General features: G+C 37.0%; 3 protein-coding genes across 12 annotated transcripts; 1 reads left to right on the forward strand and 2 right to left on the reverse strand.

Moving 5' to 3' along the window:
• Positions 1 to 8,608: 8,608 nt before the first annotated feature.
• On the reverse strand, positions 8,609 to 26,960 carry LOC133523266 (uncharacterized). Of its 3 annotated transcripts, XM_061858757.1 has the most exons (11): positions 25,690 to 26,960; positions 22,186 to 22,327; positions 21,402 to 21,503; positions 20,638 to 20,756; positions 19,612 to 20,123; positions 13,703 to 13,851; positions 12,723 to 12,827; positions 11,866 to 11,984; positions 10,237 to 10,399; positions 9,884 to 10,022; positions 8,609 to 9,537 (listed from the first exon to the last, which is right to left on the reverse strand). In XM_061858757.1, exons 6-11 carry the CDS (start codon positions 13,844 to 13,846, stop codon positions 9,317 to 9,319), a joined length of 891 nt encoding a protein of 296 aa, XP_061714741.1. In that variant the 5' UTR covers positions 13,847 to 13,851; positions 19,612 to 20,123; positions 20,638 to 20,756; positions 21,402 to 21,503; positions 22,186 to 22,327; positions 25,690 to 26,960; the 3' UTR covers positions 8,609 to 9,316. The 3 variants fall into 3 exon arrangements, 2 of the variants coding, with proteins under 2 accessions (XP_061714741.1, XP_061714742.1); XM_061858758.1 differs by lacking the exons at positions 19,612 to 20,123; positions 20,638 to 20,756; positions 21,402 to 21,503; positions 22,186 to 22,327; positions 25,690 to 26,960 and adding an exon at positions 14,906 to 15,170; XR_009800206.1 differs by lacking the exons at positions 8,609 to 9,537; positions 9,884 to 10,022; positions 10,237 to 10,399; ... (1 more) ...; positions 12,723 to 12,827; positions 13,703 to 13,851 and adding an exon at positions 18,539 to 19,349 and having other exon boundaries at positions 25,690 to 26,943.
• A 3,059-nt stretch (positions 26,961 to 30,019) lies between these two features.
• LOC133523279 (protein lifeguard 3-like) lies at positions 30,020 to 38,720 on the reverse strand. Of its 5 annotated transcripts, none has more exons than XM_061858774.1 (7): positions 38,097 to 38,448; positions 36,050 to 36,192; positions 35,261 to 35,368; positions 33,899 to 34,017; positions 33,288 to 33,450; positions 32,319 to 32,457; positions 30,020 to 31,136 (listed from the first exon to the last, which is right to left on the reverse strand). In XM_061858774.1, the coding sequence occupies exons 2-7, from the start codon at positions 36,185 to 36,187 to the stop codon at positions 30,841 to 30,843; spliced, it is 963 nt and encodes a 320-aa protein (XP_061714758.1). In that variant the 5' UTR covers positions 36,188 to 36,192; positions 38,097 to 38,448; the 3' UTR covers positions 30,020 to 30,840. The 5 variants fall into 5 exon arrangements, with proteins under 5 accessions (XP_061714758.1, XP_061714760.1, XP_061714757.1 ...); XM_061858776.1 differs by lacking the exon at positions 38,097 to 38,448 and adding an exon at positions 38,498 to 38,720 and having other exon boundaries at positions 30,021 to 31,136; positions 33,337 to 33,450; XM_061858773.1 differs by lacking the exon at positions 38,097 to 38,448 and adding an exon at positions 38,498 to 38,711 and having other exon boundaries at positions 30,021 to 31,136.
• A 3,137-nt stretch (positions 38,721 to 41,857) lies between these two features.
• On the forward strand, positions 41,858 to 60,275 carry LOC133523280 (uncharacterized). Of its 4 annotated transcripts, none has more exons than XM_061858778.1 (7): positions 41,858 to 42,005; positions 44,303 to 44,367; positions 45,022 to 45,120; positions 47,407 to 47,525; positions 52,295 to 52,457; positions 54,435 to 54,573; positions 59,009 to 60,275. In XM_061858778.1, exons 2-7 carry the CDS (start codon positions 44,308 to 44,310, stop codon positions 59,251 to 59,253), a joined length of 825 nt encoding a protein of 274 aa, XP_061714762.1. In that variant the 5' UTR covers positions 41,858 to 42,005; positions 44,303 to 44,307; the 3' UTR covers positions 59,254 to 60,275. The 4 variants fall into 4 exon arrangements, with proteins under 4 accessions (XP_061714762.1, XP_061714764.1, XP_061714763.1 ...); XM_061858779.1 differs by having other exon boundaries at positions 41,870 to 42,005; positions 44,295 to 44,367; XM_061858780.1 differs by lacking the exon at positions 45,022 to 45,120.
• The last annotated feature ends 673 nt before the right edge of the window (positions 60,276 to 60,948 follow it).

Raw genomic sequence — 60,948 nt, forward strand, 5'->3', positions numbered from 1 at the left:
GCTGTCGAAGCAATTATAGGTTGTATTGATAATGAATACCTGCGATTACGCCTGATATCGAGTAAATGCATAACCGTGCCCGAATTGATCTCTGTTGTGTCAACTACAAAAACCCGCGAACCCAAGAGTGTTGAACCACCAGCCAAACGGCCTAGGCTTCGTAACAGTCGAGACGAATCGCTCCTGTCTTGTTTTAAATGCGGCAAGGTTGGCCATGTGCAATCAAATTGTTTCAATAGTAAAGTTAGTGAACCTAAGCCTCTGTTAACCATTGATGACTCAACAGTGAGCACGAAACCCGTAGAAAAGCAACCATCAAAATGTACTTATTGTGGGAAATTAGGTCACACAGAAATGGTTTGCTTCAAAAAACTCAAGGACGATGGTGACAAAATAGCTTAGATTACAGTTAAGTCTGTCGTATACATTTCAATGCATATTGAAGCCAATGATCATAATCTTATAGTATGCATAATCAATAAATGCAATGCATAATCTGACAGCGGAGCAGATCGTTCCTTAGCAAGAAGACCATTAGACCAAACTTTACGCGAAAACGAGAAGATTACTTTTTAATGCCATTTGGAAGCGATCCCATTTTGTTTAGTCACTGTACAATAGTCGTGTGCGTTATCAACGTACTCATTAGTTTTGCAGCAGAACCTCACAAAACGCCATGTGAGCTTATAATTGGATCCGATCTGATGAGATGGACCGGTTTATATGTCAACATTACTGAAAGTATTACTATGTTAATGGGAACTGCTCAAGTACTAGTAACGGCGAGTTAAGACTTTATACAATTCATTAATATAGATTTGACTAACGTAAATGAATATCGGCAATTAAAAGCGGAATACCAAGACTTTAGTATCTCTTTGATTATATTATATTGCATAGCACCTATAGAGTGACAAAAAAAAAAACAGATTAGCTGATGACTCTTGTTTCATTTGTCATGATATGGCTCAGTATGGTTCAGTCAACACGTACGAGTATTAGCATACACTGCATACATGGTCATGAGAATGATAAAACCGAAAAGTCAGTATCGAATCTTCTCGTCATTCTCGTCACTAGACTATCGTCAACGAAGCACACAGAATTCTTCAGTCGCGAGTTTAATAACTGTGGAGTGTCATAGTGCTGAAACGTGAGCATGACTTAGCCGCAATAATAAAGAAGTCAGAACCACGTTAAAGAAGTGAACGAATACAGCTCATATTCAAATATACTCCAAAGGTATGACCCAAAGGAGTATAATAAATAGCTACTACACCCTGTTTACGATCCAGAAGCATTTTGGACGGGAGAAGACACTGGTAAAATTATGTCAAGTTTATTTATTTGCCGCGATATCCAATACTGTCATGCAACTTGTGGATAACTGTGTCAAATGGAAAACCAGTAAAGGATCTTCAGGAGCAAAACAAGTACAAATGTAGGTAAATCAACGCCATTCCAAACAATAAGTGCAAAGATAAACATGAATATGTTGTGGTACCTATGTACATGCATGTTTCGAATACCTAATCAAATAATAAGTCATTAGGACACTGGTTTCGAAACTGAATTTAAGACGTACAGTAAAGAGAACGGCATTCAACAATATTTCATAGCGCCTAGAGTAAGTCGATTCAACGATCAAGTGGAGCGAATGATGGCAGTTTTGACAAGGCAATCCGAAATTATGAGTCTAATGGTTGGAAGAAAGGTCTTGATGCTCTCCAATTAGCCATAAAATGAAAAAAAAAATAAGACTACTCTTACTTCTTTAAAAGCCCTTACAGATATGTCATGTGCTGTACCCGCTAAACTAGTGTGCTTTATGAATGATGCTGAAAGTATCGTTGATCGCAACCAACCTGTACTTGAATAAAATAATTGAAGATCGTGGTGTTAAGAACAAACAGACATTTAACAAAGGAAAACACGGAAATAGTAACAGCTGTCAGGAACCCATGTCGGCGATAAGTCAAGAACCAATAAATAAATAAAATCTAACAACACAAAAAAAAAAAGGATTTAAAGCCTGAGATTAATTTCGATTTTACTGAAAATTTAATAGTAACACTGTTGCAATTAACTCTTTTGATTTAAATTCAACGTTAAGTGGATGTGTAATCATTAACAACTTATTCAACATTAGTGTTTGTGTAATCAATAATTAATAACTCCTTCAACGTTAAGTGAATGTGTAATAATTGATAACTATTCAACATTAAGTCAATGTGTAATCATTACTAATTGCAGTAATTCTGATTAAAAATTAAGGTAATTGTTCATTCTAATGTTTAGCAATAAATATAATGTACAGGTCACTATGTAGGCCAAGTAAATGTACTTAAAATCACCTGTAAACGAGTCATTGTTTGTATTTGTCCAGTTGTTATATCTAGCAAGATTTCTTTTTTATGAAATATTTTATTCTAACATATTCACTGGAATATCAAGTAAATGATTAATGTTATATCTGATACTGTGTTACCGTTGTTACATAGTTGTCGAGGACAGGGGCCTCCACCTATGATAGTTTGTCAGTGGAACATAGTTGTAGAGGACAGGGGCCTCCATCTATGAGTTCGAATGCTTGAAAATGTAGAAGGACAGGGGCCTCCATTTTTAAGATTCGATGCTATCGCATAGTCGTTGAGGACAGGGGCCTCCTTCTATGAGATTTCTTACTGATGCATAGTTGTTGAGGACAGGGGCCTCCTTCTATGAGAATTTTGCTGATGCATAGTTGTAGAGGACAGGGGCCTCCATCTATGAGCTCGAATGCTTGAAAATGTAGAAGGACAGGGGCCTCCATTTTTAAGATTCGATGCTATCGCATAGTCGTTGAGGACAGGGGCCTCCTTCTATGAGATTTCTTACTGATGCATAGTTGTTGAGGACAGGGGCCTCCTTCTATGAGATTTTTGCTGTTGCATAGTTGTTGAGGACAGGGGCCTCCTTCTATGAGAATTTTGCTGATGCATAGTTGTGGAGGACAGGGGCCTCCTTCTATGAGATCTTATATTGTTGCATAGTCGTTGAGGACAGGGGCCTCCTTCTATGAGATTACTTATTTTTGCATAGTCGTTGAAGATAGGGGCCTCCTTCTGAGATTACTTGTTGTTGCATAGTCGTTGAGTACAGGGGCCTCCTTCTATGAACACTAGCTTACAATGTCGAATTGGCCGAGTGGCTGATGATTGGTTTTGTGTGATAGCTCCTGTAGAGCATGTCGAGCGCGACCTGCAGCAGGATGGTCGTGTCGGCGTAATTGCTATTAGCGCCATCTGTGATTGCTTACTGTCATGTTTTTCTGCGCCATCTAGCGGCGGACGGTGAAATTATAGTAGATGATTTACGGTGACAAGCGGCTTAGCTTGTTACCTGTGTTTGTGCGCCATCTATTGGCGACTTTTTTAACCTTTCTGTGAATCAGGTGACCGTTGCCAGACCGGTTGGCTTGTTTTTGAACGGAGGAAGATTTACTTTCGCTCGAGCCGCCGGCCTGTCCACGCGTCCTAAGGGTGAGCTGTATCACACCTGAATCACTTTGTTTTGTCGCTCAGATTATGTGCTATTTTGTGTTTATGTATTTTGATTAAATAATTGCGTGATAATTGTATAAATAAATAGTGAGTTGTAAAATTAACTCAGCTACAACATGGAGAGCCAGAGCGAGCCAGATGATGACGGCTCGGCTTCTCCTATAATATCAACTTATAAATCCGACAAGTATGTAAGTATATATATAGTCCTCCTCATCGTTTTCGATGACGGCGACCCCAAATAAACACATTATGGACGTTGTCTAGCATGAGCCCTAATGTGGCTGGCCAGGCCGAACTTAATTTGCTCTTAAATACTCTATTGCACGCGTGACAATAAAGTTGGCCAGCTGCGTAAGTATGTAAGTGCGACGTGACAGGCATAGTGACAAGTGATAAAAATGCAACCATGCTGCCACCGCAGACTTCTTCGATGGAGCGACATTAACACTTCGATTATTACAATACCTTCTTTAATATGAAACAAATCTTAAATATAAACAAATCCTGATAATAAAGGAAAATTATTTTCACATTATATTTGCATTTTTTGTAATTGTAGGTAATTATTTTCTTCCCAAATAAAGCGAAACAAAGCGCTCAACACCGCGCCGGCATGTTCTCCTCCAGTCGCTTGTTGGCCTTCGGGAAAGTGCATAATAACAATGGGTTTTTTGAGCTGGAAGTTTGGGAAGTTCCAATTGTTGTTAGTAAACAACACTTGTTTTTGTTTTATCGGCCGGCGTTTTTACGCTATTGTGATAAGGTATTAGATAAAGATGATAATACATAGGTATACATATATTTTGAAACATAAGTCGCGTTATACTTTGCTAATAATACCTAATAGATTTAACTAAAAAGAAGCTGCTGGTTATTGTGTGTAAGTGAAAAGTGAATATATTGAAGTAAGTAAATACAATTTATTGCACCACCATAGGTACAGGTATGAAGTACCTGTGTCAGGAGACCTCGCTCTTCCAGATTACAGATTTAGATCTACACTAAGAGATACATTGGCGCAAGCTTGTGAAGGCCCTTTGCACCTCTGGGGTGCCTTAGGACAGCAACTACAACTTCTAAAATATCAAAAAAAATTAATGCATGTTTTTGCAACCTGTCGTAAAACTTTGATACCTCTGTACCTAGGTACAGACGCCATCGTTAGTTATATTGGAGCGGTATTATATAACTAGATGATAACTACAAATATTTCAACACTATATTGACATGGCGTGGAGTGCTTTTACAGATATCTGTTGGAACAGGATTGAGTATTAAAAATGCAAACCAAACGCAGTTCTTATCAAATTAACGGCGAGCCGAGCGCACGTATACTGTATAAATTATATAATAATTAATAATAATTATAAATTAATAAATATATACTGTATATTTAAGTATTTATAAATAAAACCTAACCTTGAACGTATTCGCATGTTGCTCTTGATAATTCTTCCGTAAGTTTTACGAATGAAAACGGTTTTATATCGAAAGCCAACGTTATTTAAAAGTTATTTTTAGCATGTAATGTTTATGGAAGGTCAAGGTCTGCAGCGGTATCATGGTCGCATTTTTATCACCTGTCATGTCATGCGTCACTATCGCACTTACATAAATAAATAAATAAATATAAGACTTTATTACACAAATTGACTAAGTCCCACAGTAAGCTCAATAAGGCTTGTGTTGAGGGTACTTAGACAACGATATATATAATATATAAATATTTATAAATACTTAAATAGATAGAAAACACTCAGGAACAAATATTCATGCTCATCACACGAATAAATGCCCTTACCAGGATTTTAACCCGAGACCATCAGCTTCGTAGGCAGGGTCACTACCCACTAGGCCAATTCGGTCGTCATACTTGTTAGAAAGTGACAGGCATGGTGACAACAGATAAAGAGCCGACCATCTTAGTCCTACTGGGCTGCATTCGTATAAAACGGTATTTTGCATCTATAGCCAAATATCACTGTTAAACCGCCGCGAACCACCGTCTTTACAACCATTTTTCAATAACTGATGTCATTTTATTTATTTTTTCTCACTATTTCCAACATATTACACTGGCATATTCATTTTGGTGCCTAAGATTTTAGACCTGATTTTGGGTATATTTTGTGAGCTGATACGAGAAAACTAGTCACATTTTTCATATCAGCTCTTGTTTATAAGAAAGAAGATACATATGCCAAAGTATACAGAATACAAGCGAATTACCGTGTCATTAATCGGTTTTCGTTGATCTTTCATTATATACTCACCGCATATGTAACATATCAGGATCGTTAATGCAACTTCTTGACTTACTTGCCATCATAAATTTATACGTTTAAAGTCATAGAAGTAATTATAACATGGACTGATTTTGAATAAAACCGTAATAAAGTTAAAATTAGAATTGTAGGTAAACTAGAGCTGTCAGCTGACATCTAGTAGCAGCAATGTAGTTCATACTACCTACTTTACCGACTATAGATGCGAACAGAGCTGCACCAAAACGATTTTTTTTTTGTAGGCCAGTGTTATACATTGAGAAGTTACAGTTAATTTTGTTATACAATAAGTCAATCTTAAAATAAAACGAAAACAAAAATCAAGTAACACACTAAGATGGGCCAGCATGTAGAGGTATTGGTGTTGGAATGGCGTGGTGGGATGGCGAAGGGAATACGGTGTCGGTTTTTCGTCCGCACATCAAAGGTGGGTCAGCTATGGTGCGTACACATCTACACATGGCCCATTCCATAAGGCGTGCTCTCAACCATCAGATGGCCATCTCGCTGGTCCAGTGCTGGACCATCGTCTAGTGGAGCCAGGACGTAAGGTATTAGTGACTCATAATTTGCAGTCTATTTAATTATCATTTTTTTGTCATTAAGATTGTCTTATTTAAAGGGTTCTTGTTAAATGTATACATATAATATATTATGCAGTTAGGTAGTAAAAGGGGAAATTAATGTATTAATGGGCAGTTCATATTAAGCTCTAGTTTTAAATACATTCTTGAATTAGTGGATGGTGGCATGAACAATTAGGAATATTTCGAATAAATAATAAATGAGTTTTAAACAGATTTTTTTATTCACATAATACATATATACAGAGCTATTACTATTAATAACTAGCTTAAATCTAAAAACTGGCCAAGAGTATGTCGGGCTGTGCTCAGTGTAGGGTTCCATAGTTACCCTTCTGTCACAATTACCTAAACTGGAGCTATTAGTATAGTAGATTATTAACCAAGCGAATAAATGGCACCTTTCACGCGAGTTAAACAAATAGGCAAATTTGTATAATCAATACCAATGTTTTTAGGGTTCCGTAGCCAAATGGCAAAAAACGGAACCCTTATAGATTCATCATGTCCGTCTGTCTGTCCGATTATGTCACCGCCTTGTATTTATTGTAGGGTTGAAAAAAAAAATACCCCCAGCTTGCGTGTAGAGGAGGTACTCTAAAAATAAATTAATTTTATTGTACGATTTTGTTGGATTTATGGATTTACATATATATCCATGCCAAATTGCAGCTTTCTAGTGCTAACGATCACGGAGCAAAGCCTCGGATAGACAGATGGACATAATGAAACTGTAAGGGTTTCTAGTTGACTACGGAATGCTGGCGGCATTTCCTCGTTGTATCGCAATACTGATACGTTGTGTGAGGAAGCCGCCAGCTCTTCGGTCACCAGTTACGTCAACCAGACGCTTCGCGATTTTTGAACAAAACTTGTGCGCGCTGGGATCCTATGGACCTAGAGTTTAAAGGAAGTTTCAATTAATTTTTATTTTTTCTAGGTAGGTGAGTTTTACTAGTATTATTTCATAAGTAGTCATATTTTCTTTTTCTATCACAAGTCATATAATCTTTTTTTTTTATACTCGGCAAACATTTGTCGGTGGCAAACAGGCATACGGCCCGCCTGGTGGTAAGCAGTCTCCGTAGCCTATGTACGCCTGCAACTTCAGAGGAGTTACATGCGCGTTGCCGACCGTAACCCCGCCCCCCCTCGTTGAGCTCTGGCAACCTTACTCACCGACAGGAACACAACACTATGAGTAGGGTCTAATGTTATTTGGCTGCTGTTTTCTGTAAGGTGGAGGTACTTTCCCAGTTGGGCTCTGCTCTAGATCTGGAATGACATCCACTGGCTGTGCCCTACCACACAAAGCGAGATGAAATTCACAATGCCCATACCTCTCTTTTGGACGTAGTTTAAGGACGTACCCGGGTCCATCTTCATTGATTTGAGTAAAAATAGATTAATGTATATTTTACTTAATTTCGTTTTGATTCATCTTTATCAGTTATATTTATTCTAAAACTTATTAAATAAAAAATACAATCATTAAAATACTTAAGGACTAACAAATAAACTTAACTATAAATAAAACTAAACCTAAACTAACCTCTAAAAAAAAAAAAAAAACTAGTCAAACAACCCACCCCGCGTCGCTCCCAACGCAAAGGTGCCCATCACGCTTGCTGCGTTTCCGCGTTGAACCGCGATGGACAACCTTTGCGCTAGGAACGACCCGGAGCGGGGGTCGAGACCCCTTTCCTGCAAGCGCCGCCCCAGTTCCCCAAGAAAAGATTTCGCCTCCGCGCACCAGCACCCTGACGTCTCCACGGCAAGGGGAACAAACAAGTAGCTTGCCAGCCCCGAGTACTTGTCCCTCTTTAGGGACGCCGCCTGCTCAGCAGCAGCTCCCGCCGATCGCACAGCGCGGCCAAGGTGCGTGGCGGCGAACGTACTGACGCAGGTGGCATCCCACAAAATGCACTTACCCCTCTCCCACGGCACCAGGGTCAAACCATCTGGTCTTTTACAATCCGACCGACTCAGGCCCGGCGGCTCCAGCACACACGGGACATTGGCTGACACCAGTGCCCTTCGAATAATATCGTTTAACGCGTGGTGCCGTGGGAACCTCCCCGCGCAGCGGCGACAGCTCAAGGCATGGTGCCCGTTGCTCTCCACCATAGACCCGCAGACCCGCCGCTTCATCTTTATTAAATTTATTGTTAATTAATAAAATAAAAGATCTTCGACATTTTTATAAATTTATTTTACTAAATGCCCTCATTTAAATATATTTAAATATTCAGAAATAATTTTGTAACTATTTTCTAAAGTGTGATTTTTACAAATCATTTCGCAAGCAGGCAATTTAACTAAATCTTAATTAAATAAGCCAATAAGTATTCGTATAGCAAAAACCAATTTGATTTTATACACACATTGACTAAGTCTCATAGAAAGCTCAATAAGGCTTGTGTTGTAAATACTCAAACCACTATACATAAATACATAGAAAACACTCATGACTCAGGAACGAATATCCGTGCTCAATACACGAATAAATGCCTTTTCCAGTTTTTGAAATATATATTTGCATGTCTTTCTGACGAAACATGTAGTTCTTTTTCTCAAATATGCATGACTTTTTGTACCATGTTTTAGTAAATTAAAATCTGATTTTGATTCTGAACCTGGAACCATTAGCTTCATAAGCAGGGTCACATCCTACTAGGCCAGACAGGTCGTCAGATATATCCATATACCTAATGCATTCATTCACCTTCGTCGTATCATCCTCCAGATCCTTTTACACGTTTTGAGACGCATCAGATCTTGAAGAATTTCTTAGGTACAGGCGTTTTTAGAGACACAATGAATTTATCTTAAATTACATTGTGCAGAACCTTTGGAGCGCCTACTTTTAACATTTCTATAAACTCGTCAAAAACCGGTTAATTCATTCTTCTTGAGCCGTGAAAGGTTTTGATAAGATATTGAAATAGTCGAAATGTAAATTTATCGCGCCATTGACGAAGTCAGCTGGTGTGATGATGCTCCAGTAACTTAAGGATGTCATAGCCTTTAAGTTGTACAAGATGTATATGTATTCAAAGATCATTATGATAGTCGGACACAGGACGTGCACAGCGTTGATATCGATGAAGGGTACGGTGACAGCTGGAATAGGAATGAGACCGTTAAAAAAGTGAATATTGCTCTTATAAGCAATATTATGAATGGAACTTATTTTGTTAAATTAAAACAGGATAAAACTGATGTTTCAATTTGAATTGAATTCAATCATTTATATCAAACATAATACGCCCATGTTATTTGTTATTGAAACAATAAAATTAACATTTATTTGAAGTATAAAATAAACTAAAGTCAAAACTATAACCTTTGTAGAAAATAACCTGCATCTCGAACAACAGACGAATAAAGTCGATATCAAGATTAAAAAATCAGCTAAAATATATTTACCAAAACTATCACTAGATATTAAAATATACTAAATACTTACCGTACATAACTATCTGGGTGCCAATAGCTATTATAATGCTATATTTGGGAACGAACTGAAGCTTAGTTTGCAATGCGAAGATACTGTACAACAGCAAGACGAAGAATACAACACAGTAGTAGATACACACCAGGATAATCTACAAAAGAAAAGAGAAAATAAAATAATACATAAAGAAACGTAACTGATAGATGTTTTTAAACACTTTTAAAAACGATTTATATTCATGATGACTTAATAAAAAAAAGTTTTAATCAATTGGAAAAATATTTAAATATACTTGAGTTTAAAAAGTTTATGTTTTTTTAAATATTTAGCACAATCTGGGCAAGACTAAATTGTAAAATACATACCGGAGCTAATAAATGCCAAAAAATCGTCCAAGCGCTGATGAAAACTGATAGACTTAGAGGGTACGCCACAAGGAATATGTATCGGTACGGACTTCTTGGTCGAAGTTTTTGACAGGCGAACATCACCCCGAAGATCAACATAAATACCAGGTACGACATCACCCTGTAAAATAAAATAATATGTTAAAACATAGCCTGAGCAAAGTAAATGTATCTATACGTAGTCCGTCTAAGTTAAATCTTCGCCACACCGGCTCAGCAGAAACAGTGTTCCTTATTGATAGTGAGCTTTACCTATATATGGATGGCGTTATTTTGAAAGGCCTGTCAAATCTAACAAATCCTTGAAAAACATTTGTCCTTATCGGTCAGTTCAAACATTTGTGTTCGTTGGCTCGTTGGGTGCATAATATTCGAAAAATCGTGGGACATTTCTGGATGAGACTAGCCCAGAACCGGGATATTAGCGTCCACGAAGAGAGGCCTATACTCAGCAGTGGGCGAGTGGAGGCTAAAATTATGATGATGATGTGTGTTAGAAGGACAAAATTCAACAAGTTTTATGAATAAGGGAGAAGGGGGTCACAGTTTGCGCTTCCCTCGCTTATTGCCAATGGAGTAGGCCAGAGTGCTAAAACGCCTTCTCGAAGGCCGACCGAAAGACCGCATACTCAAGTTTAGATAGTTGAATGGCGTCAAACAGGATGTCAGGACCTTAGGGGTGGTTGGAAATAAAAGCCAAGAATAGCTTTGACTAGAGACAATTGCTACTAGGCTAAGCTACCGCCCATCCGCGGTTGTTATACCTCAGATGATGAAGATGAGTTTAGTCTTCCTCACTCTGTCGCCTACCAAGTCCAACCATATCATATAAAGGTACAGCCCATAGAATTCTATAGAGATATTTACAAGCCATACTTTTTATAGAACATGAAAGATGGACAGCATAAAATTGGTGTCTCTAGAATAAGCATCATCAATAGTAGCGGATAATGCTACGCGTTACAAGAATCTACTATTCTCAGGTTTATAAACAAAGATGTCTTTACATGTACAAGAGTAACTGACTTTCTACTCCCACATATACTAAACACCTTACCTAAGAACTTATTGTATAATCTCATTATCATTAAGGGAAACCATGGGAAATGTATGTCAATACTAAAAAAATACTACCTAAGTTTAGATATAAATACAGAGATTTGATGTTTAAAGATAAATTAAGTCTACTGATCACCTGTAAGAGCTGTCGTTGTAAATTGATTCTACTGTCTCATACATAAGGTCGATATTTAAACGATGGATACAGTAACTTCGACAGGAAAATATAACTAAGTATGTAATATTAGTATCAAGCAAACGCGGATCAATTATATTACAGAAACCCTGGAGGTTTTTAATAGTGGCTTATTGTGTTAAACCTTGTTTCATAAATTAATAGTGAATAAGTAAACTAAAAAAAATAATTAAAATCGTTAGGCTTTTTAACGGAAATTGTAGAGATATATATAATTATAAAACTTTTGAGGATTGCAGATACTTTAATTTCAATCCACCAATGTTGATGCTGATGTTGATAGCAATTTTTTAAAACATGAAGTATACATGACACCATAGAATAATCCTTACATGATAATTACGAGGTTGTTCTCTCTATCCATAAATCTGATGATATCAATTCGGTTAGCCAAGAAGCCCACCATGATAGCATTTATGATGAACATTTGCAGCAATTTTACGGCCAAAACCTGAAATTGCAGAAACATTTTTAATATAAATAATGTACACAAAGAAAAAAATGAATACATTTATATTTGTTAGAGTATCCGATAATTGAGACAATTTTATTATCTGGCTCATGAAAATATTGTTCTCTAATATTAATATAATATTAAAAGGGAGCTAACTCAAAACAGTCAAATCTTTTGTCCCCTTCTTATCCTGGCTTCACACCCCCTAAGGTGGAGCAGTTTTCTAAAATCATTTTGCTTTATTGGATATGTTTTTTGTGCCCATTAAATCTGGACACAAATTCCATAACGTCGGATGGGAACATCCGACTAAAATGACATTTTACATAACGGTAATAAATAACACATCATCTTTCTAATAAGCTAACTCTGGCAGATCTATAATTTTTAGTTTTCGAGATATAAAAAATACATAAGGTCGGATTTGTAATTTTTTCATATTTCCGTGAGATATAAAGCATTTTTTCACATCCGCCTTATTCCATAGTTTTGCCTCTCAAACATTTTGATTTTCTGGATGGCGGTAGGTGACTTGAGGCTTTATGCATCTAAAATGTAGACAAATTGTGAAATGTGTATCTAGTAACAAAACGAATACGTTTTGGATTTAAACTCGAGGTCTTATGCCTAAAATATACAAAATGTTGAGTGTAAGCAAGTCAAAATACGACTTTATGTATAATATGTGAAATAGGTTTATACCCATGTTAATAAAATAAATGCTAATTATAATACCTTTTGAATGAATCCAATGTAGGCAGTTTTATCTTCAAAGTTGTCGTTAATTAAAAGTCTTGCTTCATCTTCAGACGCATACCTCGAAGCTGTCTCGTCTATGTTCTGTAAATTGATAAAAAAAAAATCGTCATTAAATAAGTTGTTTCAAGTTTTGTTTAAAAATCTGTTAAAAAAAAAAGTTTTTTCTCATTTTCCTAAAATGTCTCTTGAACGGAAGCAGAGTTATTCAGGTGTTGGTCTCAGTTCCAGCCATTTTGATCGGCACTTAGGCCTCTTGTCAAAAACACAACATCCGTTTAATAAATGGCGCTGAATATTGGAGGAACGCAAATTAACTAGTATAGACATACATAAGTAACGTCAACGGGGCCGCATCGCACGCATCGAACGCATCAGAACCAACGCGCAACGCATGCAACAGATTTTAGTATTCATTGTATATAGTCACAAAAGTGCGTCCTCTGATACGTCGCGTGCGATGCAGCTCTGTGGATGTCTACCTTTAGTGTTCTTGTTTCATTCGTTTATGATCTAAGAAAGAAAGTGGATGGCAGACCATTAGATTTAATAATAATAGCCAAGGAGAGGCTTTTGACTGGGGCCATAACCGGCCACGCCCCACTAAACAAACACCTATTAACCCTACGTGTTACAGATAGCCCCCTCTGCAGAGCGTGCATGGAGGAGGAGGAGACAGCCGCCCACGTCATTCTTGAATGCCCAGGGGTGGCAGAATACCGGGCACAATACCTCGGTTCCCCGGGGTCTCTCCCAGAAGTCGTCGGCAACATCAAGGGTCTGCTAGGCTTCCTGGTAGAGTTGGGTTGGCAGGAGTAGTGCCGTCAACCCACCATCACGCAAAATAGGCGCGAATTGCGACGTCGAGTTGCGGAAACCCAGCCCGCGAATACGAATAACGAATAGCCAAGGAGAGAATGAGACAGAGAGGAATTCGGATGTTCAATAGTTAGACTCACATTTGTAGGTGCGTAGAGAGAGCTATATGCCGGTGGTGCCTCTGAAGGCATGTGTCTTCTGGAGTCTCTTCGACTACGAGTATTTCTAGCAGCAGGTAAATGAATGAAAGTGTGCACTTGAGGCAGTTCTATATTGGAATTCATTGCGTCTGTAACAAATATATAATTGTATAATCTTCTGTATAAATATTTAGATCGCCGTTGATTAATCACTGCTTCCATTTTAACAATTTGATCTGGTTTTAGGTAATAGAACTGTTTTCCCCCCGAAGGGTAAACAACGGTTATTTAGGTTCCTGCCGAAGCTTGAACCACCAATGAGATAACCTTGTAACTCAACCCTAATTGAATGAATTTCGCAACCATCAGCGCCATCTAGCGCGCCACTCAAATTTTGATACGACGTTAGCCGTGAGCAGCGTCAGCGGCTCAAGTTGATAGGTACTAACGAAATCCAATCAGGGAAATCTGCAGTGGCACATTGGTTCCATTTTTATTGCTTGTCACTATGCCCGTAACTTTCGCACTTACATACTTATTAGAACGTGACAGACATGGTGACAAATGATAAAGAGCCGACCATCTTAGCCCTACAGCGGTGGCAGCATGGTTGCATTGTTATCATTTGTCACTATGCCTGTCACTTTCGCACTTACATACCTTATAGAACGTGACAGGCATGGTGACAGGCGATAAAAATGCGACCGTGCTTAGCCCGCTGGAGTCGCCTCATAAGGCATTTCGCTTGCATTGATTGGTTCGCGTGGGATGCCTGATAACACGTCTCAAGGTCGTATTAAAATTCAATAAAAAACAATATTGTTAAGCAAAATCAGCGGTTTGCTTTGTTTAAAATTCTAAGAAACCCAGAAAAGGCTTAGTCATGTACATTAAGAACTCAAATATATTTATACTCATACATATCAAGGTCAAATATTGTAAATAATCATTATCAACGTTCAATACCATGTGGGTTGGTCGGAGTCAAATATAAAACTGATTATATATTATGATTGCTTAAAAACAGTTGCTCAATAAAACAGAATAAAACCTATAATTATAAATAGTTTTATAGGAAAATGAGCCGTGTATTCGATGTTTGCTAAAGCGAGCTTCGTATGTTACGTTAATATGAAGATACATTATTTGAAAAAATAATAATAATAATAAAGTGCACAAAAGCACAATTCAATATTTACTTACTATTTAATATAAATATTGAAACACAATGTTAGCACTTCCACCACTTTAACTTCACTGGCTTAGTCCCAGAAAAGTATAAAAAACGTAGACAATCCTTGTTTTAACTTATAAGATATCGATGGGCGTATTGATAGAACACAATTCAACTCGCAGCACGTCAGACTCCGCGTAAATAGCGTGTGCAACTGTGCCGGAATATCGGGAACTCGCCGAAAGTACGCTATGGTAAAACCCGCGTTTTTGATAGCAGTGACTTGTGCCTAAATTCACTCTAAACAAAATAGAAGTTGTGAATTCTGGTGTTTCAGCAGATGATTCAATCAGAAACGGTGCTCAGCGAAAATTATGCAGATGAAGTCTAGATAATAAATATGCACGAATATTTACACATTTCCATGAAGCTTGACTATGGTTTCTAAGCTGGGTTCCGTATTACTAGTTAAAAGCCGTTATTATTATTATTTGTCTTATTTGTTTAGCTGAAGCAAAGCCAGAAGGGTCGCTGAAGATAGGAAGGTGTGGCCCTATGCACCTCTGGGGTGCCTTAGGAAAACAACAATAACATTCGTTTACGGAGCAATGGTACTCTGGACATTTTGGAGGTGTGTGTGGAGGCGAAGTCAATACGTAGATGTCCTTTCGATTTAATAAAATGTAAGGTATACGGAGCGTATGCTGCTCTTGCCGCTGTTATTGACGCACGCAGAGGCAGCACTCGCCAGGATGCAAGTGCTGTTGATAGTTGATGGCTGATTGTATGGAAGCGGGGGAGTAAATAAGTACCTACTGGATTTTATATCATTAACCAGCAAAATTGTCCTATATTTATTAATTCATTATAATAAAAACCTTTTAAGTAATTCTTGCTGCAATCCTTAAAATCAATGTTGCCCGGATTGTTGCTATTTGCAGCAGCGATACAGGTGTCGTCATCGTCGTACAATCAGCTGCAAAGAAAAGTGACTCACCCTGCATAGATGTTTGTATGCAAGGTGCTACGCTATTGCTGACTGTACCTATCGCAATACTACAGCAGTAACGCTTATGCAGTCTGAATCCGAATGGCACCTTAACGCTGTATGCTACGGTACTTGCCGCAAAACAAAGTGGCGAGTCAGGTCAGTCTCTTTCACTCTTGGATAGTCTTAACAAGGTTAAAGGAGATAGCAATATGATCTCAGTCGCCAGTTAGTTTTGCGGCAAGTATAACTAGAGGCCAAGGTCAATGCCTCCCAGTCTAAAACTTGAATGTCTTTCTCTACAGAACTCTAAAATCATCGCCCGATGATGTCATCTAGTGCGCACGCGAGCCAGATTTGGATATCACGCGTAGGCAACCAGCACTATCTTGACTTGACCATGGAATAAAAAGGATAGTCAAAATCCAAGCTATTATCTTATCTGGGGTCGTACACGCAAAGGGTCGTCAAGTTGTGCCAACCCTAATAATTGCTGGGAGCAATGCTGAGCCCAACGGAGCTGAGAATGACCGAAAGGAAAAGGTATCACTCCACTGCAAAATCGACAAAATTGCATACATTTTGACTGTTCAGCTGTCGATGTTTGCTATGGAAAAACAAAAAAAAAACGCGATTTCTGGGTTGGTCTCATTGTCATGGCATGGCCAAATAATAATAATAAATACAGTATTAAATCTAAACATAAATATAATCCCCGAAACATGGTCCCAACAATTCTGGTAGCATCAACATATCAGTCTCGTAATTTAGTGAGAGATTCTGCATGTAAGATCACTAAACTAAGTACACCCTATTGGTAGTGCCAAGTTTAAGTATATATTGGTGAGAGATACCGTCTCGGCGTGGCTTCTGTGCTAAGCCTATATACACATAGATCAAAAAATATTTGGTCTCCGTTGTTTAATGTCCACCCAGATCGTGGCTGTCATGAATTTAATACCCTCTTGAATGATATTAAGAATTGCCCGACCAGAAATATATTATTGTCAGCGCCCGCTGTTATTCTCATGACAGATTAGTCAAGTATAAAAAAATTAGTTCCAATTTAATTCCGTAATATGGTGCGTGATCATATATTACTGGTAAGGCCAATAATTTTACTCGTAAAGTTTTCTCATACATATTTACTTATTTAGGTCACGGCCCGTCTTGCACGAAGCGGTTTTTTTCCATTTTTCATTTCATGTAAAATTTGTAGTAGGAATCGTTTGCTGACGTATGTATCTACTTGATAAAAAAACAATATGATCTGTCAGTTATCAGCAGTGACATTTCTTCAACCAGTAATGTCACTGTTGACAGCTGACAGATCATATCTAATTATACAGCGTGTATTTTTGATACCACCAAATAGTCAAAGGGCAGTTAGTTTAGGCTTTAATGAACACACTTTCATAGGTTTTATAAAAAAAAGCGGCCAAGTGCGAGTGGGACTCGCCCATGAAGGGTTCCGTACCATTCATGACGTATTAAAAAAACTACTTACTAGATCTCGTTCAAACTAATTTTTGGTGGAAGTTTGCATGGTAATGTATGTCATATATTTTTTTTTTAGATTTTTCATTCTGTTATTTTAGAAGTTACAGGGGGAACACACATTTTTTCACTTTGGAAGTGTCTCTCGCGCAAACTATTCAGTTTAGAAAAAAATGATATTCGAAACCTAAATATGCGGTTCATAGAATACATCTACTTACCAAGTCTCAACAGTATAGCTCTTATAGTTTCGGAAAAAAGTGGCTGTGACATAAACGGACAGACAGACGGACATGACGAATCTATAAAAATGGTGCAATAAACGATGATTGATTGATTGATTGATAATTTCCGGTTTCCGGTTCCGTTTTTTTTGCTATTTGGCTACGGAACCCTAAAAACAGACGACTTTTATTTTTTTATATACAATAATTCATAATCTATCACTAGGTACATTGTTTTAACTCGAAAAGTTGCATTTAATGACGCGACGACACAACAGTCACAACTGACTATGATGTGCGAAAGATATAGCTGATCGAAAAAAAAAAACTAAAATTAATAATGCTCTCGTAAGACTAAATTAAAATAATCTTTCAGATTTTTTTTCTGGCACTAAAACCTACGTCCAGTTTAAGTTTGCGGTTATGTCAAAAATAAACACTGTATAGTATGTATAAATCAGTCTCTAAATGAAACTCTGGTGGTCTAGCGGTAAAAGCGTGCGACTTACAATCCGGAGGTCGCGGGTTCAAACCCTGGTTCGTAACAATGAGGTTTTCGGAAGTTATGTACGAAATATCATTTGATATTTGCCAGTTGGTTTATAATGAATGAAAACATTGTGAGGAAATCGGACTAATCCTAATAAAGCCTAGTTCTTGGTTGGAATGTTAGATGGCAGTTGCTTTTGTAAAAACTAGTGCCTACGTCAATTCTAGGGATTAGTTGCCAAGCAGACCCCAGGATCCTATGAACCATGGCAAAAATAGGACAACGCGAGGAAGATGAGAATCATTTTCAGAATAAGCCTCCTGGACTGAGGTTTTGTTTCTTTGAGGCGACTCGCCTTAAGAATATCAAATAATATAACAAATATTATAGAAATAATTGCGTAAATTTTCTACAAATCGCTTATCAAACAGACAATTTAAACAAACCTGATTAAAAAAGCAAATACGTATTCTTATAACACTTTATTGCACAAAAATAGACAGCATTGCCAAATAAATATTGTTGGTTTTAGAAAAAAATTAAAACATTACAATTTTATTTCTGACACAATACTATTATAATTATAGCTATCACATAAATATATCACATATTTTCACAGCTCTTTCAGACATCTTGTATTCATATATTTAATTTATTCTTGCTTATCATTGGATCAAAATGAATCATTTATTTACTTTTTCGCCTCTATAATGACGCTTTTGAAGACCTTGACGAAGACCCATAAGTCTCTTCTTGAGGTAGACATTTTTAAGAGACTCATTGTATTTCTGTTAAATTACATCGTGCAACTGTTACATTAAACCTCGCACATGGCGACCTACTTTAATATTTATAAAAACTCATCAACATATCATCATCATCACATCAGATCTCAACGAGGGTGCGAAGTATTAGGGTCGTCAACGGGCTGCTTGTAAGTCCTTTGGAGCTTGCAGGCGTACATAGGCTATGGACACTGCTTACCATCAGGCGGAGCGTATGCTTGTTTGCCACCGATGTAAATGTAAAAAAAACGGCCAGTTAAGTCATTCTTCTTGAGCCGTTGATTATTTTGGGAATGACGAAATAATGAATGATATTGAAGTAGTCGAAATGTAAGTTAATCGCGCCATTGACGGAGTCAGCTGGTGTGATGACGCTCCAATAAATTGCGGAAGTCATAGCTTCTAAGTTGTATAAGATGTATATGTATTCAAAGATCATTATGATAGTCAGACACAGGACTTTGATATCGACGAAGGGAACGGTGAAAGCTGAAATAGAAATTAGAAAATTAAAAAAGTGTCTATCACTCTCATAAGCAATATCATGGATAGAACTGAGTTGAATTAAAAACAGAATAATACATACATTAGGAGTATAAAGGAAATTTAAACTAAAACTAAAACCTCTTCAGAAAACAATCTTCATATCAAACAACAGCCTAATAAAAAAAATTGTTAACAAGTTTAAAATAGCAGGGAAAATAAATAGAATAACCCACTCACAAGACATGAACATATACTAAATACTTACTAAGGATGACTGACTGCGTGCCAAGAGCGACTAGAATGGCACATTTGGTATCAAATTGAAGCTCAGTTTGCAATGCGAATATACTGTACAGCAGCAAGACGAAGATTACAGCGCAGTAGTAAATACACGAAAGGAGAATCTAAAATAGGAAAGAGAAAATAATAATTACAGAAGTTAGTGATCCTACGAATACCTTTGTAACTGGTTGGAATGTTTATAACTTTTTAGAAACGTTCATAAAATTGAAAAAGAAGTAATTGATTTAGCAAAATATATGAATATAAATATATTAAAGACTTTTTTTTATATTTAACACAATCTGGCAAATACTAAATTGTAAAATACTTGCCGGAGCTAATAAATGCCAATAAATCGTCCAAACGCTGATGAAAACTGATAGACTTAGAGGGTACGCCACAAGGAACATGTATCGGAACGGATTTCTTGGTAGTACTTTTTGGCAGATGACCATCACGCCGTACATCAACATATATATCATAATAGATATCACACTGTAAAGTGAAATAGTATATTAAAGAGAGGTATATTCTGATTTTCAAAGCAAAAGTATAAGTATTCCGTCTAAGCCTTCACCTCACTGACTTGACAGCATCAAAGTGTCAGTGCCTTATAGATTAATCGATGGTGAAAAAAATGCTGTTTTATGAACAAGGGGGTAAAAATTCAAACTCACTTTATCGCTTGCCAAGTCAGTTTAGAGTTCACTGAGACGAACCTTATCATATAGTCATATAGATGAGATATTTAGAAAACAATATTTATGTAGAAAATGGAAAATGCAAGATGGACATCAAATAATGACCTCGATATTTTAATTTCTCTGCTAAGCATAAGACATTTGGTGTTTCTAGGATAAGTACAGCATCATCAATAGGAGCTGACAAGGCTATTCTATTGAAAATTGCAGATACTTTGTGGTCGTTCTTCAATCCGCTACTGTTGGTGCAGCTGTGCCTTGATAGCTATTAAAACAAAATAAACACGAAATTATACAATAACCCTTACAAGAGAATTTCGAGGTTGTTTCCTTTATTCATAAGTCTGATGACATCAATTATGTTTGCCGAAAAGCTCCCCATAATAGTAATTATGATTAACATTTGCAGCAATTTAATGGCTAACACCTGAAATAACAGTAACACCATTTAAAAAAGATACACAAAGTAAAAATAAAACAGCAAAAATCATACTTTGAATTAATATTTTCTAAGTAGAATACCAGACGAAAATAATTTTATCACACTATGTGTGTACCTGCCTACTGCATGGTATTATGTCTCTGATATTTAATTTTGTTCGGCCCGATTCCAAGAATGATCAAGACACGTTTATGATTTTGGAAAGATCTTTTAAATATCGATAACTAAACGACATACCAAAATTGACGTTTATTTCGATTCCGCTGTGATCCCAATAAGATCTATCTACGATATTTCTAACGTCAAAGTGACATTGGCTGCCCGAATCGAGCTGCTTCTGTCAATTATACGACATACAAACGATATCTAAATGAGAACTTATCGTTATCGTATGGGATTCTTCGAATCGGGCCGATATTTTATTCTGCTTGTCATTGTATTTCTAAATTTTGTGTGATTGCAGCAATCAAATAACATTCTATCTGTCTATCTTATTCTGGAAAATCTGGTGACGTCTCGAGAAGAAATTCTATATCATCTAGACTCCATTATTAATAACTGTCCTATCACACATTACAGCCCTTAATGATATCCGAAATGTCTATCAATTGTTTTTTGCCTATTGATTACCTTTTGGTAGAATCCGATGCGGGTAGTTTTGTCTTCAAAGTGGTCATATAGAAGTCGGACTTCACCTTCAGAATCATATCTCGGAACTGTCTCTTCAATGTTCTGTAAATTTGACATGAATATTAATTAACGTTATCGATTTTTTACGTTGTCCACATGAATTTTTTCATTTCGTAAAAAGTTATGAGTTAAAAAGTTCAAGTAAGTTCAAGTATATACATAAGAAAGGTCTGTAGATGATTCTGATCACAATTACAAGTTTTATAAGTGAGAACTCATGGAGGATTAACAACTGGAGACGCCTTGTCTGTAATTTTCTGTACAAAATAGTCTGCCGATTTTTGCGGGGGAGAGGCACGTCAAATTTATGGATATTTGTACGTAAACATGTCAATTAAACGTCAGTCCATACAATGTAAGAGGTTTTCGACAGAGGGATAAGCTCTTAAAGGCTCCAGTTATTAAATCCTCCAAGTGAGAACCTGTATTTGGCTCTGTTGCAGTATATTGTAGTTCTAAGTTGTAAAAAGCTGTAGGACGCCGGACGTAGGTTTTCCATGTATCTATGTATAAACATAAATAATCAATGGTAGCTTCTGTTAAGAAATACCTTGAACGCTGTTCATGTTTTCCGGCCATCTAACGTCTAACAAAAGAAAGTGGAATGAGAAAACAAGGAAGGCAGATCAGAAGAACCAAGAAAATAATAAAGAAAGAAATAGAGAGATTGGATTGTTCAATAGAAGTTAGCTTGTAATGTTAACCATTACAAGCTCACACTTACATTTGTAGATGTGTAAAGTGTGCTGTATGCCGGAGGTAAGTCAGAAGATATGCATCCTGTGGAGTTTCTACGAGTACGTCGCGAAGCAAGTAAATGAACCGAAGTGTGCACTTCTGGGAGTTCTGTACTCATTGCTATCTCTCTGGAATAAGTATCACGCATTAATTTTATTAATATGTAATGTGAAACGTTGTATGATACTTGTGCGAATAGGTAATTCGCACTCGTGTCGATTTAAAACACTCCCTTCGGTCGTATTTTAATTTATCGCCACACGTTGCGAATTTCTTACTGTCCGCACTTGTATCGTAAATACAGAGATGTACAAGATACCCTGTAAAAAGTATATCAAATACAAAATACTAGGTATTCAAGTATATAAGATATCAGATACAAGATACCTCTGGAAATGGTATTTGAAACACGAACAACAACACGATACGAATAACAAGATACGTATCTTATAGATACTTTTTTTAAATAAAATACTTTTTGAAACATAACTCCGTTTTTAACCGACTTCAAGATTTCAAAAGGAGGAAGTTCCCAATTTCGGTTATATGTTTATTTTTATTGTTTGTTATTTCATAATTTTGTCATTTCTGAACCGATTTTGAACATTATTTTTTGATTGCATTTAAATATACACAGATTGGTCCCGTTTTTGTCAAAACTCAGTTTTGATGATGGAATCTATAAGGAATCGAGGGAACTCTTCAAATGTGAAAGGCATACATATAGTGATTTTTGTATTTTCATCAACAAATGAAACATTCACATTTATAAAAGTTACATTTGATGAAGTGGAACTGCTGATGATGATCAGAATGGAACTCTTCAACGACGCATAGTTCTTGTTTGTTAAGCAAATTAGATTGATGTAAAGACAATTTTGTCAAGTTCGAGTTCCGACTATGGGGTCCATGAAGAATCGATGGAATCCTTAAATGTTAAAGGCATATATATAATGATCTTAGTATTTTCATCAACAAATCAAGTATTTAAGTATATTTGTAGAAGTGACATTTGATGCAGTGGAACTGCTGATGATGAACAGAACGGAACTCTTCAGACTCATTGTTTAGCAATTTGTTCTCTTCGCATGTTTCTCAAGCAGTTAGATTTTCAAGGCACATTTGTGTCAAGCTTGCGTTCTGATGATGGATTCCATTGGGAATTGAGGGTCCTCCTTAACTCTTTTAAGCATACTTATAGCCATGTTTATTACTATTTCATGCATGGTGTGAAATAATTTATTTTAAATACAGTCGAATACCATATGGCGGGTATCTTACCAGTCAACCATAGGGCGGAATCTGAAATGTGTCAAGGTCTTTTCTACATAATTAGGCGTAGGACGCTGTCTTTTTTAATTTTATTGCATGAAATCCAAAATCAACAATAATTTTTCATTCACCGGTCTTCCTCATTGAAGTCGGTTGTTTTTTCTTAAAAATTATGCTTTCTTATTTTAATAAATTGCTACTACTACTACTAATAAATTGCTAAACCTACAATGCAAAACGTTTTTCTTAAAACGTCTTTTTTAAAGCATTTGATTAATTAGGCATTTAGATCTCTACTTTTTTGTGGACGTTTGAATCATCCGAATTTGTTATTAAAAAACCAGCCAAAATCATGTCGGGCCATGCTTAGTGTAGGGTTCCGTTTCCATAGTTATCATAGGCGGCCTTGAACGGGGGCTAAGTAGGTAGGTATCATGTACAGTGAGCTGCGAAATTGCATGGAGAAATAATGAATGATTTATTGAAGTCCCCATGCACTAGCGGCTAATGGTACACAACCAGTAATGGTTTAAAGTCAGAGAAGGACACATTTGTTCCTTTGGGAGCGATTGTTTCCGAAAATATTTATTTTATCAAAAAATGTTTGTCAAAAACCCATCTTTGTTTTGAAAGACCTATCCAACGACACTTACAATAGAGTTGAAGCGAAAAAAGATTGTACCCCATTACGTCAACTACGTGTAAGGGAGGTAGAGTTAGACCAAGCTAAGTTGGCAGCTATTCTGATAACCTAGACGGTGCAAGTGTTATTTTAAAACGACATAATATCATAGAAGTTTGACATTTAAAATAACACGTACACCGTCTGAGCTGTCAAAATCGATGCAAACTTAGCTTAGGCTAACCCTACCCTAAAATATTTGTTTCTAATATGTATTTTACCATTTTTTGTCGTCATGATTGATTCTTATATCCATATCATTAACAATCACAGAGCACAGCCTCAGACAGACAGACATACAGACAAACGTACATGGTGAAACTTTACGGGTCCCTAAAAACTGATGCTCTTTGGAAAATACTGAATCCCTAGTAACCAGGTAATGGCGACGTGACCACGATGCGACATTAGCAGACAAATCCAACTGTCTATGGTTTTCCGTGACTAATGGGTCCTTATGCTCCATTTGTATAAGGACCCTTTTCTAATGGAAAGCCACGTCTTGTCACTGTGAAGTGCAGACTCTTTCGCTCTCCCGTTATATAATATTTAGGTGAACGAGACGGTAACATGCGAACTTCGATTTTATTTTCGCGGTTCACATTAAAAGACGGTTACAATTTTTAAAGTGGGTAGAAATGTATAGCTGCAACACGAACACACTGCATGCATTATTAAAATAAAACGGTGAAATTAATTAGAAAAAGTATTTTAGCAAAAAAATATTCACAAAATACTAAGATACGAATAAAAAGTACCTAGATACAAGATATTTTCAAAAAAAGTATTTCAAATACAAGATGAAAATACGTATTTTGTATCTTGTATCTTAGATACTTTTATCATATATAAGTCACATCTCTGCAAATAACTATTTTGTCAAACAAGTGCATATCAAGGTCATAAGATATTATTATTTACATTATTAAACTAAATACAATAATACAATGTGTGTAATAATGTAATGTTTGACTCGTAAGTCAAATAGTCATGTGACTGTATCTGAAACTGATAATTTTGGTGGCTTTGAATAAGTACACAGAAAAAACTAAACCTATTTGTTACTATGTTTGACTTAAAATATACTTCATAAAAGTTATGAAGATATATTTTTTTGCTTTAAAAAATTTCATTTAACAAAAGGTTTCATTTTCGAAAAAAATTAATTGGTGTTACTGTCAATATTTTTAGACCCCCACGCAAAAAGAGGGGTGTTAGTTGTTTGACGCCAATATCTGTCTGTCTGTCGGTCTGTGGCATCATAGCTCTCAAACGGATGGACTGATTTCGATGCGGTTTTGTTACGTGAAAGCGAGTCTTGCGGTGGTTCTTAGCTATATTTGATAAAAATCGATCCAGCAGTTTGACCAGTATCAGCTCTGTTCTAAAATGATCATTGATCATTTTTGGCATAGAATATATTTTATTGGCATAATGCGTACGGGGTTTCAATTTTTTTTAATTTACTAGTAAAATACAAGTTGCAAGTTGACAACATTTTGTAAATGAATAAAGACGCATATGCATGTAACTTACGTGTGTATTCTTTTGTGAATTTTATAACAACCTTTGCACTTTCACCACTTTAATTTTACAGACTTAACTCGTCACAGAAATAGGTATATAATAATCTATATAATCCTTCTTGTAACTATATAATTTCAGTTAGCGTTTGGGTAAACCACAATTGAAACTCGCAACACGTCAGACTCCGCAAAGAAGATGTGTGGAACTGTGCCGAAATATCGGGAGCTTACCAAACGGAAAAGGAAAAAAAAAGGAAAGCAGGGGAAAGGAGGAGGAAGGAAAGGAAAGGAACCTATGATAAAACCCCGTTTTCAATAGCAGCCAATTGTAACTAAATGCACTTAAAACAAAATAGAAGATGTGAGTTCTGCACGGTTCTGAATTATCAACTGAATCAACAGACACGATCAACGAAAATTATATAGATACCCAAGTCTCGCTAGATAATGAATGTGTATTTATTTTTATAGTGTATTTGCGTTTGGTCTGTTCCGTAGGTTCCGTAGTAACACGCTTTTTATTATAACCGGATGATTTTGTTATGTTTTCTCATACCCTGACGGGTGTAAAACAGTTTTCAGTAATGATTGCTTTTCCACAGAAAACATATGACGTCAGTGGCAAACAACCATAGGGCCCTTCTGATGCTAAGCAGTCTCCGTAGCTCCAGACACGCCTGCAACTCCAGAGAAGTCTTCTTGTTGAGTTCTGGCAATCTTACTCACCGGCTGGAACTATGATTATAAGTATGAGTAGGGTCTAGTGTTATTTGGCTGCGGTTTTCTGTAAGGTGGAGGTACTTCCCCAGTTGGGCTCTGCTCTTGATCTGGAATGACATCCACTGTGCTGTGCTCTACTATACAAAGCAAGATGGTATTCACAGTGCCGATATAGAAGTATGGGTACAGGAGGTGGGCATGGGTATGTCCTTCAACTACGTCCAAAAGAGAGCTTATGGACCCGGATTTAGGACCCCCAAACGTATGTATAAAACCACAGTCTTTTTTCGTGTTTTTGGTGTTGGCTCCATAGTTGTTCAGTATGCCATGTACATGTACACCCTTCGCACCCATATTGTTTATATTTTGCCTATTTTACTATTTTTATTTGCGTTATACGATTAAATAATAAATAGAGGCCAAGGTTAAGGCCTACGTTTAAAAGTTGAATGACTTTTTCTACAGAACTCTAAAATCGTCGCGCGATGATGTCATCTAGTGCACACGCGAGCCGGGTTTTTGACAATCACGCGTTGCGTCCATTACTCAGTCAATCAGTATAACGTGACCTCTGGGTTTGTTATAACTCTGTATATTCAGAGGTCAACTTTATACTAGTTTGTTGGTGGGAATCTATAGTCTGGATTTTTGCTATGACGTTTGCAGCATAATTACTGCCAAACAAGAGAGTACCTATAAGTACGTAGAGTGCACAATAACATCGGGTTTTTGGAATTGAGTTTGGGAAGTCCGTTGGCTGTTTACAAATATCAGAAATGCATACTTACGGTTGTACGGGCAATATGTACGATGTTCAGGATGCCTAGCCAAGCTGCAATCGTTTCCGCTACGCAGCGAACGAAACGCTAATGTCTCCGTCGCACTAATACGCTACGGCGAATACCGTAATGTACGCTACGGCGCGAACGATTGGCATCTTCGCTAGGTGCCCAGTGAGTTCAAATAAGGCAGACAGTTGAGCGACCTAATGCTCGTCAGCGGTGTTGTTTACGCGTGTTACCCACCTCGTACGCTGCACCACGGCACGGCTACGTCGTCGGTATACGTAACAGCGTCGCGTCGTCTGTATTGCATCACGCCTGAGTATGCGCATCATCGATATTTGGCAATCAGTTCTATTACGGCCTTAACAGAAGTGCAAACTCACTCTGAGCCTTTTGCCATCTAACACTGGGTCTGAGGACAACGCGATAGCTTTCGTGTTAGATTAAGTTATAAATGTAATCTTAATATTTAAATTACATCTCTCTTATTCGACGCATTAGTATCATAATTTGTCTCCTCCACTGATCCCTATTCGCTATGTGCACGACTGTCACGCAACCTGGCATCCTATCATCTAGGGCAAAACACTACATCTTATAAAATTAAAAAAAACTACTGAATGCATTCATACGACTTTCATCTATCAATATCATCTTAAGGTTGTATGTAAATTAATTGGAATATGACGATGCTTTCGGAAAAAAACATACCTAACCTAACCTTCCAGGGAGGTATCGAATGACATCCATGCATGCTGTTTAGAGTTTAAGACTGGTTTTAGTGTCGCGCTGTCCGTTGGCGCTGACAGGCCAATTTGTATGATTTTGTGGATAAACGAAATGGTACGGCTACCATCAGTTTGACACTAACATATTCGCTAGTTAGCACGTGTTTGTACACTAATATGCGAAGACGAACGAGATGCAAAGAAAATTATTTACGCAGACGTTAGCCAATATGTCAGTTTGACACTGCCATAGAGAAATTATAAGTAACAGAGTGCTCACTCCTTACTTCAGTTTTGGTACCAAAACGCTTATTGTTTTCGTAGTCGTCATCTAGCATCGAGTAGTTATCAGTGCAGCTACTTGACACTAGATGTCTCAACTGTCGCGACTGACGAAAATAGTATTTCTCAACAATTTACAACTAATATTACAACCAGAAAAAGTTGAAGATAGAGTTCTGGTTAATCCTATTATAATATTAGCATACTCTTTTCGTTCGTCGCAACATCTATTGTTAAGTAGCAGTACTGATAATTGTCGATGTTGACTACGAAAATAATAAGCCTTTTGGTACCAAAGCTGATGTATGGATAAAGCACTCCATGTTACTGACTCGTATTTCTAGTCACTGCTAAAGCAGTCTTGGTAAGGCTACAGCGAGAGTTTTAGAATAACGCTGGGTCTTAGTCAAAGAGAATTAAGAATAACAAGAGTGCTCACTCCATACAACGGTTTTTTTTACCAATAATACTATTATTTTCGTAGTCTACATCTAGCGCCAAGTAGTGGAACTCGGTACTGCTAATCGACAATAAGGCTAGAGCTAAGAATACTCGGCAAACAAAAAGTCTAATGCTCAACGATTTTCAGCAAATATTATAATATTATTTGACGACCGGTCTGGCCTAGTAGGTAGTGACCCTGCCTATGAAGCTGATGGTCCCGTGTTCAAATCCTGGTAAGGGCATTTATTTGTGTGATGAGCATGGATATTTGTTCCTGAGTCATGGGTGTCTTCTATGTATTTAAGTATTTATAAATATTTATATATTATATATATCGTTGTCTAAGAGGGTACTTAGTTAGTAAATCGTTGTACGATACATGTGCGAATAAGTGATTCGCAACTCGTGTCGATTTAAAACACTCCCTCCGGTCGTGTTTTAATTTATCGCCACTCGTTTCGAATTCCCTATTTTTCGCACTCGTATCGTAATGTACTATTATATATTATGTCTTATTATTATTATCCTTTATTTATTTTGGGTCTTAGTTTAGGTTTTTTACAATATGAATATAAAAGTAAAATATAAAAACACTTACAAAACAATACAAAAACATATAAACACATTATAAAAAACCTAACCTAGGGTGCCGCCAGCAGCGGGGCGGGGCCCAAGCTGCCGGTGGTCAGGGCTGCAGAGAGAGGAACCGACGTACTATACGCGCCGTGTCCAGGATTACCTTCTTCTTCCTATTATATGTCTTATTTATTATTATATTTGTTATTTATTCAAATTTAAATTCCTGCTTTTGAAATAACTATAATTGTGCAATGGGCATCAAGAGAGCAAAGTAGGTTTTCAAAGTTCAAACTTCAAAGTTTTTGATTGTACGTAAGAATCAGGTTACATTATTGGTCGAATATACAATTTATTTGCTGAGTGTTGATTTTGAATCAATAGAAATATAAAAAAAATGTTTTTATTCTAGATAATGATAACTGACAAAGCCCGAGCCGCATTCAGCCAGCTTAAACCTGTGTGGAACTCCTCTACCCTGACGAGAAGAACTAAAGTGAGGATTTTCAATTCCAATGTAAAGGCCGTGTTACTGTACGGTGCGAAACCTGGTTTGTCTGCAAAGACCTAATGACAAAACTCCAAGTGTTTGTGAACAAATGCTTAAGGCAAATTCTGCACATCTTTTGGCCTAACTGGATCACAAACGCTCACTTATGGAGAATAACCGGACAAGCACCCGTACATAAGGAAATCCAAACACGCAAATAGTATTGGATTGGGCATATCCTCAGGAAGCCTGACACCCACCTATCCAAGGTGGCCCTGACCTGGAAGATGCCCGGAAAACGGAAACATTGTCGCCCTAAATCTACTTGGTGCCATTCCGTGGAGCAAGAGTTGGGTGTATTGGGAATGGGGTGGGAGGAGGTTACCCAAGCTGCCCAGGACCGGAGTCAGTGGAAGAAAATGGTTCGAGCCCTACACCCCTGCAGGGGGTAAAAGGATGAAAAGAAGAAGAAAGATGATAAATGAAGCCTGAATGAAGAGAGTAAGTATCAAATAATAATAACACAATTTTTAGATGACATTTACTCATTTGCTTATTATTTATAACAGAATAGAAAATATAAACAGTAATCACTAGGTTTTCTTAGTTCAGCCTCTATCACACATTTTTACAACTACATATTAGTAGGTACGTATCTGGTATATCTTTATCTTACGTAGTATACGTAATCGGATCGGAATGCAGCAGTTTTTCATTTCCATCGCCTTTTTCACATCCTTCCAAACTTTTTTTATGTTATAGTTTCAAACGAGCAGACGAGCCGCCTGATGGGAAGCGGTCACCACCGCCCATGGATACGAATGACATCAGAGGAGCCTCTTCGGTTGCAACCCTTAAGAACACTGAATACCAGCATCTTGAAGAATCCCATGTCATAGCGCAAAGGATATACCTCAGGAGGCAACTCGTTCAAAATTCTTCACGTTCCGGGAAGAAACGAGCGAGATGCCCGCTTATTCTTGGTGTGCCATGTATCTTAGAAGCCTCAAGATTCCAATACATCTTTAGACAGGATTTTAAAGAAATTTTGACTCTAGAAATCTGCTGAGACACAATGAATTTCTGACTACATTGTGTAACTGTCACATTAATCCTCATAGCTAAGCAACTAAATTTCATATGTCGAGAATCTCCTCAACACTATTCAAATCATGAATTCTTGAGCAGTTACAGATTTTGGCAAGGACCAAATTATAAATGATATTGTAGTAGTCGATATGTAAGTTTATCGCGCCATCGATAAAATCGGCTGGTGTGATGTCGTTCCAGTAATATGTGGAAGTCATAGCCTCTATGTTGTAGATGACGTATATGTATTCCAATTTCAAAATAATAGTCGGGCACAAGATGTAGACAATAAATATAATAGCGTTGATGATGGAATTAATTTTGAGGATGGAAACGGTGACAGCTGAAATAGAAAATATGGAACACATTAAAAAAATAGATTACTGTTATAAGCATTCGTAATCGATAGGAATTTATTATGGAAGGTAGAGGTAAGGAATGCAATCTCCATGTATCAAAAAGTGTTCGTCAAAACCCTTAAATAGGTAGCGTTCTTATACCTAAAATATTTGAAAAAAAAAAAAAAAAACAAATCATAGACAGCACACTTCGTCAATAAAGCCTAGGTTCTTAGCTACTCTAGCGCTACTCTGGTGAGTTTTAGAACTATTATTTATAGCTGATAGCTGGACATTTTTGCAAAAGTTCTGCCTGTGGAGATAGCATTCCTTACTTAACTTCCATAGAATTTATGTTAATTTAAAAACAAGACAAAACTGATATTTGAAGTGTGAATGAAACCGAAGCTAAAACAAATAACATGCGGGCAATTTTCTTTTTTTTTCGGATGACAGTAATAAAAAATACAATAAATTAAAATACGGTTCACAAAAGTTACGTAAACTTACTACTGGGCGATAAAATATCAGAATCAGGATAAGAATCAGAATAGCCATTTATTAAATAAACACATGCGTAGGTACATTGTTTACATTCATTGATTATATATTTATATTTAACGAAATAATTATTATATTAAAATGGCCTCTCCTTCAGGGGGTACGAAGGAGGCGTGGTAATAAAACTCCATGGGTTACCAGCCCTGCCAGGAGTTTTTTTTGTGACTTACAATGGAAATGGAATTTACATTTATTTATTTAACGTTTTTCTTTTTTTTTTCTTTTGTTTTTATTATTATATTGACGACCGGTTTGGCCTAGTGGGTAGTGAAGGGTCACCAGGATTTGAACCCGGGACCATCAGCTTCATAGGCAGGGGCCTATGAAGCTGATGGTCCCGGGTTCAAATCCTGGTAAGGGCATTTGTTCGTGTGATGAGCATGGATATTTGTTCCTGAGTCATGGGTGTTTTCTATGTATTTAAGTTTTTATAAATTTTATATATTATATATATCGTTGTCTAAGTACCCTCAACACAAGCCTTATTGAGCTTACTGTGGGACTTAGTCAATTTGTGTAATAATGTCCTATTTAAAAATATTATTTATTAGGTAAACGCGTTTTTCCAAAACGAGCTCGTTCCATTCTTCCCGATCCCGGGCCGATAAAATATAGTAAACACTTACCATATAGAACTATTTGCGTACCAATAGCGATTAGGATGCAGTATTTGGTATTAAACTGTAGTTTAGTTTGCAATGCGAAGATACTGTATAGCAACAAGGCAAATAATACGATACAGTAGTAGACACAGAACAGGAGAACCTGCAAAAAAATAAGAATTTAATAATAACTATACATATTATATGTACCGTCAACGGGGATGAATATGGACGACTGGGGTGAATAGGGACAAATCTTAAAATAAGATTTACCTAACAATTTCTTAATATCTACCCATACACATAGTGTTTGTTTGTCTATCAAGTTTTATTATTTGCTCTCAATTGCTCGAAGATTAACTGGAAGAGATCCCTTATAGGGATAACTTCACCTTTATAAATTGTATACTTATATTTTATTGTTATTGTGTCTTGACCTGTATTATGTACAACAAAGTGTTTACATACATACATAAGATAAATACCAACAACGTTTCTGTAACTAGTATTTTTTTATTAACGTTGTATCTAATTTTCAACAAATAATTTTGACAAGTTACGACGAGAATACGACGGTATGTTTTTAATTATTTTAGTGGGTGAATTATTATTTATTTATTATTATTTATTTAATATTAGCACTAACAGATAAACCTTACATGCTAACACTCAGGTTACATTTAGGTATATTTACTTCTTAACTTAATAGCAATATACATTTCATTTTTTTGTTAGGTAGTTTATTACATATTTAATTTTAACAATTTGAAATATAATTTAGTTTTTAAAGGCTTAAAGTATAACTATGTTTATTTTGTGTTGGAAGGTAGACTAGTAGTTAACACAGTATTATTATATTAGAAGGTAATAGAACTTTTTGTGACTAGTATCTCCAGGTAATGGCTTGATGCTACCAAAAGTTTTGATTCAGGGGTAAAAAAAACATCCAGGGAGCTGTCGCTGTTTAGAATATTATGATTGTGTTAAACTTACCGGAGCCAATAAGTGCCAAAAAATGGTCCATACACTGATGTAAACTGACAGGCTTAGAGGGAGTACCACAAGGAACAAGTATCGGTACGGACTTCTTCGACGAATCCTGCCACAAGCGACCATCATCCCGTAGACCAATATAAACACCACGTTTGACACCAACCTGTATAGAAAAAAAAATGTTTTCAAGATAATTGTATTGGCTACAATAAAGTACTAAGGCAGTGTCTTACGTGAGCGAATAATTCGCGAACGCGAAGCGACGCGGGTGAATTCAATCCTTTGATAATTATGGAAGTGTCCTACGGGGGCGATCTCCGAATGCCGTTGGGCCGCGCGCCGCGTCGCATTCGCGAGTCATCGCTCACGTAAGCCGCTGCGTAACGATTTCTACAGGTTTAGAAGTTCTCTCTTATAAAAACAAAATATGAAATAGAAAATTACTTCAGACGTTACATGTTAGTTTATATAAATGATCATCCGTACTGAAATAATCATCACTATCATATTTTATTTATTAACGATCTGCTACTATTTATGCTGATTAAATATGCATTGATTATTAATTTTCAAAACATGCGATGGACACGATAAGATATGATAATCCTTACATAAGATCTCTGAGGTGGTTCCCTCTATACATAAATCTGATGATATCCACTGTGTTTGCCCAAAATCCCGCTATAATAGCAGTCATGAATAACATTTGCAGCAATTTTAGGCCCAAGACCTGTAATGAAAAAAAAAGTATATAAAGTGGACATATACATTATAAAAAAAAAGTAATTCATTTTGCTTCATACTTTATTAGTGGACTACCAGTACAGCTACCACGAGCTTTGCACTGACTTGACATTGACATATACGTTGACGTCTGCGTATCTTATTTTCCATACATCCCGCTCGCACTAATATGTCAGTACGAGCGAGATGCATAGAAAGTAAGTTACGCACATGCTATTGAATATGTCAGTGTCACATCAGTGCCAAGTCCGCGGTAAGGGTACTGATAACTTTTCTTCTTGTACTTATATCTAATTGCAAGTTCAAACTTGTTTTCTAATATCACGGATTTTATATGTGGGGTTACTCTTATCGTGAGTAATTTTCTAAAATGAATTTGCTAGATGAGCATTTTCTAAAATGAATTTGCTAGATGAGCATTTTCTAAAAATGAATTTGCTAGATGAGCATTTTCTAAAAATGAATTTGCTAGATGAGCATTTTCTAAAATGAATTTGCTAAATGAGCATTTTTTTAATGAATTTGCTAGATGAGCATTTTCAGAAAAAAGTGTACAATTTACTTTAAGAAAACTGTCAACTTTTGGGTTATTTCAAATCAGAATCATGAGAACTATCGATTTAAAAAGAAAAAAAAGCACAAAAAGTCAGTTTTGAGACGTATTTTAATTTTTTTACATACAGAATCATTTTTGGGTCGTGATACAGAACCACTTTTTCTGACTGCTTAAATGATCCACATTATCATACAGTATTATTTGATTAAAAGATAATTAGTTATTTTTTATTATTTTTCAAGTAAAATTAATCTTATACTAAGTAATCATGGTCACCCTATGACTTCTGACATACGCTGTATGGAAAGCGACAAGACGTCACATTGAGTAGGGTGACCAAATTCTATGCAAAAATGTTTTTTTTTTCCACTTGGCATCTGAAAAATAATCATAATTATTGGTGATAATAAATAATGAGCCACATCATTAGAATCATCTTTGAATTCTGTATGATGTATTGTTCTCTTGCTTCACGACCCCGAAATCACCCTGTATTCTATATGGACCGTCAGAAAACATGGGCCACTTTTTTCTTCGTGATTCTGAGTCGTACTAACCCAAAATCGAAGAAAAAAAAATAGTAGTAGAAGAGAAAAAAGAAAATAGTTTTTTTTCTGAAAACCCTCATGGTTTGCATCGATAATATTTATGTAAAATTTTGTGCCATTTTTACCTTTTGAATGAACCCAATGCGGGTAGTTTTGTCTTCGAAGCAGTATTCGTAGGCCAGAAATCCAGCTTCATCTTCAGACTCACACCTCGGAACTGCCTCCTCTACGGTCTGTGAATTGAATACATTATTTTTATTACATACATCAAAATAAGTTCTTTACGTATACGAACAAAAAGTTTTTATCTTATCATAAAATTATCAGGTAAGTACTAAGTTAAAACAGCTTACGTTAGGCTAAAGGGTACGTGGATAGATTCAGTTAAAAATACCAATGCAGTCAAATTTCCCGAAGCCGAAGCGAATTTGCCTATAATATAACAAAGATAGTAGAAGTAGAAAACAAAGAAAACCATGAAGAAAGGGATCACGTTCAGATGGCAAAAAAAATAAGCAAGGAGAAAATGAGAGAGAGAGAGAGAGAGAGAGAGAGAGAGAGAGAGAGAGAGAGAGAGAGAGAGAGAGAGAGAGAGAGAGAGAGAGAGAGCAACAGAGAGCGAGAGAGAATTTGAAATGGTCTATAGTTATAGGACTACAGTTGTGTTGACCACTAGCTGCACAAGAAGCAATTAAAAAAGAGACAGGATGCCGCCCGTCGCAGGTAGGTGTGATAGAGAACACACTACGTGTTCGCGTGCAGCGAGTATTCGAACAATGCTTCTAAAATATCACTGCGGTACGATAACGATCTGTCTTTGTCCAGTGACATTTCTTCAACCAAAAACGTCACTTTTGACACTGACAGATCGCTCGAATTGGGCCCACAGTGTTGAACATTGGAGACACACTCACATTTGTAGGCGCGTAAAGAGAGTTGTATGATGGTGGTAAATCTGAAGTCATATATCTTCTGGAGTCTCTACAAGTACGTCTCGTAGAAGGTAAATGTACGGACGTGTGTACTTGTGGCAATTCTGTATTGGTATTCATTGTGTCTGTAACAAATATAATTCAATTATTTTTCGGGTTTTGGTCCCATAGCCCAGTATTTAGTCCATAGCTTTCACCCAATAACGTAGCTAATTTTAGATACTATCTACTTTCAATAGTCTTTACACCCTAGCGGGTGCTGCCTCTGCGTGCGTCTCATGACACGAGCATGAGCAGTATAGGGAGCGTGCATGAACTGTAGGAGGCAGCACAGGAGCCGTCAGATTTTTGGCGCGAGGCGTAAATGTGATGTTTATTGTTCCGATGTAGCCCAAAAGATGGCAGAACCTACTATGCACAAGGAAATACGTGACGTGTAAATGTACATGTTTATGGTTCCGATTCAAGCCACAAGATGGCAGACCCTCCAACGCGCACGGTCCCTATACGCTCAGTGTACCCCTTATATCTTATTAATGTGTCAAAAAGGCCTAAACGTGTTGGCTTCGGCTCCTTGCACGCTTCCCAAATATCCGGAACACCATTGTTCCGTGATGGGTAAAGACATAGATCACCGAGATTATCCTGTGTCTGTACGTTTTGCTTTTTTGATATTTCGATATAAGAACCGTTACTTACTTTAAAAAGCGCTAAAACGGCCAAATAAATGCGCCGTGAACAGACGCCTAGCATAAAAAAATTGGCAACAATAAACGCAAAAATCAAAACGATACCATAGAGATAATTTCTTTCTCATTTCGTTCCTAAAATTTCGTTACAATTGGTTATGTTTTGGAGGGGGAAAATGTTGAGAACGTAACCTTGATTTCTGAGAATCTTACGCAGCTAAACTTTTTGGCTAAACTGCAGTTCCTTATTGCACTACTTTTAGTAGCCGCCCGAATCAGTGCGACGGAGATATTTACCTAAAATTCTCATAAGGTAAAAGTACTAGTGCTCGACGCTGCACTAGTACTCGACGTGGGCACTTTATGTCAAAGTGACAAGGATTAAGTTTGAATACAGAAAAATCTTCGTTGTTCAAATTTAACCTATATTTCGATGACATAAAGTGCCCATGTCGGTAACTAGTGCAGCGTCGAGCACTAGTATACTTTTACCTTATCTGAGATCAAATATTTTTACACTCACAAGTGTATATCAAGGTCAAAGATCGTAAATAAACAACGCTTACTATGTTGGCTTATGGGTTGCAAATATAAAACTGATTAAATACGATTCTTCCTAAAACTAACAAAATATAAATTTAATCTATACACTTTTACAGGTAAATAAGGTACCTATATATACAGGATGATTCAGGAGACGTGAGCAGGATCAAGCCTGCATATTCGGTAAATTATCAGCAACTGTTTTGTACCAGTATTTGTGAGATTAACGTTAATTTAATTTTTACTGTTCAAAAAAAGAGTTTTATTTTATTTACGATATTTATGGTCACCCTCTTTGTTTTATCCAAAATAAGTGACAAATTGAATGTCATCGGAGTCTGGTTACTTTTATAAAATCGTATCGCACTCAAGTGTGACATTTTATTTTCTTCATAATCAAAGTGCTGTCATAACGGTTAAAGAGGTTTTATCTTTGTTAATTAAGTGTTGTAGGGTGTCCATGATTGTAGATAATCAAATTTGTCCTTAAGAAAAAGTTAAATAACAGATAAAAAGCGTGATTGTTTTACTTAAATATGATGGTGAACGATTCATTAACATTTACTGATTGTGTAGGCTTAGTCCAGCTCACGTCTCATGAATCACCCTGTATACCTACCTACTACTGACGAAATGAAGATAAGGTTGTTTAGGTATAGGTAAAATATAATAAAATATTTGCAAATATAATCATAAAAACACACACTACATTACATACACAACATTGTACTTCAAATCCATTTGTATATGTGACAGTTTGTGTTCTAAATAAAATAAAAACATGGCATGAAACTTACGAAATTTTATTCTTTTGTAAACTATATCACCACTTTGGCAATTCAACCACTGAATTCACAGATTTAATCACAGAAAAATATAAAAAATGTAGACAATCCTTCTTGTAACTATGAAACAATTAGCGTTTAAACCAGAATATGTAAACACTCGGAGCACATCAGTACCCCTAGTGTAAATATTTTCGACAGCGAAACGTGACGTACGCGTTTGCGTTAAGTGTCATTTTGTATGAGATTTTTGACTTTCCAAAACGTCCCGCTTGGCGCGCTGTTCAAAAACCCATACAAAATGAGACTTAACGCAAACGCGTACGTCACGTTTCGCTATCGACTAAAATTACACTAGGGGTACTGACTTCGTGAAGATGGCATGTAAAACTGCCAAAATATCAGCAACTCACCAAAACGAAATTATGGTAAAACCCCCGTTTCTATTGGCAGCCACTTGTGACTAAATTCACTCAAAACAAAATATAAGTTGTGGGTTCTGCACAGTCAAATCCACAACTGAATCCACAAACACTATCAACGAAAATTATATAGGTACTCGCCAATTCGAACGTACACTGATATCAGAATAACATCTAATTGATGTCATTCAGTTATCGTGCATTTCGCTCGTACTTGACCTTTGTATTGGCGTGGGCGAGACGATAACTAAATAATATGATTTAAATATAATTTTGATGTCAGTGTACGTTCGAATTGGCCTGTAAGTCTAGATAACATATGTGTACGTATTTTTATACAAACCCATTAAGCATAAGTACAGTTTGTAAACAGGGTTCCGTAGTATTAATACGTAATTTTTTATCAACACTTTTTAGATGCTCATCATCATCCATTAATTACATCACACGTTTAGGGGGAGCAAGGGGGCAAGACAATGTGAACATGTTGTGACAAGGGGGGAGGGGGTAGTCACAAACTTTGTGACGTCACTTTAACTTCTTCAGTAACCGATTTTTTTTAATTCGTTGTACAGTTAAATAACGAGTTTTTGGAACCATAATCTTTTAATTTTCTTTCCTAATCAGTTGGGATTTTGGGTTAAAATTACTAATATTTCTTTTATGAATAATATTCTGATAAAATATTACAAATACCTAATCCGATTCGATTTAATGATTTCGTTGAAAACAAAATTGCCAAAAACGTGACGTCACAGGAGGGAGGGGTTTGCCAAATGTGACCAAGTGTGACAAGGCGGGGAGAGTTCCAAAAACCTAGAAATTCGTGTGACGTAATTTTTATATTAACTAAACTAGTGACTAGTGTTATCCTTGTAGTATCTAATCCTGTTAATAGTATATCTATACAGCTGAAAATAAGACATATACTCGTGAGTTTCTTTGACGTGACAACGTCTTATAATTCGATGGAGCCGGCTTCACGCACGAAAATGCCTCATGCGGCGTTACCTCGCTCTGAGGCGTTCCATTTAAGGCTTGAAGTGCAAGCGAGAGCGCGCAACGAGCGACAAAGAGGCATAATCGGCCTCCGCGTTCGGCAGCGTTCGACATCTGTCTCTCTCCTACTTTGGGGTTTTGTTGGAGTCTTCCCATGCAAATATACCCTAGTTTAAATGTAACTGTTTTCACGGCACTTGTTCTTGATTAACAGGCCAATTTGAACGTGTACCTGATATCAAACCGATATAATATATTTAATATCTCTTTCATTGGTGTACAAAAAAGACCACGATGGTGTGTATCTATCTTTTCAGGTTAACTTATTATACCCATTGTTATCTTCTACAAAAAGATTTCATAATATGTGGTATTTGCAAAGCTATTTACACGGATACAGTATTAATAATTATCAAATTAAATACGTTAGTTATATTAAGCATTTCATACAATTACAATGGTCCTTTACACCATATAATTTAAATGAATATCCCAGGACTAATCGTAAATTAAAGTTCCATTTTGAGCCATATAACTTGTACGAAACGTTAAAGACGCTAACATTTCTAATTGCCAATTTTTACCACCACACATGCGCTGCGATCGCTTTATTTACCCCGCCATGCACTTTGCAAGGTGCCAATAAAAAATAAACGAGGAGAACATTAAGTCAAGGTTAAGGTCTTCGTCTAAAAGTTGAATGACTTTCTCTACAGAACTCTAAAATCGTCGCGCGATGATGTCATCTAGTGTTCATGCACGCCATTTTGAATATCGCTCAGGTAACCAGTACCCTGGAACTCTTTATAACTATATACAATCGGAGTTCAACATTATGCTGTTGTTTGTTGTTGGGAATACAAAGTCTGGGTTTCTACTTATCGTGTGAGCGTAAAAACTGGCAAATTATAGTGCATAATATTGGATTTTTGGTATTAGCTGATGGGAAGTCCGATTGATGTTTACAAACATCTATTATGCAGTTTTAGGAAAATTTGTTTATATGCTTTAGTGGGTCATACACCTGTTATTTTATTCTTCCGATATCTACATACATCGCATCGTAAAATTAACAGAATATAAAGCTATTTTTACGTAAGAGTAAAATGAGAGAATCTTTCGAGTTTAATCTTATAGTTAAAAACATGTTTTTGGATATGCCAAAGCCAATAATCCAAAGAAACACACCATATACCTACTACAAATGTTTGTTCGGCCCCAATCCTAAAACAGTTGGGACCAATAACATTTTATAACCCGTGGGTTTTGACTGACCTATGATATTTAATATGGGTCACGTCTAAAAATATCGATACGGGCAAAGTGCCAAAAATATGTATACACTACCTTAATATATGGGCAATAAAGTGGTGTACACATATTTTTGCCACTTTGTCCGTATCGATTTTTAGACGTGACTGTCCATATAGGTACATTATTTACATAGGCATGTATATGTGCAGCAAAGGAACATTAAATTACTTATATAGGTATTGGCCAGCGGTGAAGAATCCTGATTTTCCGGCATTTTTATCGCCTGTCACTATGTCTGTCACTTTCGCACTAACATACTTGTTAGAACGTGACAGGCATGGTGATAGGCGATAAAAATTCGACCTTGTTGCCGCCGCGGTCAGCCAATTCGTCAAACTCGGCAGAATAATATTAGGTATAAAATTGCACCATTAAGTGTAATGGGTAAAAATAGTGCTTTCCTTTTCTATTACACCATAAAGTATATATAAACATATCTTTTTCTTCTGGCCTTATCCCATATTTATTTGGGGTCGGCTCCTAATCAATTTTCTTCTTTTATATCTGTTCCGAGTCATCGTTGGGTCTACATTCTTATTATCTAGGTCTTTAAACTACGAAAATCCATGTAAGTCGGGGTCATCGACTCTTTTTCGATTACTAGGTACATATGTGTATATATATATACATACAAAACAACTGGTTCGTTAACTCAGCCTTGCCTCTCAACTATGAGCAATATTAAATAATAAGACTTAGCTATAAGCACAATGTACCTGACATGTAAAATTTTATTTTATCAATAAAGTATTGAATTGAATTGAATTATATATATAAATATATACAACATCATATGAAAAACTAGCAAAGATATTGCTTATCTACAGTATCACTCAAAATTGTAATCGAGGAGACAACAAATTCGCACTTGTTTTGGTAGAATCAAACGACACAACACAAGGAACTGTTAAGTATCATTTACTACGTATATTTGTAAACTAAGCCGTAATTATATTACATTAAGATTGCATTTCAAACGTAAATATCAAACAGTTATGTTGCAGCATAAAAACGTATATACCTAAGAGTTGTGTTGTAGATATATTAAGCATAAAAGTGGTTTGTTGCAGATGTATCAGTCTCAAACATTCGCCGTGCTGTACGCACGTTTTACAATTGTGTTTGTGTGTTTTATTTGAAATACAGTTTAATCTTCAATTTGTTTATATATACTGATAATTTGTTGGTAAGTTTTACTGATAATAGTAACTTTATTGGAAGATGTATAATTTTGGACTCTAGTTTTTGCATAACGAATCGAGGTTATGTGACGTTGAAGTCTAGACTTAAAGTCGCTAAGATGCAAACAGGTAGGGGCTTGTTTTTTCCTTAAATATAATGGAGATCATTTGAGTTCCAGAGAATGACAAACGCGTACAAAGTTAGGTAATTAATTATATTTAAATTCATAAGCATCACAACTTTTCGACTTTTTTTAGGCGTAGTTTACATTTTCAGTTTTATTTATTTATTTATTTATTTATTTATTTATATATTTATATATTTATTTATTTATTTATTTATTTATTTATTTATTTATTTATTTATTTATTTATTTATTTATTTATTTATTTATTTATTTATTTATTTATTTATTTATTTATTTATTCATTTATTCATTTATTCATTCATTCATTCATTCATTCATTCATTCATTCATTCATTCATTCATTCATTCATTCATTCATTCATTCATTCATTCATTCAAAGACTTAAATAGCATAAATGTCCTTAGATCCAGATGCTTCCATATACGTATCTCACGAAGAACATATACCTAATACCACTTAATACTTAAGACTAACATGCGGTTTACAACATTACAATTAAATAGGACGCAAATATATTAGCTTATATAATGTTGTTGCCACTGTTGTCGTTAATTAAAAAAAAGTAAAGAAAACCCCTAAATGTCTCAACAAATTAAAGTCCGTGAATGTACTTTTACATGTACGAGTATGTACGAGCGATACATAAAGAGTAAAATCAGTAGTTAACAAATATTGAAAATCTGAATGGCGCTTGTTTGAGGAAAACGATATATCAATCTAAAAGCTATAAGTAGGTACTTATTAATCCTGCATTTATCGTTGTATGTTAAATAGTTGAGTGCAAAACAAGTGTTACACGCGAAATATAATGTTATTATTTATTTATTTTTACAAGCTTTTATTTAACATGAAATGTACCTATGTACTCTGTACTAATCCATGTACTTATATCAATGTACTATGTATCCTCGCAGAGAGATAATCTCAGAGAGCAGTACAAATTGAATCTTGTATGTCCAAAATCAAATAACTCAATGTTTTACAGAAGTACATTCAATACTGCAATACGTGTTTTTAAAGCCCTGCCAGTTGAAATCAAATTTATTAGAGGGGAATCGTTTTAAATTTAAGTTAAAAAACTGGTTGATTGTAAATGTATTTTTCTCAAACTTGCTATGAAATGATGACATGACTTACGTCAAATTAGGTCCGGAAATACTACATAATCAGGTGCGATGAGTGAAGATGATATGTAAAGGAATTTCATACTGCCTTACACACCTAGGACTGTACTGCAACCTTCTTTTGTTTTTTAACGTCAAACGTGTGACACAACGTCTTGGCATCCAACCATCAACTAGCTTCAGTTAGCTTGGTACGGTGATTTGTTGTGCATATTCGTTGCTAAGCAACGGCGGTGGCGCATCGCGCTGACGCGCGGACTTACGCGCGTAAGGTTGTACACCGCTGGTAGAGTGGCGAGCCGAGTAGGTCGCCACAAAACAAATTGACTATTTTTTTTGTTTTAAATGCAAGTTTGAGAAAAGCACTATACATATCTCGGCGAGAAACGGGGTTGCCGGCCGCGTATCTCTATCCGACTTCGCTACTACTATAAATAGATATGAATTCGAACCAGAAAAGTAAAGGAAATTAAAAAAGTAGAAGTACTCAATGGAACTAGGAAGTCGTAACCAAAGTATCGGAAAGCCACAATTTTTTTAAGCTTCTCCTTGAGTGATGCTACAGATTGGGATTCCCTCACGGAAATCAAATAATTGCCCTTACCGGGATTTGAACCCAGGACCATCTGTTTCATAGGGTCACTACCCACTAGGCCAGACCGGTCTTTCGGTTTCGGTTTTTCGGTCTTTCGGTCGGGATTTGTCTGGTTTACGTACTTTATTGATTTGAATATGCACGATAGAAAAAAAAATCATAAGCTTTTACATTATTAAACCAACATTGCAAAAAAGTATACATTATAAAGTAGGTATAAATTCCATATTATAGAACTAATAATTGTTAATACTTTTTTTTTTATTATTTCACCAGGTGAAGCCAAAGAATTCACCTAATACTACGAGTAGTTCTTTTTTTCTTTTCTAATGATAAACTGGAAAAAAAAAATTTGCACTTTGAATATTTTTTAGCAAGTTTTTGAATCTTTATAATTAAATTAATAAGGTATTTTTTGGTTCCAGTTGAGGAGATATCATGACGTCGGATTTACCTCCAGCGTATACCTCTCTTCACAACTCTACTGCTAATATTGCTGTAAGTTCTATTTCAATATCTACTAACATTCGTTTTAAGAAAATATCTAATTTAATTAACAATGGTATGGAATTTTCTCTTTTTTTAATGTATTTAGGGTACTAAGACTCCCTATTACTAAGACTCCGCTGTACATCCGTCTGGCACCAGGCTGTATCTCATGAACCGTGATAGCTAGACAGTTGAAATTTTCATAGATGATGAATTATATTGCCGCTATAACAAAAAATATTAAAAAGTACGAAACCCTCGGAGACCGACTCGCACTTGTCCGGTTTTTTGTACACTCAGCGTCAAAAGTAACGGGTCAGATTACACGTATAGCATCTACCATTCTCTAATAAATAAGTAAATATTATAAGACATTTTTACACACATTGACTAAGCCTCACAGTAAGCTCAAGAAGGCTTGTGTTGTAGGTATTCAGACAACGAATTATATAACATTCAGATACTTAAATACATAGAAAACACCCATGACTCACGAACAAATATTTGTGCTCATCACACAAATAAATGCCCTTACCCGGATTCCAGCCCGGGACCATCGGCTTCATAGGCTACCCACTAGGCCAGACCGGTCAGTTGAAAGAATTCAATATTTCCTTAATGGCTTCTCACTCTGATATAATCTGGGAATTAATATTCTTACAGATGCCAAGCGAGTCAGATCCAAATTGTGAAGATGGATCCGAACTATTGGTCAACAACTGCTTTGAAGATAAAACGACTCGGATTGGGTTCATACAAAAGGTAAATAAAATATAAGTGCTTCGTCAAATGACAGAAATAAAATTAAACTTATTACGTATACAATTAGTCTCAGTGAACTTAAAAAGACCCTTAAAAGTTATTCATATTTTTTCATAATTGTTGCGGCAAGCAAGAAAGTTTACTCAATTTCATGGTAGATGGCGCTGCTCTGCATATATCGCGCGATACTAGCTTCCAGCGACCTATATAGGGAGCGTGCATGAACTGTAGGAGGCAGCACAGGAGCCGTCAGATTTTTGGCGCGAGGCGTAAATGTGATGTTTTTGTTCCGATGTAGCCCAAAAGATGGCAGAACCTACTATGCACAAGAAAACACGTGACGTGTACATGTGCATGTTTATGGTTCCGATTCAGGCCACAAGATGGCAGACCCTCCAACGCGCACGGTCCCTATAAGCGGCGGCGGATTGTCAAGTTTTTTATTTTAGCAATATTCTTTAACGAAATAACATGTATACGCGTTTAAATGTGATAATATAAAAGTGTGTTGTAATTGGCGTCTCAACCAATCGCTGCGTCTCAATTCTTATTTCACAAAATATGAGTCACGTGGGTGACCGCCCAAAAACCGCCTTTCCATAGGGACGTTGTTCCCCTTTTTACTCTAGATATTATCAATATAGAATATTTTCTTGGGTTTCCTCACGATGTATTCCTCAACGAAAAGTTAGTGGTAATCTATACATAAATTTCGAATAACTTTAAACCTGCGACATCTGAAATGGAAGTTGGTCGCCAGAACCGCTCGGCCACCACTTCGTCCTTTGCTTATGTTGTTTGTTTACCTGTTAATATGTGTCATGTAATGTAATGTTATACGTCGTAATGTTATGTAGAAGTTTCTTTTTGTTCCTCTTTTATCTGTATATTTTTGCTATTAATAAACTATTTCTATTTCTGTTAGCTAATTGTAAGTTCAATGTTGGGACAATGAGGCATATTTTGTTTGTTGGGAAGACTGTCGTAGGGCCATACCTCTTGTATTTGTTTTAGTACAGTCGCCATCAGATAAATCGGAGCGGCCAATGTGCTCATAAATATCTGAACACGCCTCTATATAATAGTCAAGACGTTAGAGTGCGTGTTCAGATGTTTGTGAACACCTTGGCCGCTTTGATATATCTGATGGTGACTGTCGTCGCTCAGACATAGAAAGGAAGAACTTCGCTAATACCACTCTACCGACATTCTGTAACACGAACTCCACACGTGTTAAAAGCGTTTAAAGAGCCTGTACATGGTCTTACCTGATAAAAGTGATAAATATTGTTACGTAGTAAGTAGAACGTACAACACGTACGTTGCTAAGTTACAGCAAAGATATATATAACTCCGTATAAGATAAATAAAGTCTAAGAAAAAAACGTGGTTCGAAAAATTCTCGAAAAATGTATGCTCGAATAGATGGCGATATACCTTTGGACTATACTAGAGTAGCGGCGACACCGTTGAATATTTAATATATATAAATGTTTTATTTTTATTTTTTCGATTTTTTAAATGTATTTATACCTACATAAAAAGTAGATGTTGTATGTAAAACTGTCATCTAAAATGTATTTTTGCTTTTTTTTCGTAAAACCTATTTTTTGCAAAGTGTTACTGTCACATTTTGACATCTATCATTAAGGATATTTAGACTACGTAGCATAGTGGGATCATCGCTATCATAAAGGCGTTTTGCACTAAAAGTAACAATAAAAAGATGTTTTGTTTTTTAATTGTTATTAACTCTAAAACTAGGCGAATTCCAGAAAAGTTTTTAGGACATTTTAGTCTTTAAATATGACCAGCAATACACTGTTAAAATATTTCGGGTTCCTCGTGAGCACTGGTGTACCTAAACAGGCCATTACCCCTAGTGTAAATTTATTCGATAGCGAAACGTGACGTACGCGTTTGCGTTAAGTGTCATTTTGTATGGGATTTTGAGTTTCCAAAACGTCCCGCTTGGCGCGCTGTTTCTAAATCCCATACAAAATGAGACTTAACGCAAACGCATACGTCACGTTTCGTTATCGAAAAAATTTACTTTACGCTCATGACTATTAGTCGTTACGACTTAGTGGGAACGAAGACTTAGAAGTGACAAAAAGCATGTTGCTACCTACCGCGATCCACGTTCGACGTGTCGCCTCTTTGTTGCACTTGTAAATACGTACGTACGTGTGACAGGGAGGCAACACATCGAACGTGGTTCGCAGTAGGCCCTATGGACGGTTTTCTCCACACTGACCTTACGTGAAATTTAATGTTCTCTTGCAGGTACTGTCCATTAAATTGCTGCAGATACTCTTAATGACATTGGTCCTAGGCATTTTTGCAGTTTATCAGTCGTCAATCTATAGATCTATGCGACATGATGGCTCGCAAGTGCACGTTATGTAAGTAAAGCTTAAACTTAATTCTGAAGTTTAACGTTCTCTTTTCAGGTATCAAATTGCTATAGTACCCTTAGTGTACATTTATTAGATAGCGAGACGTGACGTACGCGTTTCCGTTAAGTCTCATTTTGTATGGGATTTTCAGTTTCCAAAACGTCCCGTTTGGCGCGCTGTTTGTAAATCCCATACAAAATGAGACTTAACGCAAACGCGTACGTCACGTCACGCTATCGAATAAATGTACACTAGGGGTTCAGATAATCTTAATAGCATTGGTCTTAGGCATTTTTTTAGCGGGCGAGTATGGTGTTTATGGTTTTATGGTATATAGTGGCGCCAAAGTGCATGTGATGTGAGTAAACAGTTTAAACTTTAGACCAGAGAGCCGGCAGCTTTCTCTCGCAGCGCATAAGTATTACCGTCAAGCGAGGGAATGCTGCCATCATCTTTGGCATGATCCCGCGGGGGCCTTTTTATACCTATTTTAATTAAGTTTATTTTTAGTTTTAGGATTTTTCTTTTGAGTAGTAGATTGTTTTTTTATACTTATGGCTTAATTCATTTATATTTAATATTTTTTTAGAAAATATTTCAAAGCATATGACAATCAAGAATGACATCCACATGAGTCCGACTCCTGACTCATGTAGATCTAAATCTGAAGACGTTGAAGAGTTTTCCATCATGATACGTAACTTAAAAACTTAAGCATTGACTTTAGGGCCTTATGTACCTACGTAATATATTAAATAAAAGTAAAATGAAAATAAAAAAAAAAACACAAAAAGCTAAGAAATAATGGAGCAAAAGGTGTCTTACGCAGCATCTTACGTAAGTGAACAAAGGGTGAAGCAGGATAGCCTAGGAAAAATTGCCCCCAGCGATTTTGGGCCGAAACTGTAATCAAACGATGCCTTTTGGGGAGGTTATACTCTGCACAAAGTTTCATCCCTCTGTTACCCCCTGGGGGTGAAAAATACCCGATTAACCCCAAAACTGTTTTAATTATTATTTCCTAAACTATGAAAGTGACGAATTTCAAATTTTGTACAAATATTAATAAGACTAAAAGCTATGTGCAAAAAAAAAATTAACCCCCTAACCATTGAAATTCTTGTAAAAAAAACAAAAATAAAAAAAGAATCACCCTGTATATCAAGTTTGGCTTATGGTACACACACCATTTTTTTTTTCAAAAATGAAGCAGTTTATATTCTACATTATACAAAAGTTTCATGGACCTACTCCAGAAGGAACATTGCGAAATTAAAATAAACGTACTATTTCGTAGCCACTAATCGTTATACTCGTATCATGCTTAATACGCAACGTCTCGGTCCCGAAACCAATATAATTTAAAAAAAACCGGCCAAGAGCATGTCGGGCCACGCTCAGTGTAGGGTTCCGTAGTTACTCTTCCGTCACAATAAGCTAAACTGGAGCTTAAAGTATAGTAAATTGTTAACCAACGGATGAAACGGTACCTTTCACGCGAGTTAAATAAATAGGCAAAATTGCATATATAGTACCTAATTAAAGTAAGTCTTTTTACTATGAAGGGGAAACTTTATGCGATAACTCAAAAACAGCTAAACTAATCATGTCCGCTATAGTTTTCATTTAATGTCTTTCTTAAGCTCTACTTCCACGATTTTTTTCATATTTTTTGGACCTATGGTTCAAAAGTTAGAGGGAGGGGGACTTATTTTTTTTCTTTCGGAGCGATTATCTCCGAATATATTCACTTTATCAAAAAATGTTTGTTGAAGACTCCTATTAGTTTTGAAATACCTTTCCAACGGGTATCCCACACTGTAGGATTGAAGCATAAAAAAAATTCACCCCCACTTTACGTGTAGGGGAGGTACCCTAAAAAAAAAAAAATTTTAGATTTTATTATACGACTTTGTCAGCTTTATTGATTTATACCTCCATGCCGAATTTCAGCTTTCTAGCACTAACGACCACGGAGCAATCCTCGGACAGACAGACAGACAGACGGACGGACATGGCGAAACTATAAGGGTTCCTAGTTGACTACGGAACCCTAAAAATGTTTTTATAAATACAAATGAGTTTGATTCATACTTCTTTATCCCCACCTTTTTCAAATCGGGCACGAGCAGCGGTCCGATCGCAAGCCATTGTTTATTAATAATGCAAGGCTCTTAGTGGGAGTTCAATGAATAGTACGCACCAAAGAGCCAATACATATTAATTTCGCAATGTTCCTTCTGGAGTAGGTCCATGAAACTTTTGTATAATGTAGAATATAAACTGCTTCATTTTTGGAAAAAAAATGGTGTGTGTACCATGAGCCAAACTTGATATACAGGGTGATTCTTTTTTTATTTTTGTTTTTTTTACAAGAATTTCAATGGTTAGGGGGTTAATATTTTTTTTGCACATAGCTTTTAGTCTTATTAATATTTGTACAAAATTTGAAATTCGTCACTTCCATAGTTTAGGAAAAAATAATTAAAACAGTTTTGGGGTTAATCGGGTATTTTTCACCCCCAGGGGGTAACAGAGGGATGAAACTTTGTGCAGAGTATAACCTCCCCAAAAGGCATCGTTTGATTACAGTTTCGGCCCAAAATCGCTGGGGGCAATTTTTCCTAGGCTGTCCTGCTACACCCTTTCGAACGCGAAGCGAAGCGAAGTGACGCGGCGCGGCGCAGTGGCCCACAACTTTCGCGTTCGAAACGAACGCATTTGACGACCGGTCTGGCCTAGTGGGTAGTCACCCTGCCTATGAAGCCCATGGTTCCGGGTTCGAAACCCGGTATTTTTTGAAAAGGCATTTATTTGTGTGATGAACACAGTGTGATAAACACAGATATTTGTTCCCGAGTCATGGATGTCTTCTATCTATTTATCTATATACGTATGTATGTAAGCTTTGCTTCGTTTGGGGCTAGGTAGATCTATATAAGAATGTTCCCAAATATTTATTTATAGATCGCTCCCACAGGACACTTTTATAGGTATAAAAGGATTGATTCACCCGCGCCGCACCGCTTCGCTTCGCGTTCGCGAGTTGTTCGCTTACGTAAGCCGCTGCGTTAGTGTCTATGAATGAATGAATTAATGAAATACTTTATTGCGATAAACATGGTATACATAAGATAGTAGGTGCATTATTGTTGAGTAGCAATACATGTTTAGCCACAAATAGCCATGCAAAATTAATGTTTACTCCTAAAATAAATATTAATGTGAAATGACATGCTATAAGAATAGTACATGTCTAGCGACAAATGGCATGCAAATAATTTAACAGTCAGTTAATTATATTTACAATAATAATTACATTTAATGGGGTATGTCAGTCAGTCACTAAATCTACGTTCTAATAATTATAATAAAATTCAAAATTATATTTCTAAGCACCTATATCAAGAGTCAATTATTTAAAAAGTCCTTAATCGAATAAAATGTCTTCTTTTTTACTGGGCATAATATAATAGCATACGAGTAATTTATTACGAAATAGCGCTGGTTATCTCACTGATAGAACACAAGTCTGCACCGAGAGCTACCAAGTACACTGCTATGGGGTAATTTTAGGGTCGTAATCCCGAATATCAAAAATGTATTAAGATGGTCATACTGGAGAAAGTTTCCCTTGGGACCGATATGAAAATCGTCAAAAAAATATAATCCTGTGACTAGGTTCACACGGCGTTATTTTTTCCCGTATACCGTATACGGGATTTTATCGAATAACGTAGTGATAACAAAATTTGTATGGCAACTTTCAAAATCGTTCATACGGCGTCTATGCGGAAAAGCCGTCTAGCCGTGTGAACGATTTTGACATTTGACGTGTGAACCTAGCCTGTACGGCTACCACTGCCGCTACCGGCTATCAAAGACCACACTAAGACCAGACACCAAAAAGAATGGGACAGTCTGACAGGTCTAAAGCACTCAAAGCTCTTTATACAAGGAGTAGACTCCGGTTGGAGCAAAAAGCTATGGAAACTTAGCAGGAGACAACTTCAAAATATAACAGGGGTGTTTAAGGGCCATTATGGGGTCAAAGGAGTTTTGGCCAGGATGGGACACTCCGACAACACCGATTGTCGAATATGTGGTGAAGAGGGAGAGACAGTAACACACCTAATGTGTGAATGTCACGCCCTCGCCAGACAAAGAATGAAGGACTTTGGAGCAGGCTATCTGGAACTAAAGGAATTCAAAAGGCTACCCATAAGCTCCATCGTCCGGCACATGGAGATGGTCAAAACAGCTTTTGAGTAGCTGACGGATCTTTCCTTAGGGGGCAACTACACAAAATATCCCTATGGGTCGAAGTATATCCACAAGGGTCCCCAAAAATTAGAAGATAAAATAAGATGGAAGACACCATTAGTGTCGACATTAACGTATTCGCTCACGTCTACATAAATTACTTTCTATAAATCTCGCTTGCACTTATATCGAGTACGAGCGAGAAAGTAACGAACACGCTAGCTGTCCCTTTCAAACTGATTGTAGCGGTAGGTGGCCCTATACGTTTCGTCTATTTCGGGCAGTACGGGCCCTTAAGATGTCCATAAGATTTTTTTCGCGTTTTATGTGGTTAGTCCTATGTGGAAAGTTTAGTACACACCTTTGATATTCAGGCTCATGACTCTAAAATCACCAATACGACGCCATATTTTCAAAGGAATTTAAGTTTATGACGCATCGAAGCTGTCGTATTCCACATCCAATAGCGATTGACGTAGGGGGAATATAACAGCCTACACTTTTTTTTTCAGTCTGTTATCGACCTTAGCATTCCTCGCTATAACTGGTCTCTCCATATATTGCACCAAGGCTCGACGTGAGAACCCGTACCGATACGTGTTCCTGACAGCCCATCCGATTAGTTTGGTATTATTTATCAGTTTTCCGGCGATAATCTTGGATTTTTTGTCTCCAGTAAGTATATCGCACTTCTCATACTAAGGGTCTGTTTCACAAAGTCTGAGTAAAGTATTGAATAGCTAATTAACACATAAATTAACTGCCAGATAAAACTTCCTGCAAAACTTAGCACTTTATGTAGATAAATTTTGTAATTTGTATAATGAATCTCTTAACGATGTAGATATTTTTGTTCATAGTTTGTCCGTGTTCAAGAACAAAGTTCGGCAAATTTTGTTTTCTAGAAATTGATCAATTTGGTTCCAAACATATTTTTTAAAGTTTTTTATGTTTTGTTACTTTACTTGCGTGTAGTACACAACTAAACCGGTAATTTATAATTGCGTAATTTACATTTCTATGTAATAGTTTTCTTAGTAACGTAGGAAACTTTAGGCCTATTTTCATTTACTTTAGATATATTTGTAAAAGGCTGTTTGTTTTCTAAATAAAAAAAATATTAAGTGCTAAGTTTTAGTTAAGCTTATTTGTAGATTGTGAAACACCAACGATGACTTTATTTGTTAGATAAGTGGCAACTGTAGCAAGTAGCTTATTCAGGACTTAACTTGGACATTGTGAAACCGACCCTATAATCTGTATTTTTAGATATTTAAATAAAAGTAAACAAAATCTACCCTAAAATGGCTCCTTAAGCAAATTGAGGGTAGATGAAAACATTAAAATCATGATCAAATAAGGTAGGTTGTTTGTTTACTTGAAACGACAACGACGTGAACGACATTAACACGGCCATATCGTTGCTTAGACGCTGATCTCGACCACATCGCGGAATGGTCTAGCAGTTTACCCCCTTATTCATAAAACTTTACAAGCCTGATTTAGTTAAATTATGTTTTATCCCTTTCTTGCAAATACATAACTCAAAATGACAGATAAAGACAAACGATTCATAGCTAATTCAGGCCTGTAACGCGTTTATGAATAACGCCATTAGAAATTAGTGTCATCCTAGCCAAGTGCCAAGCCATAATTTTGGGAAGCCAGCGGCAAATCTCTTAGTTTAATCCAGTTTCTGTTGCACCAATCCTGTTTGATGAGGCTATCATTCCTGTGTACACAAAGGCTAAAAATTTAGCTCTTATAAAACCAATATTAATGTCTTTTTCATCACACTTGCTCGAAAAAGATCTTATTTCATGCAGGTGTGCTGAAGAACAAATGCCTATTTTGTTCCCGTGGGAGTTATGGATTGTGAAAAAAAAAGCTATGAATCCTTAGGGAGTTATAGATTTTTTTTTAATTATGTCACTTATTCATACAAACCAAGTAGCATAAATGAGTGTTACTTTTAAAATACTGACGTTTATAATTGAATATTTTTGTTAATGTTTAAAATTATTTAATTTGAATAATTTAACAGCCGTTTAAAATATTTTTACATAATTTTCAATCGTGGCTGAATGCTGAATATTTCTGTGCCTTCGATGCCTCACCTGCCAAGAAATTACAAAATGGCAGACGCATGTTTGAAATGCCACCATATTTAAGAATTATTTCGCCTAAAATTTAGTTTTTTCTTCGCAAGTGTGATGAAAAACATTGTATGTAGCTCCGGGGGTAAGAATATTAATAAATAAATAAATAATAATAAATAAATATTATAGGACATTATAACACAAATTGACTAAGTCCCACAGTAAGCTCAATAAGGCTTGTGTTGAGGGTACTTAGACAACGATATATATAATATATAAATATTTATAAATACTTAAATACATAGAAAACACCCATGACTCAGGAACAAATATCCATGCTCATCACACGAATACATGCCCTTACCAGGATTTGAACCCGGGACCATCAGCTTCGTAGGCAGGGTCACTACCCACTAGGGTACCTAAACCGGTCGTCCAAATATTGCAAACTCGGGTCTTTAATTACCACTCTCGTATCCAAAATTTCACTTACCCCCCTCGTTGCACAATGTACTATTCTTCCCTAGTCAACGAGTAACAATTATTTTTTCAGATCGCCTTAGCTTTCCTCACCTACGTGTTTGCAGTGTTCTTCGTGCTTCTATACAGCGTTTTTGCGCTGCAGACCAAGCTAGAGTTTGCTGTCAAGCATGCCATATTTCTCGCTGGTATCGTACAGATTTTAATATATGGTAAGTATCCAAATATGAAATTACTATTCATATTTAGCTTATACGCGTGACTTAGTGTAAGACCTGAGTGGATGCTCGAAGCGGACGAGCGTTCGGCGGGGCGTGCAGCGTGGCGTCGGGCTCATAAGCAGAGATCGGACAAATTTGCGTCATTGCTCGCAATAATGTGGACATGACTCCAAAATTAATCAAATATGTAATCATTTAATTAATTTCTTAATTGACTTAAATTTTAATTCCTAGTCAATAAATACAAAACTTTGTTAAAGTATAGATTTATTAAAGAAAATAATCAGTATTTTTTTCCAAATTTTCTGCAGTCAGTCTATTTCTTTTTACATCAAAAATATACTTAAGTGCTGAAAAACTCCGCTTGCACTCCACTGATGTTAATGGGGCAAACTTAAGTAGTTTTATAGGAATATTATTATTCCAGTATAATTCAGAGTTAACACTGACATATCCAATCCATATCGTAGGTTTAGGAAATTTTTAACGTATCTTAAAGTTCAAATCGGTACGTTAGACATATATTAGAATATAATTAGGCATCGGAGTTTTTATCGCATGGTAAGACTAATAGCGAGCTATGGAGTCGACATTAGCAATAAAATTAAACTCATATTCATACTCATTCATCCATTTAATAAGTTTTTTTTTTTATTTTTTTTATTAAAAACTGATCGGCGATTGGCTCTAGTCACACCTGATGGAAAGTGAAGACAGGGCCTAAGATGGAGCTCACCGATTCAGTAGTAGCCTATTCACTCTTGCTTTAAAGAGACCGAGGTCATATTTATCAGGGAATACAGAGGGCGGGAGCGCATTCCATTCTTTAGCCGTCCGTAACAAAAAAGAGGAGGCAAACCGTTTAGTGCGAACAAATGGAATGTGTACCACGAACGGGTGCATTCGCTCCCCACGCCTGGAAGTCCGATGATGGAAAGGGGAAGGTGGGATCAGATCGTGCAGTTCCTGTGCACACTCTCCGAAATGTATCCGATAGAACACCGATAGGCTAGCGACTCGACGGCGATGCTCAAGGCTCTGTAATTTTGACTTGATAGATGGGTCATCGCCAAAAAGTCTATGAGCCCGGCGCTCTATCGAGTCCAGGGCCGCCAGCTGATATTTGGCGGAACCGTCCCATAGGTGGCAGCAGTATTCCATGCTCGAGCGGACCTGTACTTGGTATAGGGAGAGAAGCTGTTTCGGCGTGAAATACCGCCTCACCTTAAATAGGACACCAAGTTTTTTGGCAGCAGTTTTAGCCCTGGACTCAATAGTCAACCCGAAGTTTAAGTTCGATTTTAAACTTAGACCAAGAAGCTCTAAAGTGTTAGTCACGGGAAGGGACACATTTCGGAAAGTGGGAGCCAAGGTGAACTGGCTCCGTTTTGCGGTGAAAAGACACACCTGTGTTTTGGTGGCGTTGAATCCGACCAAGTTGGCTTCGCCCCATTCGGCCACGGCGTTCAAGGACAGATTCAAACGTTCCACCATGGTCTCCCTGAGGATCTTGGTGTCACCTTCACTGGCCCTCGCGTCAGAGAGGTATCTCTCCGTAACTGTGCTGTCATCTGCGTGCGTGCTTGAGCAGATCGTTGATGTGCAGCAGAAAAAGGGTTGCGGAGAGGACTGAGCCCTGAGGTACCCCGGCATTAATAGCCAAAAGATCAGACGAGCATCCGTCTAGGACAACTCGAATAGATCGGTCCCTCAGGAAGTCAGTGATCCAGGAGCGCAGGCCAGACGAGATCCCATACGCGGAGAGCTTACTTATTAGGCTGTCGTGCCAGACTCTGTCAAAGGCCTTGGAAATATCAAGGGACACGGCGATAGCCTCACCCTGTCTCTCGATGGCCTCGCCCCATAGGTGGGTGGCATAAATCAGAAGGTCCCCAGTTGACCGGTTCCGGCGAAAGCCGTATTGCCGATCACTGAGGAGATCGTTACCTTCGAGATATGCCAGGAGCTTGGTGTTCAGTACACGCTCCATAATCTTGCAGAGTATGGAGGTGATCGCGATAGGCCGATAATTAGACGGGTCAGCACGACTACCTTTCTTAGGTACAGGCTGTACGTTTGCAAGCTTCCAAGACTCGGGGACTTGGCCCGACCTCAGGGAAAGACGATACAGGCGTGTTAGTACTGGAGACAACTCAGGCGCACAAGTTTTCAACACAATCGCTGGAACTCCGTCCGGCCCACTAGCTTTGTTCACGTCCAGACAGCTTAGTGCTTTCAATACCTCCCTTTGATGTATTTTTACTTCGGCCATTGAAGCACCAAAGGGAGGTAAGGAGGGAGGCTTAGCGGCGCCAGCATCCAGACGCGAATTTTCAGCAAATAGAGAGGCAAACAAGTTTGCCTTTTCTTTAGCTGTATGTGCCAGTGATCCATCCGGCCTCAGCAATGGAGGTAAAGAGGGGCGACAGAAATTCGACTCCACCGACTTAGCCAGCGACCAAAAAGCCTTACTCCCTGACGGGTAAGAGGCTAGCTTGGCGCCTACACGACGTACGTGAAGAAATCGAGCTTTCCGTATAACCTTCTTGCAAGACTTAGCTGCTCTGTTGAACGACTGTTTCTTTGCATGTACATCCGGATCTTTACGACTACGAGCATCAGCCCACGATAAATAGGCCGCGTGCTTTAGGGCTTCTGCCCGGTCACACTCGGCGTTGAACCATGGATGAGCTGTGCCACCGGTTGCTACGTCTGAGTAAGGAATACAGTATTCCATGCCCAGACGCAACACATCGGTGACAGCATTTGCACAGATCGACGGATCATCACTGATGAAACAGGTTTGCTGCCAAGGATATGATGCAAAGAAGTGCCGCATCTCATCCCAGTCTGCTGACTTGTATCGCCACACTCGGCGTGAGCCCCTTGAATTACGATCCTGCGGGAAAAGGAACGACACAGATTTCACCAGACAGTGGTCAGAGGTTCCCAAGGGGGATGACACAGATACATTGTACCCGTCTGGATCTGTTGTCAGCAGAAGGTCCAAGCAATTGGGTGTATGGCCAGCAACGTCCGGAATACGAGTTGGCTGGTCGACTAGTTGGGTGAGATCGAGCGATAGTGCAAACTTGCGGGCCTCTCTCCCAGCATGGTCAGTAAACTGGTATGGGCATAAGTGAAGTGGCGCTGCCATCGTGCATGTATTGTTAGGTTTTATATAGCTGTAAGTCTTAACATTAATTTTTATTTTTTTACTTTATATGTTACTAACACACATATGGGCTGTAAACTTGAAATAAATGATTATTTAATTTAATTTAATTTTATTAAAATACGAAAATATGCTAAAATCATCATGATTATTCATTGGACGAATTTAGTCTAACGGATGATTTTACTGCATGGTATGAAATTAAGGTACAATACGCTTTCATTGCTATTTGAGTACCTAATCTCAAAATTTTTGCCTACTTCTTGTTGACATCTGAATTTTAGGGTTTACTATAGGGTCCGTGCGCGTTGGAGGATCAGTGCCATCTTGTGGCCTGAATCGGAACCATAAACATGTACATTTACACGTCACGTGTTTTCTTGTGCATAGTAAGTGCTGTCATCTTGTGGGCTACATCGGAACAATAAACATCACATTTACGCCTCGCGACAAAAATCTGACGGCTCCTGTATTGCTTCCTATAGTTCATGCACGCCCCCTATAATTTACTTTGTGTTAGATATTAAGGATATCTCGAACGATCTTTTAGTTTTATTTTGTCAAATGTTTGACAAGTGAGAGATAGTTTTGCCGCGGTTTTGGTAAAATGTGACATTGACATTATAAGTGATTTGTATTGTTTTAATTGTAGAAAACTGAAAGAGAAATAAACTATTGTGTTTATTCAGTATTTAAGTGAGACATCTATTATTTGTTAGCATAATAACGACCCTTATGATGGCAATATCTCTGTGACATAATGCTCAATTGTTTTTTTTTTCTACCTTAATGACGACCCGTTCTTGGTATTCACAAGGGAAATAAATTCTTATTTCCTAAATAATTGTTATAATTTATGACGTAACTAAATAACTTAGCAATTTTGAATAAAATATATTTATATAAAGTGAAACAAACTGACGATCAGTACCCCTAGTGTAACTTTGATCGACATCATAACGTGACGAACGCGTTTGCGTTAAGTCTCATTTTGTATAGGATTTTGAGTTTCCAAAACGTCCCGCTTGGCGCGCTCTTTCGAAATCCAATACAAAATGAGACTAAACGCAAACGCGTACGTCACGTTTGGAAATCGAATTTATTTACACTAGGGGTACAGCACATAAATTCGTAAGAATTCACCACGCGTAATTTTAAGTGAAATTGTATATCATCATATCATATCATAGGTAACTTAGTCGTTAGGACAGATTTTTTTTTTCATAACTTGATTATTTTCTTCTATTTCAGCATTCACCGTCCCTTTCATCTGGATCGACGCTTTCGGCGTTCTGTACATCTCTCTCGCTCTCTTCTTCGACTTAATTTACATTTTCTGGGACTTGGAGATTATGACTTCTAAAAAGTACTGGCACGATGTCACACCAGACAATTTTGTCGACGCAACTCTGAACTTACAGTTAGACTACTACTATATATTTGTTAATATTATCTCACCAAAAATACGTAAAAGTGTAGAAACAAATGTACAGTAAATTAGGGACACCCTCACACTAGCATCTTTTGAGCGTCGGCGTCTAGTTTGCGCTATGGAAAACGGCGTTCGCCGGTGTGCAGTTGCGCCAACGTTGCGTCGAGCAGCAGCCATAGAGTTCATTAGGCGCCGATGCTTGGGAGCAGGGACCCGTCCACTTCTTCCCAGAAATAAGCCTTTAAATGGGTTAGTCGTTTATCGAATAGCCCCAACGATTGGCTTTCCTTTTGAATTGCTTATCCGTTCATTTGACTTAGCTCTAGGAAGGGGTTTCCCTTTCAGAAATACCGCTAAAATGAAAGGGTTTCCACTTCCTAATTCAAAAACTGATGATACCTGTGCTATCAATGCGCTAGGTACCCAGTCCTTCACTTAAAATATAAATAACTAATATTTGATTCTAGTTTTACGAAGAGAAAGTTGAAAATGGCATAAGCGTTATAATTTATAATCAATACCCCTTCAAGAGGTTAGCGCTTAGGAATGGATATCAGCTTACCCGTATTAAGCGCTTAAAAAGCCAAATGAAAGGTTTTTTTTTTAGTTAGCAACGGCGTTGGTAAGCAAAGACTTACGAAATACCCATTTCAAAACCCCCGAAGGGGATACCGGAACGGTCCTTGCTTGGACGACGCTAGTGTGGAGTGGCTGTTACTGATCAAATACTTTCCAAATTTCTCTATCCCAATGGGATGTAAGACTTGTCGGATGTAAGACATAGCGCGTGATCATGCATTACTGGATCATATATATCTGATGACCATTCACTAATAAATAATGTATAAGGAGACGACTATTGTCATTAATGTGGATAGTGGACCAAACTTGTTTTGCAAAATGAAATAAATTGTATCTAGGTAGGAATGCACTTAATACATTAATGTAAGAATAAAATGTATGTACTTTCTTGTCTCATACATATGTACGTACTTGTATAATGAGTGCAAGTTTCTTGTTATGTTTTTCCACGACAAGATTTTTACTGCTTATTAAGAAAAAAGAAAAAATAAATATTTTTCAAAATGATCGTCTTTTTTTCCATCATGTCCATTACACGGAAAAGTAATTTTATTTTATCTGCATACATCGTGTTGTTCACGAAGACGCGTGCCTGACTCGTATTGTTATGTTATTAAAGGTTATATGCGCGTCATCATGAATGACACGAACTATATGTGACCACGATATGGTGCCATTCGGACGACGACAAGCTACTACAGCTTACTGTAAAATTCCGTGTCATTCGGACGACGACAGTAGTAGCTTATTGTACCTAGAGATGAAAATGGTTTTTTCGGGAATTTTGCCCAAGTGTTGATTTTTTTTCCGGTTTTTTCCTGTTTTATTCAGAAAAATTAAATACGTCATACACAGTGCCACTGATGAGTGATGCCAGTGTCAAATATGAATAAAACTTTTTAACAAAAAATAAAACCGACTTCAAATATTACCAAAAGCGCCATGCATGTACCTATAACATTTGAAGAGTTCCCTCGATTTCTCCAAGATCCCATCATCAGACCCCGACTTGGTGCCAACGGGACCATCTCGGAGTTATACCCGCTCGATTAAAAAAAATTGAAAATCGGTTCACGATTCTCGGAAATATCGAGTAATATACATACAAAAAAAATCTGTCGAATTGAGAACTTCCTCCTTTTTTGAAGTCGGTTAAAAATGCCAGAAACTTAACAAA

This window comes from Cydia pomonella, chromosome 12, assembly GCF_033807575.1.
Source record: "Cydia pomonella isolate Wapato2018A chromosome 12, ilCydPomo1, whole genome shotgun sequence".
Lineage (NCBI taxonomy): Eukaryota > Metazoa > Arthropoda > Insecta > Lepidoptera > Tortricidae > Cydia > Cydia pomonella.

Coding starts and splice junctions, on each gene's coding strand:
- LOC133523280 (XM_061858778.1), top strand. CDS start 44,308: ATGACGTCGGATTTACCTCCAGCGTATACCTCTCTTCACAACTCTACT. Junction 45,121..47,406: donor GGATTGGGTTCATACAAAAG/GTAAATAAAATA, acceptor GTTCTCTTGCAG/GTACTGTCCATTAAATTGCT. Junction 47,526..52,294: donor GGCTCGCAAGTGCACGTTAT/GTAAGTAAAGCT, acceptor TTTTTTTTTCAG/TCTGTTATCGACCTTAGCAT.
- LOC133523279 (XM_061858774.1), bottom strand. CDS start 36,187: ATGAATACCAATACAGAATTGCCACAAGTACACACGTCCGTACATTTA. Junction 33,451..33,898: donor AACCACCTCAGAGATCTTAT/GTAAGGATTATC, acceptor TTTTCTATACAG/GTTGGTGTCAAACGTGGTGT. Junction 31,137..32,318: donor TACGCAAATAGTTCTATATG/GTAAGTGTTTAC, acceptor TTTCTATTTCAG/CTGTCACCGTTTCCATCCTC.
- LOC133523266 (XM_061858757.1), bottom strand. CDS start 13,846: ATGAATTCCAATATAGAACTGCCTCAAGTGCACACTTTCATTCATTTA. Junction 10,400..11,865: donor AACAACCTCGTAATTATCAT/GTAAGGATTATT, acceptor TTTATTTTACAG/GGTGATGTCGTACCTGGTAT. Junction 9,538..9,883: donor CACCCAGATAGTTATGTACG/GTAAGTATTTAG, acceptor TTCCTATTCCAG/CTGTCACCGTACCCTTCATC.